We start from the raw sequence: 72,089 nt of genomic DNA on the forward strand, positions 1-72,089 counted from the left end.
TTAATCAATGAAACGCAAAAAGGTTTTAGAAAAGGTTATTGTTCAACTAATAATATATTTCTTCTTAATTTTCTTTGTAAATATGCACTGAAAAATAAGAGGAAATTATTTTGTGCTTTCGTTGATTTTAAGCAAGATTTTGATACAGTTTGGCGAGATGGGCCATGGACAAAAGTTCTTTAAAGCAGGATATATGGAAAATATTATTATTAATATGTACAAAGGTATTAAATCAAAGGTTCAAATTGGTCAACATTTATCAGATTTTTTTTATGTGTAACATTGGTGAAAGACAAGAACACATTTTTTTAACGATCTGGAAGAAGTTTTATTTTATTAAGAAACCAGATAGAAGTTTTCACTTGTCGTCATCTTTAGATCCACAAAGCTTTGATATTTGAATCTGCGTCTGATTTACAAAACTCTTAAGACGTGTTTGCAAATTACTGTGACTTATCGAAACTCAATGTCAATATAGCAAAAAAAGGTCCTGATTTTTTCTAAAGGTCCAATCTCCAAAAGTAAATATTTGTATAAAGGAAAACTATTGAAAACGTCAAATCATTTTGCTATTTAGGTATTGTTTTATCAAGAAGTGGAACATTTAATAATGCTAAAAAGCATTTAGTAGAACAAGCGTCAAAGGTATTACATGGTGTTTAACGAAAAATACATTATTTAATTTACCAATTAATTATCAATTAGACCTTTTGACCAAACAACTATCCCAATTCTACTTAACTCATGTGAAGTGTGGGGTGATGAAAACTTACATATTATCGAAAAAGTATCAATAACTGATATTGAGAAAAACCTTCCCATTACCAGAAATACTGAAGGAATTGTTATGAGCTGTATTTTTTCTGATGTTGAAAAAGTGATTTAGAAAGAGTTATCTCGCTTTGCTCAATGAACGTAGTGTATTAATACTCTAGGCATACCACGTTTTCTATTTCAGAGAGGAATACTTACTTTTTATGATTTTTTAGAAAATATACATTTGAATATTGTTCATATTTGATCTCTACAATCTATTTGTTCACTCACGTGTCTCAAAAGAGCTGGAGTGAGCCTTTAAATAACCTTAATATAGAATTTCAATATTTTCTTGCTTACAAATTAATTTTAGTAAAAGTTACAATACTCTACTTAAGGGTAAACATTATATCGAATGCGATTGCAGCATCACTGATGCGTTTTACCCGAATTCACGCGCGATTGGACGTGACTTAAACAACTGGGTGCAAAGGGTAACTGGTGCAAAGATGGCGTAACAGTACACCACACACGTTATCGAGTATCTTTCCGTTATATAAGTGATGGAGAAGACCGACAGATTTACGCGTGAATGGTTCCTACACCAAATGGGTGATTGGGTGCGTAATTAGTCTAATATACCCGAGTTTGATATCGGGAAATTAAAATATTATTTGACAGAAAACAGAAACAAGACGTTTGACAAAGAGGGCATTAAAGCGTACAAATTTTTTGAGGAGGGGTATGTGCAGAAGATTTCGTCACTACAGATTGACAACTCTTTCCTCGGTCGAGCTGAAGTGATGGCTTCGATGGCGCAGAGAGTCTACAAACCCTACGTTTGCCTTAGTCTTAAAGGCGATGTCCGAGGTGGCTCATGTGATTGCGTCGCGGGGTAAGGATAATTTAATTATGAGTTTTGAACATAAACATACGATATGAACGGTTTTAAAAACCGTTTTATAAGATTGAAATTGACATTTATACTAGAATAGGCAGGGACGTATATACTAGTATATACGTCCCTGGTATAGGTAATAAATATATTAAATATACACAATGCATGCATATATGATACATAAATCCAGGATTTGATGAACATCGTGTGTATGACCAAAGCAAATACATTGACAATAGTCATTATATACATATGCCATATTCTATATAGAGAATAATACATACCCTTTTCCATATTACAGCTTGTATCAGCCCGAGACTCCAATATCAGCCCGAGGGCTGATACAAGCTGTGATATGGAAAAGGGTATCTATTATTATATTTAATACATAGTTACTTAGTAATAAATTAAAAAAAAAATCAACTTGAAAAAATTGATTATTCATATTATTTGAAAAAAGTCTGCACATGTACATGTATTTAATAAAAATATGAGTTCTTCTTGTTTTAACAAACATGAAGCTACAGAACGGAATTTCATCAGGTTTTAAAAGTTGACTGCTTTAAACATTAGCTAGCATTTGACGTTTTCAACTGCACTTAAAAATGTCGACTGTAACTGAAAATATTTTATTTTTCGTCTGTAAACATGCAAAAATGCCGAAGTGAAAAAAGGCAGAGGAGTTCCGAAAGGGGTGTGATACGGATCCGTATCAGCCCTGGAGGGCTGATTAACAAACATGAAGCTACAGAACGGAATTTCATCAGGTTTTAAAAGTTGACTGCTTTAAACATTAGCTAGCATTTGACGTTTTCAACTGCACTTAAAAATGTCGACTGTAACTGAAAATATTTTATTTTTCGTCTGTAAACATGCAAAACTGCCGAAGTGAAAAAAGGCAGAGGAGTTCCGAAAGGGGTGTGATACGGATCCGTATCAGCCCTGGAGGGCTGATAACCTGTATCAGCCCCGGAGGCCGATACGGATTTTGTGATGTCATCTGTATCACATATGCCAAAAACCTGTATTTATAACTAAGTATGTAATAAAATTCAATATTGAAACCTGAACCCACTTTGACATACAGACTGAGAGACAAATATCATATAACTATTCCAAGGAAACATGCAATCCGAATGCTATAAGATGGTGTATGTGTTATGTGTATATAAGAAAATAAAATGGTGCTTATGAGATAGACCCCTCTAGTCAGTCCTGGCTCCATGCACCCATCATAGGAGCAAGAATCTATAGGGAGTGATGTCGCCTATGTTCAGACCAAGAACATTTTTTATATGGGTCTTACGATTATTTGAGTTAGCCAGAGGGTGGGGGTGGGGGGTCTGAGGCATATTTTTGGTAATTTTATAATGTAAATATTCAAAGACTTTTGCAGGGAGGTCTGGCCTCTGACCCCCCCCCCCCCCCCCCCCCCCCCTCTGGGTCGCCTATGGTCTCTTAATATCTTAATGTCAGTACAATCCTTCTTCAAATATAAAAATTGCTCTAAAAAAAGTTCACCAATATTTGAAATATTTTAAAATATATTTTGTAGAAAGGGCGAGGCATGCAGTCACATAGCAGCATTACTGTTTGCAATGGACGACTTTATTGCTAAGGGACTGAAAGACCTACCAGAAGACAGGGCTTCTACCGATAAATTGTGCCAGTGAAACAAACCAGCAAAAAGAAAGACAGACCTAAAACCATTCACAGTATCAGGATAGTCAAGTATGTATATTAGTCACTGTGTGTAATTCTATTGAATAGTGTAGACTTTAATGTGAAAGTAATGTAGTAGAATACTACTTTCAAACATATAGTAAAAAAAACAGCCATAGCAAACACACTTAATTAAAATGAATTAATTTTTTTTAGTAACAAAATGATTTTTTGTCTTGATAATAACTTATTATTGCTAGAGCATAATCCTAGTGGTGAATCATGCTTATAACAAAGCACATTTGAAAGTCCCTTGAACTGCACTGAAAGCAAGCTTTGATGTTTACAATACTTAATTTGAAACAAAATGTTAATTAATGTTTAAATTTACAAAGCCTGCATTATTCACATTTCATTATTAAAATGTTTGGACTGCGGTTGTGCACTTGTGTAGATATAAAGGTAAAGAATTTATTTCATTGTGATCATGGTGATATTATTTATAATTTAGGTTTTTTATATTATAGACAGGAGCCAGGGAAAGTGGTAAAGGGGAGGGAGACTTTGGCTCCATTGAAATATGATCCTCGACAACAACAGGTACATCAAGTCAAGGATGAGGAATCTGCACGGCAGTTGATAGAAGTTCTTGGTGGTGCAAATCCAACATGTGGATTCATGAAATATAACAAACCAGTTCCCAACATTCCCATTGATACAGGATCTTCTTTACATATACAAGAAATTGTGTATACTGTGAAACATTTATTAGATTTTGATTTACCTGCTAGTATTTTAGACATCAAAAGTTCATGCATGTTCTTTAAGGACTCTTTAAATTTGGATCCAAATGGAATAGCTGAACTTGAAATGAGAACAAGGGGTCAGTCAAGCTCGCAAGAATGGCACAATGCTAGAAACTACAGACTTACTGCATCTGACTTTCACAAAGTGTTCGTGCGCAGAAGTACAACTCAACCATCAAAACTTTTGAAATATTTTTTGTACAATAAAATAAAACCAACAAATGCAATGCTGTTAGGACTTGGGCAGGAAAAACATGCGATTGAGAAATTTAAATCAAAGTTGGAGGCAGAGGGTGAATGTGAAGTGATCGGGAACAGAAAGGCCTGACTGTTGATTCGCACTATACATTTCTAGGAGCTTCAGTTGATGGTATAGCATTAATAAATGGTGAAAAATTTGTTCTGGAGCTAAAAAATCCTGCTTCAACATGGGACATGGACATTTCATCTGCGGCAACGAAGTTGACATGCTTAAAATTTATGAAAATAATGAACTCAGCTTAAATATAAAGCATTCTTATTATACCCAGATTCAGGGACAAATGGGAATCTTGAATATTTCAAAATGCTGCTTTTTTATGCACTAAAAATGACATTTACATTGCAATAGTTACATTTGATAAGCATTTCTGGGGAAAAGTTTTGTAAACTTACTCAGTTTTATGATAATTTAATGTTGCCAGAAATTGTTTACCCTTCAGTAAAGTTGGGTTTGCCGGCCATTGACATATCTAAATTTTAATGGATATGAAATGATACATCTTTATTTAAAGTTGATTACATGTACATTAAAAAGTGGCATCGTTTCATTTTTGGTGTCTTTCTTTCCTAGTATTGTTTACATGCAAGTATTGCTACTAAATTAAACCAAATTCTTTTTGTTTATTCTTTGTCCATCATTACCTAATTTTTCACAGAAAATATTTTGTAGCCACAACTGAAGTATTTTAAGAAAATGGACAATTTAATCATGTTCAGTTAAATTATGAAATTGTTCATGCATCTTTAAAAACAATTCTTTCTGCAGACTTGGAAAAAACATATAAAATGTCTATATTGGCATTTTAAATATGGATGATGTTCAAAGGAAAGCAATGTCCTAATTTTAGCACGTGCACTCATATGTACATGTACCAATACATGTACATGTACCACAAATAGGTTATAAATTATCACAATCGCAAATGGGCACCTGCATTTCAGTGGTTTAAACTTGAGTTTTACTTATTAATAATATACAAGTGGCCATTTTTAACCGTTGATACTATGAACTGAGGTCAAGTATGAATAGAGTCCAATGGTTGTCTCGTCTTTAAAATAAATTTGCTTGATGTACTCCAGCTAAGCCCGAAAATTTTAAGATGGATATAAGCATCCCCAACCCCCCAAATAATCTTTCATTCTCATTCAAGGTAAAGTTAAAAATCCCCCAAAATTGATTTCATGTGATGATTTTGATGACATTGATTGGGTACATCAAACAAATTTATGTGTAGTACTTGTATATTGTAGTTCTTCATTCCAAATATGCATCATCAAAATGGAATTCCAGATAAAATTTTTTATTGTATGGCCACACAAAATTACATGTTTCTTGTATCATGCCATGCCAAATAGTATAGCCATTTTTTTTTAAATTTTAAATTAGCTTTTTTAAAACAGATTACCATGATAAATTACTTTTTATAACCTAAATTTTGTAGTTCTATGAAAGTTGTTTTCTTTTAGGTCAAGCAACTCCAAAAATGTATTGTTCTGCATTTCAACAACTTTAATATTGGTAAACAACAAACCTAAAAGTTTCATTTGCAATATTAATTAATCAGAAAAAAAGAAGAAAAAAAAGAAGAGTCAGTCAGGATACCCGGTACTGGAAACACATAATTTTGTTCTGCCTTTAGAGAAAGCACACTCTTAATAAAGTAGATACATGTACATGGACTAAATTTAGACTCTCTCCAAACTGCAGTTAAGGATGTACAGTACAGCTCACGAGTATCCCGACACCCACCGTGTAAAAAACACGGTGGAAAACGGTCTGTGTCGCACCGTGCACACGGTGTGACACCGTGTATGTGTATTGGAAAATTCAAGAAAAAGCACCGTGTCGCACCGTGGCCGCCTGTGTAACTCCGTGGCCACTGTGTTACTCCGTGGATATCGTTACCTGAGACGTTGATAGAAATAGCGTATGTTTAGAAATAAATAAATTATTGCTAAACAAGGTTTGAAACATACAGATCCTTTTCATATTTAATAAAAAATATCGACTTACGTTGCATGGACCTAGAAAATTGTCGGGGCTGTCAACGTGAAGTTAAGTTTTTGTGATCTGAAAACTCGACGTAAATGGGTGCCTTTTAATTCATTTGTTCTTAAATAAATTGAAATAAATTCACCAAATATATTTAATAATCAGTTGATATATAATCAAAATTCAAATCAATTTAATCTTGTTTTTTTTCTAAACACACGTGATGTTGTAACTGACGATCCGATTAAAATGTCGGGAGATTAAACGTCTTATTTTCTGTTATCTGAAAACTTTCTCATTTATTAATTAATTTACAGTCTTAATATAAACCAATTAAAAATGAAAAATGAAAACATTTCAGATCATGTTTTTTTAAAAACACGTTGATGTGCTGTAGTAAATAACAACCCCATATTACTGGTGACTCGAATAATTTGGACTTCAGCTATTTATGTAGCAATAAATAATCAAAAAATCACTTTTATATTATAGTTTATAGTTAAATACCTGTACAAACTCTTGTTAAATTATATTCAAGCATTGTACAGGTACTAAAAATATACCCGCATTTCATAAAATAACTTTCAACTTTATTTCCGTATAGCGGGTAATGGCCTCGTGATTTCACATGAAAAATCACTCGTGCGATACACCTGTACGGAAGCTGATCAGGTACACAACATTGTCTTTCATCTTGGGTTCTATACACAACAGGTGTTATTGTCTGTCTTGTTAGGTGTCATTGTAATTTACAACTAACTGTTTGTATATTTGGACGTCTGAACAGGTGTACTCGAGATGCCGTTATTCACACCTTTCCACGGACACCTGTTTGGTAACTCATCACAACCCGTCGTGTGTATGGTCTGAATATATCTTACTTCTACTTTGTTAGTTCCATGATTTTTTCTAATCTCTAACAAACAAAAAAATTGTCTGTAGATATGTACACAAACAACTACACGTAAGACTATCGGCGCGTGGATCCGGAGAACAATTCAGCAACTCTATAAATGCGGGAATTTCACAAAGTATTAACTTGCGATAAGAAATTATTTACCGGGTACACATACATGTATGTACGAAAAAACTTGATTGATTAAAAAGATGAATGAGATAACACGGTAACTTTTTGCAAGCATTTTAAACAGTTAACACAACTTTATTTACTTTATAACCAATCTAATATGTGTGATGTGAAATAGCGTCGAAATTTTAACGAAAAATCTTATTACATCATGAACTTTACAAACTTTTAGTCATTGTGTTAAAATCGTTATTAAAATTATGGATCTAAAATAAATGAATTAAATTTATACAAATAGAACTCTTATAATTCAAAAATGATTGCACAAAAGTACAGAGAGAGAGAGAGAGAGAGAGAGAGAGAGAGAGAGAGAGATTCTACAACGCTATATTCCAACTCCATACATGCAATATAAGAAGGAAGAAACTAAACATTGCTAAACATTTTTCTATTTTGCGGACTTAAAAAAAAACCAATAGAACGACATTTTTTCCTTATCATGGAAGGAGCACGTGGTCTATCTCGCGGGCTGATTTGATTGACAGGGATAGCACGTGGACTCTGCCTGCATAGATTTTATAGCAATTTTAGGGAAAAGGGTTCAATATAATGGAAACTATAAATCTAACTTATTAAACTGAATTACAAGTAAAATGTACTTAAAATTAAACTCATACCGGTATTCCCCCCCCCCCTCTCTCTCTCTCGCTCTCTCATATGACGATCAGTAATCAAACAGTAATTATTGCAATACTAAGTAGTTTCTTGGAACACAAATAATTTTTAAACCCAAGTTGCTTATAAAGATGAAATAAAATTTTTTATCAAGTACCGATCCACGGACTCTAAGCGCTATGAATATGTACTCTGCGGTACTACATGAACAAGTACATCACACATGTCTAAAAGAAAGAAAATTTGAAAATATATGAAATATAACGCCGTATAATTATATACTTAGAGAAAGTACAGTTGTTTTCAACAACACGTTATATTTGTTATCGTTGAATAGAGTATAAGTGAGAGAAGATCACAGTTATGATTCTATGCACTATTGAAACTGCCAAACTACAGTAACTACGATTACTACTACGTTTAAAAACGGACTGAAACAAAAACTTATGGAACCGTGTATTTGAATTTTAAAAAGGAAAAGAAAGTGTTAGTGTTTTAATTGATGAAACCTTTTTGTGGGCGATAACAATTTTTTTGGTTCTAAATATCAACAAAAATCAACCGTAACAATTGCATACGTCTGAAAACTGCGTGCCTAAAAATTTTATTTGTTTATTTCTATTTTTTTTTTTGTCTTTTTCTTTTATTCTCTTTCGTGCATCAATAAATATTTTATTCTTTATAAGTTTTATTCCTAAATCCTCCTTTTTTCACAGGTAAATACCGCGTGTTACACCGTGTAACTGTCCGTGTTGCATCGCGTTGCACCGTGTCGCACCGTGTTTTTTCTCGTTCTGTGGCCGTAACAGAGAACAATAGATCAAAGGTACCGACACTTCCACGCTCAGCGTGGACTTTCAAACACAGTGGTCGGTGTTTTTGTCGGGATACTCGTGAGCTGTACTGTACTACTGAGAATCTTAACTTACTGGTAACATCACCTCAAGAACTACATATTTCATTGAATCATTTTTATTATAGGTGTTTGAAAGGTTGTTAATAGTGCACAAGTTTTGAAAATATCATCTGCAACAATATGCAAACTGAGTGGCATAGTTTTGTCCAAAATATGAAAAGTTTTATTCTTTGAATTGCACGCTCGACGTGGATTCTGACTTCAGCAATACGGCGGGTAGTTTCAACCTGTTCGCTTGACAACTGAAAATTTTGGTTGCGAAAAGGTGGAATGTTCAATCTGGCACCCCTTTTGTTTAATTCTACTTCAATGTCAAAGCCCCTGTCAGCCATGAAATCGTCACCAGCTTCAATAAGGTTAAGAACACCTGAGTTTTGAACAATGAATTTATCTGATGCAGCTCCTCCATTCAAAGATGATACGTAGGACACAGTGCCATCAGGAGTAATTCCAACCAGTGCGTTGTAAGTGTTCCGATGTTTATAAGAACTCCATGTTTCTCGTTGAGCTTTTAGAGCTGAAGGTTTCTGGATAGGAATTTCAGTACAGTCCAATATTATTCGAGTGTTTGGAAACTTGCTAAAAGAATCTGACATTAAACTTTGCACTTTGTCTCTACAAGGAAATGGAAAAAGCAACTCTAACTCAAAACACAAAAAAACGAATCCATGTGTTAAATATTTTAGAAAATAGTGATACAGAGATGTCAAAGCGGTTGGCAATGTCTTCAACCAAAAGCCCCTGTTTTAAGCGAACTAACACTGCAAAGAATTCATTTTCAAGACTCAGTTTCCTAGAAGGGCCTTTGTTTTTGTGAGTTTTAACAGTAGTTTCATTTCCCTGCCAATATGCCATTTCTGATGCTTTTGGTTCAAACTAGGAAAATAGGGCTTTAAAAGTTGCTATATTTGGAAAATCTGTGTAAAACTGAGCATTTTCGTCACAAGTCATAAGGTTTTCAACACAAAACAGTCTTCGATTCAAACATGCAATTTCCTTAGCAAGTACTTTGAGTTTAGTTCACTAATAAGGTTTTGATGCTGTATAAGCTGAATATTGGTAAGATTTGTGGTATGTCCCTCAAAAGTGTCCACTTGAACATCAGTAGAAATTGAACAAGATATCTGTGAGCCAATGCTCACTAGTGATACCCCCGCTCTGATGTGAATATGCAAAATAAGCAAAGTCGACATTTAACAGAAAGCTGGCATCCGATTGGTACAGAAATATATCCCACAATATGGCATGCCTAAACAAATAGTGTGTTAAAATTTCTAGCATCTGCGATAAATAGCTGCTGAGAAATCTTTGAGGAATATTGGTTTGAAAATTTTGGCTAAAATAAACAAAGTACTCATTTAACAGGAAGTTGACGTCCGATTGATACAAATATATATCCCACAATATGGCAAGCCAAAACAAATAGTGTGTTAAAATTTCAAGCATCTGCGATAAATAGTTGCTGAGAAATCTTTGACAGATATTTGTTTGAAAATTTTGGCTAAAAATAAACAAAGTACTCATTACACAGGAAGTTGACGTCCAATTGGTACAAAAATACATCCCACGATATAGCATGCTTATACAAATACTGTGTAAAAATTTCAAGCATCTGCGATAAACAGTTGCTGAGAATTCTTTGACAAAAATTTCTTTGAAAATTTTTGCTAAAAATAAACAGTCGTCATTTAACAGGAAGTTGACGTCTGATTGGTACAAAAATATATCCCACGATATGGCATGCCTATACAAATATTGTGTAAAAATTTCAAGCATCTGCGATAGATAGTTGCTGAGAAATCTTTGACGAAACTTTGTTTGAAAATTTTAGTTAAAAAATAAGCAAAGTCGTCCTTCAACAGGAAGTTGACGTCCGATTGGTACAAAAATACATCCCACGATATGGCATGCCTTAACAAACACTGTGTAAAAATTTCAAGCATCTGCGATAAATAGTTGCTGAGATAAATGCGACAGAAATTTTTGTTACGGACGGACAGACAGAAGGACGGACAGACAGACAGACGGACAGACAGACAGACACACAAGGGTAAAACAGTATACCCCCTCTCCTTCGGAGCGGGAGTATAACTATACACACTTGTAGTATCTGTTTGTACTGAGGTGTTTTTGGTATCACACACTGTTTGCGATGAATTATCGGTACAAGAGCTTGCGTTGTGTACAATGAGATTGGTTGGTGTCACCCAGAATTTATGGTAGGTACATGTATGATCAGGTGTAGAACCAGAATACAGAGGCATGACTGAATTACCTGTACTTTTACTTTCACTATCATCAGATACTACAATTTCATGTTGGATATCATTAAGTCGAGTGGAAATAGAAGGTTTCCTGATCTTTGTATTGTTTTTCTTTTGCTTTCGATAGTGCCATGGAGTAATTTTCAGCACGTTCACTATTTAGTGTTCGCCGTTTTAAAGTAGGTGTGCTATGTTGAAGAGGTAAGTGATGAGTGGGAATATAATCAACATTAGTGGGATCGTTGCTTTTTCTTCCCGACACGATATGTAAACCACACACCTTCGTATTCTGTGTAATCGTCAATTCTCCTCGTTTCTTCCCAAGCTTCCTGCCTGCCGCTCTGATCCACGCATTGCGACAGGAAATCGGTGCTGCCGGTATCTGATGAAAAGCGTACCCTTTTGGCAAAGTCGATCTCCTGTTACTGCAGTGAGCCACACAACAATGGTCATTTGCACCCATAATGATAATGACCTTATAGGTTGCCGGATATCTTGCACCCAGTAAACAAATATCGTAATCTCTCACGACATCTCTAAGAAAGCCGCGCACGCGCCGCTGTACTATAAAATAGAGTATTCCGGACATAAATCATGAGTACATACTGTTTAAAACAATGCCTGCTACCCTTTGAAAATTTAATTCGCCATTAAACATCTCATTTTTGGGAGTTGATTTTAATCAGCTCTCCTATGCACTTACTCAGGCAAAACGAAAGTGAAACAGTGTTTGGACCTAAGCACAAATCAATACCGCTGACAACACTAAGTTCTTGAAAATAATCGATAAATTCGATGCTATGTATTCTGAAAAATTCTGAAGAGTATTTATTAATACCATACAAATTATAAGATTTTAAATTGTACAAACAGTTTAGATATTATTTTAAGTCGTATGTATTCCTACGCTAGAGTTCAACCAGACGCTTGGCTGTCTCCGTTAATATCCGACAAAACATGGTCTCTCTTGCTTGTCGGAGATAAACGGAGAAAGCCGAGCGTTTGGTTGAACAAGACAAAAGTTCAATCTTGCCTGGATCCATACAATTTCTCAGAAACATTTCGATTACTGATACTACTTGCCATGCAAAATCACATATCGTTGATTTTGTATAAATGATAATCGATTAAATCAACTCCCGACAGTACAGTGCTGCTATCGTGAAAGTTGACAAAACTATCCTATCCTATCCTATATCCTGCATCCTATCCTGCAAATAAGCTCTATCCTATCCTATCCTATCCTATCCCATACCTTCAAAATATAGGAATGCAAGTTAAATGAAACGAAATTTAAGAATTAAATGATTCTATCAATTGATATACTACTCAAAATGAATAATTAAATCTTAAAACCGAATATTCTTAGAGCAGGATAACTTACTTACCTGTGCTACGGTAAAATTAAATCGTACGCGGGATGGACACAATAACGTAAACAAACAGGTAAGCGATTCGATTTTTGATTTTATTATATTTATGCTTCAAAAACAGACAAATAACTTCAATGCACTTATTGAGGAATTGTTTAGTCACATATTTTTATCAATTATTTTCTTATCACATATAACTGAGCGTAATTATCATTATTCGAGCGATTCGTTCGGCGATAAATGTAAACACGATCTGGAAATAAATAATTCCTTTTTGAAGTTTATATCGTTTATAGTTAAACCACTCGGAGTTATTTTTTAAGTATAAATTCTTTAGCATTTATAGCTAGCTAACATTTATTTATTCGATATGTTCAGGTTGATATCGGACAGAAATATGCGTCCCTGTTATTGGGCATCGAAGAAATATGAAACGTGAAGCAATGTATTCATGTTAATCTTTTAAAATGCCAAATTGGTCGTTTATTACTTTGAAGACTATTTCTATTTCTGACGTTATCAAATGTTGCATCGAATTCTCGCAGTAACTCCGTACTTGCGTACGAATTGAAAACGATGTAGCGCCGACATTTTAGCGCGCATCAATGTCATGCACCGCGTTCTTGTAAAATAATAATTCTTAAATGGTTTAACTTGTAAAACGTATTAAATTGACTTTGAACATACATTGTTAAGCCAATTTTCGTTTTGCAAAATAGCTCTGAAATTTATACTCGAATCTGATTGGCTACAGGATGCAGGATAGGATAGGATAGGATAGGATAGAACTTAACTTTTATATTTCTATCATGTATCGTGCATCCTGCATCCTATCCTATCCTATCCTTGTCAACTTTCAGGATAGCAGCACTGTACTTCAGTACTTCGATTTAAAAAAAGTTCGAAACAATTTCATTTACTGTGTTCGACAAATAGTTTTTCCTACGACATTTTCTTCCTTTCTTTTTCAAAACGCGTTTTATATACAGGCTGTCAATCACAACACGCTATATAACAAAAAGCAGAACTGAAAGTTTAGTCATTATAATCGGTTGACACCATATTATATATATATTCAACTCGCAGCAACAACGGAAGACCTACTCGTGGTTTTGCCACGAGCCCTGTTCTAGTTATTGTTATTATTAGGATAGGAAAAAAGACATAACACATCTGTGATTTAGATCTTATGAAGTAATGCTGTTTTATTAATAATCGAAATCGTACTGAGATGTTTACACATTCAATCAATTTTGTTTAATATATTTTTTAAGCATACAACCCCTGCTGTAACATTTCAGAATTGCACCCTGGAAGCAAACTACTTTTTTATTTTTGGATCTACATCATTTGAATATAAGATTACGGATGGGTTTGATAAGGGATAAGCTGTCTTGTGTAAATATCGGTGCATGGAAAAAGTAAGTCATGCTTTCAGTCATTGATGTATATATGTATATACCGGTAATGTAAATACGTGTTATTAGTGTAAGAAAAACATTTTGAGGATTGATAAAAGAATCCAAGTTTATTTCTTTTTATACACATTTTATGTACATGTTTTACATTTTACTGGAAATACATATACATTTGCTTAAACATGCTTCATTTGTAGGGTCTTGAAAGTTGTGGTAGGGTCGGAAGAGGTTTTTTTAGTACATTTTGCATTGGCCCTCCTTAATGTGAAATCCGTCAACAATGGTGAATAATATTTGTAAAGGGTTTTTATTGAATAAGAATACTAATGCAAGACATGTCTTTAAACTTTACAATAACAACTCTGCGATATGAAAAAAAATGTAAATGCTTTTATTCAAAATGATTTTTTTTGGTATCAAAATAACAGTCAAACTTATTTTGAGTATAAAAATGATTCCTCATTACTTATATTTCAGCAGTTGATAGATTAAAATTAGAATATTTAGAATGCAAACACCTCCTGCGCCCAAACAGGACGTCATTTGAACTTATTGGACTGTATAATACACAAATGATTTGTAGTGTTATTAGAGAAAGACACTGGATTACTTTATTATGTAAACATTTATATATATATTGCTTCTTTATTATGGCTTTCTTTTAAAAGAATTCTTATGATTTCTTCAACTTCTTTTACCATGACCATTTGAAGACCACTGAAACTAAGTTTCATGGTTTATATTTAAAAGTTATAATGAAAATGCACTGACTGAATTTTTTATCAGACAAACGAAAAAGGGGGGGGGGGGTCAAAGAGAAGGAACTTCTTAGAACTTATGCACAGCATTTCTAGAAACTTCGTAGGTATTTAGGAAACAACGTGTAAATAAGTATATTTATTATAACCATGAGGTGTTGATTCATATGGCCGATTACTTTACGTATAATTTAATTGTGCGAGATACAAGTAGATTTGTTACCGTGTTTCAAAGAGTTTTGGTTTTACACATTCACTTCTTCAATAATATACAGAACCAGTTGATTGAATTTTAATTATTTCAAATTTTAAAGCGTCTAAAAATCTTCATTCCAGTGGAAGGTTATACAATATAACAAAATGGAATGGGAATTGTATTTTTATTTGAAAGACAATTTAGGAATAATTGTTTAGTTTTAAACGGGGAATGGATAAGCTTGACCGCTTTTATTCAACGTGACTCTATTGCTTAAAGCTAATATGATTAAAAGTATGCGCAAAATACGATGGATGCTTGATAAAGACTGATTACAAAGTCATACAAACTGAACAAGAAGATAAGCGCTGACATGATGCTACGGTACAATATACACGAACTATTAAACAAAATTAACTTGTCAACAATAACGTGGTTACCACTGTATTATACACATACATTGGCGTGGGAAAAGAAAGGATACAACACAAGTGTACATAGACAAACACACACAAACACTTCAGACGTTAACATAAATATTTCATTTTAATTATAAAATACTAGTAAATTTGTATTAGAAATACTTTTCAGTACAACAATGTCCAATTTTCATATCGGGACACTTATGTTGTTTTTTCTTGTTCTTTGGACATCAAATGTATAGGTATTAAATTTTGGCTATAAGACCCACTACCATTGATGTAACTACTCAATAAACGATTTAAAAGGAAGGTTTCTATGCATGTTTATCAAGAATGAATATTAATACATGTATCCGTGTGATTTTTTTCCATTTATCCATAAAAATCGGCAAGATCTTTTCCTGGGGATTTTAGCTTTAAATACTCTTCTGCAGGCTTACAAACCTGCCATAGAGCTAAGAGCGACATTGCGTTTTTCGCTTCGCATGCAAAAGTCTCAACAAAATAGTTCGACACCGGAATAACCTGACTTGGCAAAATCTTCAGGGCGTCCACCACTTTGTCCCTGATATTTTGAACGCAATGATATTGGTAAGCATATGCCATTTCTTCATTTGGTACACCAATTTCATCAATAGCTGTGATAATAACAAATTGCTGAACTTCATCTACAAGAAAACAATAATTTCAGCTTTAATAATTAATGCTCGACAACGATATAAACAGACAGTGACCTTCTCTAACACCTGTACAAGAACCCCAGATGCTGGTGCAAGAAGTTCTACACTTTTGTTCGAGGTTTTAAACAAAACCATGTATCTTACTTGTCTGCTAGAAGTCCTTAATAAGAGAATAATATTTGTGTCTCCCTTTTCAATGGGAGACATTGTTTCTGCACATTTTCTTATTTCTCATTAGGGTCTTCTGTTTCAACGAAAGAACGCTTTCTTTTTTCTATTATCGGAAGTCCTTGTTTTTATAGTTCCCCCTTCAAACTCTTTTTTTTTGCTCACCTTAGTTGAAAGCATCTTCTCAAGAATCATTTAATCAGGAAAGCTAAAACTTGTGTGTAAGCAATCTGAGATAGTGTAGATTTAACGAGGCCGGGTCTAATTTGACAAAATTGTTCTGCCCTAGATTTTTGGATAAATTTTTTACATGAATTTCTAGTGATATAAGTATTATTTTAAGATAAAAAAAAGACATTTACCACACCGATTGTTTAAGGGGTCATATCAAAGTTTGTAAGCTTTTAACACAGGACACTATTGGATTTTGCTTGAAATATATAAATTTTGCACATTTTTTACATTTTTAAAAAACTTCTGCCCTAGGGATTTCTTTTTCTGTTCTACATAATAAAGGTATTGCTAAAAAGCATCAAATGGTCAAATAAAAAACCCTTTTACCTCCTGGTTTGTTGTAGGGGCCTTATCAAAGTTGTTTTGTGTATGCTCAATTTCCCAGATTTGTCGAAAAATGCCTATTTTTTATTTGACAAAGGCGGAAATGGTGATTTTTATCGTATTATTAAAACATTCAGACATTTTGTAAGTAATAAAAAAATATATATAACATCACATATTTATGGTCATTAATAAAAAAAAAATGTCCAATACATGGTTACTGTCTTGAAATATATGAATTAAGCTATATTTAGGCGGGTTAAGAAAAAGTGACAGAGAGCCAGGCTTGCGGATGAACCCTATCCATGTTTTCGACCCGAGCCCAGATATAGCTTTTACTTCCAGTTATTTATGTTTTTTCCACAATAAAATATGAATTTTACGCATCAAACGAGCTATTTTCAACAAATTTCGCTGAATATCTGCAGTTGAAACTATCATGCCATGGCGTCAACAAAGCAAAAAAATGACGTCACAATACAAAGGCAACGCTGCGCGAAAGCGTGCTTACTCGTTCCGACTCGCTCTCGTTTAAGTTATGAAAATCATGACTCCGGGGATAGAGTGGGACCGCAATGGGGGTCGAAATTTTACAAAGGAATAGATAGAATGAAAGCTTTAAAATCTTTTCAGAATCAGAATCTAATTAGCCTGGAAAGTTGAAACTTGTGTGGAAGCATCCTCAGGTGGTGTAGATTCAAAGTTTGTTAAAACCATGAACCCCAAGGCTAGGGTGGGCCACGATGAGGGTCAACTTTTAATTTAGGAATATATAGAGTAAATCTTTAAAATTCTTTTTCTCATACGCAGCAATGTCAAGGCGTCCCGGAGTAAAAAAAAAATGACTAGAAAACAATATTATTTGAATCATCGCAAAAATACTTTGACCGGGAGGAAGTCTTAAACTATCTATTACATTTATTGACAACCATGTTACACATTATATTTGAGGCAATATTGTGACGCCATATGTACCTCGTCATCACGTGACGGGCGAATCCTAAAATTGCAAATTATTTAATTGAATTGCATCGGCGCAGGTGATTAATGACATTTTTCATAAATATTTTAAGACAAACCCTTTGTTATGTCATATACTTTGAAGTTCTTGTTTGAACTTGAAATAATTATTGTTGAAACATTCAACAAATTAACCAAAAGAAGGCACATTTTTACTAATCAAAAGCCATTTACAAACAATTGGAGTAAATGCGTAGGTTTCCGAAGCACGATTCACATTGTTACTTATATTCTCCACCAACTGTAAGTAGAATATTTTATTGTGTTGATCTTTAACCTGCGCCAAGCTAGTTTTTACATGCATTAAAATTTCCTCTTTCAGTTGTTTACACGTATCAGGGAAGATCTCCAAACAACTAGTTTATAAATAGTCTTTTACTTAAAACAAAGCTTTAAAACTGCCAATTATTTGATACTGGTTTTAAAGATGGATTAATTCTGTACGTCTAGCATTTACGACAGCATCTATGTAAAAGAACGATGCAGTTTTATTACTGGTTTGATAATATGTTTTACGGTGCGACCGTTGGGGCGAGCACAGCATGTGATCAAACAATGAATTATAATAAATTAATAAAATAAAATTAACAACGTGAAATTTGAATGCCAAAAAATAAAACATACCTATTTTTCAGTAAATTTTCATTATTCATAGTTTATAAGATTTGTTTTAATTTATTTATTTATATGTAGAACAATAGTTTAATCTCAGATACAATGTTGTTGAATAATAAAGATTTTAATATATAAATATTCATTGCACTGCATCTCCTCTTTTAAAGTGATTGTGATTATGATTGATTGATTGATTTCTCCCTTGTTTTTTGCAGTAGACATTTCTTCGCTTAAAAATATTTGCTTATCATGTTAAAAGAACATGGTGTGTTGTCCCCCCCCCCCCCCCCCCCCCCCGCATGTATTAAATGGAAGTGAAAATAAAGAAACCATTGAACTGCTAAAGAGCTGAAGGATTAGAATTTTCATGATTTATATTTCTTTTTGTTTGCAAAGATTTTTTGGATGAGGCTGCCATCCACCCACCCACCCCCTTTAAAAAAAGGCGCTGCTACGTATAACGTTACGTTTCAGGAAATTACCGTAATTATAGTGAATACAATATTTGTGAGCATTCATCCAAATTAGTGCAATTTACAACTGTTTCCTGTATCTGAAGAAATGTCCTTATTCGTCAGCTGTTCTTTATCTTGGCCTTTGCAAGATTTTGGTCATTTCAGCAGATTTACAATAACTTCAATTAGAGTAATTTCCCCTTATCAGTGCTTATTGTGACGTCAAAGCTGACGTTGGTTAAGTGTCGTCTTACTCTTTAAAACTCCCCTGAGAAATAAAAGTATGCGAAGTATACTGTTTTATTTACTGAAAAAGCATGATTTTCTTAAAATTACACATCTTATAAGCTTTTCAAAGGTTTTACTTTGATTCTCGGGAGAACGTGATGTTGGAACGTGAGGTTGGAAACCATTGGTACTATGAATTGTGGATCAAAATTTACTGACTCCGAAAAGATATATCGGATCACTGTGTAAACGTTTGTGACGTCACACGATTATTTTTGATTGAAAGTGTACTGAGGTGAACTTTAGAGGTAACTTTGGGTGCTTTCCATTTAACCGGCATCGCCGGATTTGCCGGTGTTGCATTCGTCGCCGATTGCTGGAACGCGCGTCGCCGGCGAGCGATTGTGGCAACGCAATATACCGTTGCTGATTAGGAAACAATATGGCGTCGATGTTATCATATTCTACAAAACCAGTATTTCTAAAACTACAATTTGTCGTACTACATTGAAATACATAGAACTGCAAATAGCCAACATTTTTGGATCAAATTTTAAGATAGGTATCAGTTTTAAGCTGCAATCGTCATCGTTGGATCATTGTGACGTTGCCAACCGTTCCATTAACGTCGCCGTTTCCCGATAACGTCGCCGGCGAGGCAACGTAAATGGAAAGCGCCCTTTGACTGTATGTCGCTTACATCGTTATTGTTTTTACTGTCTAAATTTGTCTTGCTGATTCTCGTGAGAGTGTGAAGTGATAAAAATTGCCATGATTACAGGGAACTACTGGGACGATTAAAACGATGCATTACTGGTCCGATTTACTGACGCCAAAAAAATCCGTTGAATGAATGTGCAACTAGTCCGAATTTTCTATTCACACACGCCTTGCCGGTAGAGCTCGCTTCGCGCCGGCGCTGCGCGCCGGCGAGCTGCGCTCGCTATAATTCACATGTAACGTTAAGATAATGCCCTGAGAACTATCGACAGGAATACAGATCGTGACGTCAAAGCTAATTAATACGTCATATCGTATGAAGTACCGACAAGTGACTTTCTACACATCGCAACAAAGTCAATCGGGGAGCCTTAACATACTCCCGTAAACCAGATAGCAAGGAAAACTGAAACATGTGTGGAAGCATTCTCAGGTAGGGTAGATTCAAGTTTGTTCATCCATGATCCCCGGGGCTAGGTTGGAGTCACAATGAGGGGTCGGGGGGGGGGGGGGGGTCAAACTTTTGCATAGAAATATGTAGAGAATAATCTTTAAAAATGTTTTTCTAAAAACAGCTCGCTGCTGTGAAAGCATTTACAGATAATGTGCATTACAATATGGTTTTACTTATATACAAGCATTAAGTCACATTGCCGATTTTTAAAACTTTTCTTGATTTTGGACCCTGCACGATACTTGGGCCTCACAAGGGGTACAGAGTTTGAGCTAAGTTTATATCACTTATATAATCAATTGTTTAGGATTTTTTCAGAACTGCAATGCTCACCATCTGAAATAACTCTTAAATCAAAAGGGACTTGATTATAAACATAGGAATATTGATTTTTTTATACAGTATCTATGTGTATTATACTACATCGTACAGATATTTAGTATGATAATTTCATTAAGCTAATTAAGGTTTTCCCTGGGAGCGGAAAACCTTACTATTATTCTGAATTTTTTTTAAACTTCTTATTTTTTTTTCTTCTAAACGCCAACTTTGATCCTTAATATCTCGCTCGTTTGTGCACCGATTGTTTTGACAGTTACAGGACTGAAAACATGCCGCGTGAGGTTGTCGTTGCATATTTTAGGTGAGGATAATCCCTATCCGGTTTTGAGTTATTCCCCTTTTAGTAAAATTTAACGACTTCTTTTGTCCAGGGGGTTTAAGCTTTAACGATGACTGTCAGAGTCTCAAAGATGGGCTGGTTTGAAAGCTAATACATTGAATTTGTGCGAGATATATTTCATTTATTATTTAAATGCAAATAAAAGGGATGGTATAGATGTTGAAACAAAGGTAAGAAAAAATATTTGCGTATTTTCCTTGTTAGTTTTCTACCTGATAAAAATTTGTTATAACATGTATTTTAAAAGATCTTGGTCTTACCAAGACCTTTCATTTGGTATACCGAAAAAGGGGCTGGCCCCTATAATTAGGGAGTTAGAGGCGTCCAAAGTTTCTTGTCAATAACTTAAAAAGGAATAACAATTTCTAATGCATTATTGAAGCAAAGTTGTAAAAAAATTAATTTTGAATCCTTCCATGGTATTCCATTTAATGTTTTCGTAATTTATAGTCAGTATTTGCAGAAACAATTGTTGTCAGTTCGGTCCATTTTTGTGGGGTGCACTAACTGATACATGTAGCGCGCAAAAAAATTTCCACATAAAATTCCCAAATGTTTTTATTCATATGTACATTTTCATTTCATAAAGATGAACCCCTTTGACCTTATTTTTGCTGTTTGTTTCATAACTGTGCCCCTGTCTATATTTTTATGCATTACGAGACTCAGGTAACCGATCGATAGGAGAGTCGCTAGCTGTATTCAGTCCGTCGCTTAGACGACAGTGCATGTGCTTGTAGAGCTGGACGTTCACGTTTAACGCCCCACTGTGTTACTGTAACAGAGACATTTTGAATTGTTTCAGTACTGGGAGATGTGTTAATAAAATGGTTCCAATGCATGGCAATTAAACTCAACTTTTCTACAATACGTATACACGGCCGTCTTATAAGGCACAATGTGTATAATGTACGGGAACGCGGGATTGCTCCATTTAAAGCAAAAAAAAAATACTGATTTGCGATGGATATGATATAATTATCATCGTGGAGATGATTTTAAAAAGTAAACGTAATATTCATATACGATAATATATTATTTGAATCCAAAGCCGCTAGTTTTAAGTTACGGTTATTAGGGATATTAATTATGACTTGCCCCGCGTTTCACGTTTTTTACTTGCAAAACATCTACAAACGAAAATTCCAAACAACCTTCAGCAGCAACTTATAAATTATTTATTTCATACACAATTCTAAAGAGGTAATTAAACAAATTTTATAAATGCTTTATACTTGTACTCGCTATCTTCCATGGAAAAAAGTGCCATGGAAAAAATGTTGTTCAATGTCTATCAAATACGCTGTAGCCTTGGCAAACGAAAATAATTAACAAACTGTATATTGATAGATTGACATATCAACAAACATTCAGACCCGCAATGTGTTTTTTACAAGTTCGATAAAATGTAGACTTAATGACTGAATTCTTTACCGTTTTCCGTCTGGGTTATTTTGAATCACGTGTGTACGTTATGTGTAGCCATATAGATGAACACTTTAGGTGTTTAATTTTTAAAAGAAATTGTGTACATGCAGAGCAATGCAATGCAAGGACAACTAGAGCAGAGCTCGTGGCAAATCCACGAGTAGGTCTTCCGTTGTTGCTGCGGGTTGAAAATATATGTGATATGGTGTCAAACGATTATAATGACTAAACTTTCAGTTCTGCTTTCGTTATAAAAACGTGTTGTGATTGAAAGCCTCTATATAAAACATGTTTTGAAAAAGAAAGGAAGAAAATGTTTAAGAAAAACTATTTGTCGAACACAGTTTGTGTAATCGTTTCAAAAATTCTTCAAAAAATGAGATGTCTAATGGCGAGTTAAATTTTTAAAGGGTAGCAAGCATTGTTATAAACAGTATGTACTCATGATTTATTTCAGGAATTGTATTTTTTTTTTAAACCGAACCCGCCTACAAAACACGTAACCTTTTCTATGGGATAACTTCTTTATTTAAATCTTTCTAAATTTCTGAAGACTATGTGCAAGTTTAGAATTATTACGTGCTGACAAAATTTAGTATTAAGTCAAAATTGATGGCTTTTCTGAACTTTTCTACAGGGAAATGTGTGTCGTCTGATATTATTTAATGATACGAGTAGACTTGGACATTCAAAATAATATATAATCAGCTAAAAAAAAAAGATAAGCGGGAGAATTTATGCAAAAGCGAGCATCTAAATTTTACACCAGATGGTGCTGTTTCATAGAGACACCGCTATGTAACGTGAATTAAATAACCTTATTTACAGAAATGAATATTACTTTTCTCGACAATGTAATCATATGAAAAATCCTTATTTTTATGTCAGTGGGTTGACTAATTAGATTGAAAAAAAACTTCAATTGCGCTTGCGTAAATTGGAATTCTGGGAAGGAATTAGACAGTCCGTGTTAGAGAAATTCGAAAAGTTATGAAACTGGTTAGTTTTTAGATCAAACTACGCATTGATGTATTAAAGGACTTTCAAGCATGCCAGCAGGCATTTGAACTAATCAAAGCCATTCTTATGGTCTCTCCGGTTCTTTCATCACCAAATTTTGAAAAAGAGTTTGTGTTACAAATTGATGCAAGTGATGTGGGATTTGGTGCTGTTTTGTTACAAGAGGATGAAGATGATGTTTGTCATCCTGTAGCATATTTTTCTAAAAAGTTTTCTGAATGTCAGCGTAACTATTCAACTGTTGAAAAAGAATGCCTTTCTCTGTTATTAGCATTACAACACTTTGATGTATATTTATATTCGTCTGCTCATCCAGTAGTTGTTTTAACTGATCACAATCCTCTCACCTTTGTGAAAAAAATGAGAAATAAGAATCAGAGATTGATGAGATGGAGTTTAGAACTGCAAGATCATAACATTGTGATTAAACATATTAAAGGGAAAGAAAACATTATTGTTGATGCTTTGTCAAGAATTGTTGTAGATTGAAATTTTATTGTGTAACATTTTCTTTGTGTGTACTTTGTAATGTGTAAACGTTTTCGTTTACTCAAACTGTTCTTTAAGGGGGGAGATGTTATGATGATCAGCTGTTTTGTGTTTATGTCTATGTGTGACGAAATAGCGCGCGACAGGATATGTAGTGTCGTCTGCGAAGTTAGAGAGACGCCAGGGATTAGAGAGAAAAGACATTGAGGAATCCTCGGTAATTCGGCCATGCCGTGCGGGATCTACATATAACTGTGACTGTTGGACCGTCTTTTACTTTCTGTGAACTGTGATCCGCCTGTTAACTGTGATCTTCCTGTGAACTGTATTTCGTCCGTGTGCGCGTACCGACCTGTAAAACTGCACCGTTCTGTCGCCATTCAATCAGCTGAGTATCTGTGAAACTTTGTTTAGATTAATTGATTCTGTATTTGTTTATCGTTTGTGTGTATTGATATATATGTAATCTATGAAATGTGTAAACGTTAATCGTTTTGACTGGTGTTTTTTGTAAGTGTCGCTATATTTAGAATTGGGGAAAGTTTTTGGGCTAATTTTAGATTTCTAGTTCGGCGCACGTTACACACTGGGGTATCGAGTGGAGTCGGGAAAAGAGGGGATAATTAACTATGCTACATGTGTTAAATGTATGTTATTTTATTTTCCGACTTAAAGGGGCATGGTCACGATTTTCGTCAAATTTTATTTTTTTGTTTTTATTATTTGCAATGCTTTAGGAATGCATTTCTAATGATCAAATGAAATTTAGGTGCCAGTCGTTGAGTTTTAAGAAAGACAAAGGGCTTACAATTCTTCGTCATGTAAACAAGGCTCGTGCCCTGTTTTTGTTTACATAGGTTCAATATACCAGTAAAAATCTTTTGAAAGATGGTTTGTCTATCTTATTATTAATTCTAAGCATGAATAAACAGTTTCTAACGATTAACACATTCATTTTAGGTCTAAAACTGGAATGTTCACTTCAACATTCAAAATGTAAACAAACGCGTTGTTTACATAGCGAAAAATTGTAAGCTCTGTAACTCGCTTAGAACTCATCAAATTACACTCAAATTATGGGTGCCTATTAAAAATGCCTTACTGAAGCATTGTAAACATTTGAATTGAAAAAATAATTTTTGACCAAAATCGTGACCATGTCCCTTTAACAAAATTTTTTTATCACACAGTGTTAGTCGGCAAAGGTAAACTTGAGACAAAAAGAAAAACAATCGATGTATCAAAGAAGCAGATAAAATATTATCAATTTCTTTACCGAATCGGTTTTTGATTAACTCATCTCTCTCTCTCTCTCTCTCTCTCTCTCTCTCTCTCTCTCTCTCTCTCTCATGAACTCTCATGAACTCTCTAGTGCTAAAATTTGAGGCCCCGAGTCTAGTGTATACAGTTGTAGCTAGATAAACAATGAGTGTACATATCCGTATACATCAGCCGAGCGAAATTTTTTATCTGGGTATAATATATGTATTAATTTATTAAATCGGAATTTGATTTAATTATTTTCCCCTGGGAATAAACCCCGTTTCAAAATGTTTTCAGACTTATGAAGAGTCATCGGACAATATGCTTTGCCCTGTGTATAATCTCTCTCGGATTGCGATCCGTTTATTGTTGATGAAATAAAATGACTATTATTGATGAAATAAAATGTTTTTCTATTAACTTATATAGCAAGTTTCAAATACTGAGGTGGATTGAAAATACGCTTCTTATAACAACAGTTTCAATCCAGTGTTTTCGTCAATTTGTTCCCGCCCATTTCAAATGTTTTGACTGTAACAGGTGACGTTAGCTGTGTATTTCCAGTCTTGTCAGTTAATGTTCTGCGGTCTTTTTTATGTATCCTTGCTGGTAAGGGGGATGTATTTTTATATGTTTATGACCGCTTGTTTACAAAATTAACATATTAATTATATAAAATTCATGCACTTTTTTAAAAATCAGGCTCAGCATGTATAATTTAGATTTTTCATCTTCTAGATAGAGAAAATGTCTTTGTGATCCTAACAGTAAAAAAACGATGAAAATTAGTAAATAATAAAACATTAAATAAATTTAACGACCTGATGCATTCTTCTCCATGTACCTAATGTTAATGCTATACATATATTAGAAAAGTGCATATCAAAGAAAAAATCCTACTGAAGATTTTGAGAAAAAAAGAAACAGTGAGGGTACAGTGTTTCAGTAGGACTGTATAGTGGGTTACAGTGGAAGTCAGTGAAAGGTACAGTGAGGTACAGTTAATGTACAGTAAATGTAAGTCAATATTTGGGAATATTATTGTATTTTAAATTTTAGATTCAGTAACCTTACTGCCTAGCTTCTCACTCTCTCTCTCTCTCTCTCTCTCTCTCTCTCTCTCTCTCTCTCTCTCTCTCTCTCAAAATTTCAGTGATAATTGTTATTCTTCAGCTGCAGTGTACTTCGCAAATCCGAACGTCCGCCGTCACTTCCAGTCGGCGCCGTAAGAAAGCAGAAACAATTATTTTTTATTTTTTTTTTTTAAACATTTTTTCTGCCATATTACAATGCAGACGCTTTAATAAATGCAGAATATGTATTTTTGCTAATAAATCGATCAACATTAGAGTAGTAGACTTTCATCTAAGCGGCATGGGTTCAATCCCCGAGTGCCGACTCTTTCCTTAATTGTGCTTCGACTCAAAATGTGTCTCTTAAATAATGGACTTTAATAATTTTTGTTTAAATTTTATCAAAAATCAAAGTAACATCGCCTTTTCCTAATATGAAGATATGTCTGTTGAAATCCTTAGAAAGGCTTACTGGAATTTGGGAAAGTGTTGAGAAATGAAAAAAAAACCTGTTCCGATAGCCCTTTTAAGGTGTTTTCAAACGGAAGACCTCTTGTTGCTCGCAACGAGCGTCTAGTAATTATTTATTTTTCTCCCACGTTTTTTCAAAAATGCTTCAGCCGATTTTCATGAAATTTTCAGATCTGATTTATGAAAATATTTGTAAGAAAATTGCACGAGCTTTTTTTGATCGTCACTTCCAGTACCGAGATATCAAAGATTTTATGTTTTTGCTTGTTCACAATTTTTCCCCAAAAGTCTTTAAGATAGAACATTTAAATTTTCAGAGATGGTAGAGAGTGAACGGCTGCAGTGCCCTTCGCATATGCGAACGTCCGCCGTCACTTCCGGTCGTCACCGGAAGGATATGAAAAATCCTTAATTTTCAATTTTTTGGACTTGAATTTTTTTAATTATTCGATAGAGATGCTCTCAAAACTTCTGAATATGAAATATGTTTAAAAATCGATCCATGCATTTCTAAGATGTTGGGCTCCAAAGTTCTGAAGCGAGAGTCTGCGTAGCTCAGTCGTTAGAGTGATTGACTTGTGCCCAGGCGACCCGGGTTCAGTCCCCGAGTGCCGATTATTTGAATGTTTTCCGTTTTCTAGTTGTCATATATAAAAATAATAACGGCTTTCAGTACAGATAAAGAGCTCTTTTCTGTCAGTAGTTCGCTAAATTCGGACGCTTGTCGCATTGCCGGCATCAAAGACATGCCGCCGAAGCACCCCCGCAGTTAGAGTTTACTGGTTAACTTTGTCGGTGTAATGAAGAATAATGACCCCCGTAGAATAATGACCGGGGGTCATTTTTCTACGTAGAATAATGACCCCCCCCCCCCCCCGGTCATTATTCTACGCAGAAAAATGACCTCCCGGTAATTATTCTACGTAGAAAAATGACCGCTTTGCCTGAAGAATAAGTGTCATTTTCATAAAAATGAGCACACTCCACATGAAGAAAAGTGACCCCTGTAGAATAATGACCCCCTTGTAGATTAAAGTTTTTCAGTATATTTTTTTTATTAATTGTGAATTAGTCTTTACACTATTGTAATTTTTACTGCTGCAGTTTACAGAAAGTAACAGAAATTATAATTCGTATTCAAACAAACATAAGGATTACATTTACCCAGGGGCGAAAAAAAAATCCACTGAAAGGAACGAAAAACTACTTATTGTACATTGTAGCCCCGCTATCGTGGTGCTATTTTTCACTTTCAAAAAACTAGTTCAATGACCTACTTTTTCTGCTAGTGATCTCTAAATGTTTTTTGAAAAAAATGTCAAAAAAGTTTTCTTTTTTTTCTAATTATTAAAAATTATAAAACAATTTGTAGATTGGGAAATGATAAAATACGAATAGCTTTACTAATTTTATATTTGAATAAATCGTTTTAAGCTCATTTTGTAAGTTTAATTTAGTCCGAATTTTCTCTATCAATTTACAAAATTGTACATATTTTTGATCGAGTTTTACAAAACACTGACTAATAGGAGCTCCAAACCATCGATTACCTAAAACTGTTTTTATTGTCTGTATTATGTTGACATAAACATTTTATAAGGTCAATGATCAAAATTTCGAAATATTTTATCTTGAATCAATTTTATGTATTTTAAGCATTTTTCCAATCGAGTGTCAGCCAGTGATATTAATTTATAGACGAGTAAATACATGTACAACCATAAAATATGTAAAATGATATGAAAAAACTTTACTTTTGCAATTTTAATGCAACAGAAAGTTTTTAAGAGAAAATAAGAAAAAAAAAATTAAAAATTTGTCCGAGTTTCCTCTGTTTCAATTTTAATCTACCTTTGTCGGATCATATCTTCCTCAAAATAAAAAAAATCATGGATATCAATATCGATATTTGTTTATAACGTTGTTATTTTGTGTTTTTAAAACAACTTTGGACTTCAGATATTGAACTCAGTTCCTGTTCTTCGAAAAATACTGAAGGATTACTAAATGTATTCATATGCACCAGATTTGGTAATTGGGTCTTCTGTGATGTGCGTAAATATCACTCAAATCAACCAATGCAATTTAATAGAGGGAAAGAAAGTGAATTTAAATACTATAGTATGATATTGTATTGTATGATACTGTATCATATTTGATACATAATATGACATTTTGTTTTCCCTCGGACTGAAATGTCACACTTTCATTGGATTAACATGGCACGTGATTGCCTAATATATCTCTATGTAGGTTCTTTGGGGATTTATATTAGGCAATATGGCCGTCATTGGCCGCCGCCTCACCAACTCATCTCGATATACATGGTTCATATCATTGAACACAGAAATCGTGTTCAGTACGTCCTTAAAATATTTAGAGTAGTTGCCCTTTGGAATTATTTTTAAATTAGAGTAGTTGGCCTTTGAATATTGACGTCACATTGTTATGTCTGGAGCAGAGCAAAATGGCAGCGTCGAAATTTGCTCAAATCTCTGCAGAGGTTTAAAATTGAATATAGCAACAAAACATTGTAAGTAATAGCGGAAAAAGAACGAGCTAAACCTACAGTTCATCAAACACATTTTTTTGTCTACGTCCCATAATGCTCTCTAATGTTTTCACCCGTGGTGCTATGCCAAAAATGGCCGATTTTTAACTCGTAATTTACGGTGCTTTAAAGTTTGAAGACACGTTTTGAGTACCGCATATGCTTTGGCGAGACTCAAAAGATTTGTTATATGCTTCCATACCTTCGTATTGAGTCGAGAAACGTAAACAAAGACGAACAAAGTCATGGATGACGTCACAGTGCTCTCGCGCTATATTTCCCGCGATAAATTTAGAGGTGGATCAAACATCTGTAATGAGTGTACCAGCTATTTCAGTATAGACCGCAATACCTGCCTCATTGACATATGATTTGTTTTTGTTTTTTTATATAGAGATTATATTAATATATACTAGCAAGAGCCATACTTTACTGCCATATCAATTTTTAAGCTAATTGTGCATGCATGTAGAGTAGGCAGATAAGTATATGAGTAGGAAGGAAATAAACAATAGGGCATTTTTAACTAAATTAAAAGGAATAACATGAAAAAATAAACAGTTTAAAAAATTATGTAGATATTGCTTATACTCAAACCATTAAATTTGAAAGTGGGAAATGACACAACCTACAGACAGGGACAGGGCACTCTCACTCTCTCTCTCTCTCTCTCTCTCTCTCTCTCTCTCTCTCTCTCTCTCTCTCTCTCTCTGGGTAGGGGGTTGCGCTGTATGTATCATAACCATTAAAGTTAGTACCTTTGGCATACTTATTGTACAGCAATACTCTCTCAGACATTCTTTGACATTCGTTGATACCTAAATAACACTAGGTTGACAATGATGCAAGGTATGCGTAATTCTTGCTGCGCCCGTCAGAACGGTAGCACGGTAAAACATATTATGAGTAAAGCGAAGATTTTATAAGTGTATTTGAAAGGTGGTATTGATATTTTTTAAGAGTTTAAATGAGTTTAACTGGACGAGATGTAAGGCATCTTGTACATGGCTTTGCGTAGATCACCGCTATTTGTGAATGAATATGTCGCTTGATAGTCCTCGGGAAAACAAGACACTTATTAGGGTAAGTTACTGACTGTCGCCTCGCCATCTATGAGATTGATCAACCCAATATATTTCCGTAGTGAGTCAGTAACTAACCTAATAAGTAATAGTATTATATAATACAATATAATTTGATACAACATTGTATCATATCAAATGATACAATATCATGGGATAAAGTAAAATATTATATAATACAATGATATTATACACACTGTATCATATGATACAATAATATATATTAAAATATCATAAAATACAATTTCATGTGATATGATAATATATCATATAAACCAATATCCTATTATACAATATCGTATGATACGATATTTTAAAATATTGTATCATAACAATCAATACTATACATAACAATATCACAATACAATATCATATCATAAAAAAAAATTGATACAATATTTTATCGTATCATATAACGTTTTACAATATAACATATGGTATTATATTGCATCCTATTAAACAACTGTGTTTCAAATCATACAATACTATATCATAGGAATCATGTTACATCATTTAACAACAACCACATCTATCTATCAAGCAGGTTTGAGTGAGGTAGAAGATTTCTCTAGCATCCTTGATATTGGAGATCAGGCTCTGCATCTAAAGCAACCTCTACATTTCATTTATAATAATTATAGTTAAATCAACTATGCAAGCTATATCTATAAAACATGTGACCTGTTTCAAAAAACTAAACCTCATCAAGAATCATAAAAACTATGGCTCTGATTCAGCATTCAAGCCTGTCAGGTGCATCAGTATCATAAGACCAATACAAGTTTAATAAAGTTAAGACCAGTAGTAACTAAGATATAATCATTAGAGGGCACCTACAACAAAACCTTTAACCAGCTTCAAAAACCGTAACCTCCTCCATGATCCGAAACCTATCGCTCAGATTCAGCAGTCAAGCCTGTCTGGTGCATCAGTATTATAAGACACACCATCCATGCAAGTTTGGTGAAGTACGGACCAGCAGTAACTTAGATATTGCTATTAAAGGGCACCTGCAACAAAAAACGTTAACCTGCTCCAAAAACCTAAACCTCCTCCAGCATCTGAAAGTTAGGAACCAGATTCAGTAGGTCCAGATGCATAATTCATGTAATTTTGGTGAAGAGAGGACAAGTAATAGCTTGGATACGGGAGCTGCAACTAAAACTTTAACCAGCTCCGGACGCCGACGCCGGGGGTATAGCATATGCTCCCATTGACTTGTCTCGGTGAGCTAAAAAGGCGAAAGCGCAAAGTTTCGAAGGCGAGAGTGCGAAGTTGCAAAGGCGAAGAAGCAATAGTAGTATCACTTCTTCGCCTTCGCAACTTAGCACATTCGTCTTTGCATCTTCGCGCTTCGCCGTCGCATCTTTTATATTTTTCATATTGTTCTTGAATTATACTTGCATTGAGGATTTCCACAATACAAACTGCTGGGTAAACAAGTTCATCACCCAGAATTAATGATGAAACCAAAATTATGAAAAGTTTACTCCACTGTTAGGCATTATAACCAAGCTGAAGTTAGTATGCACTGACAGCCGCCATTACGCCAGTAGAGGTTAACGGCCAATAAGGAAAATCGTCAAAGTACTGAGAGTACTCGTACAGAAAATATATTTAACTTTAACCTCGGCATGATTTAGTTTAGTTAATATCAAGATGATTAATGCTTCAATAATTTGTATGAGCATCGGTAACTTTGGATACAATAAAGATCATGTGATCAAAATCAAGCGGGATATAAACCCCTAACATGGGCCCTAACCTGTTATCAACGCTTTTAGAAACAATCTTTTTTTTATTATAATCGATCAGTGTTTATTATCTATTTAGATTTACTATAGTCAGGTACTCTTCACAAATTTGCTCCAAAATAATAATGGATATTCATAATCACAAAACAACATTACAACAAATGTTTAGAATATTGATGTTCATGTATTACAATGTACGTAGAAGAAAACAAATCTAACGCAGAATGATTTTTTTTAAAAATCACTCTCCCCAGGAAATGTAAATAATAAGTATTCATATTCCTACGTTACCTGCCTCTTAGTCTTTTTCCATAAAGATATATACATGTATATCATTCTTCGATTGACAATTCATTCACCAATGAATATTGCTTATATCATTACAACAATTATTTTTTCATGATTATTGTTCGTTAATTATCACACAATATCCTCATTGTGTATGAATTGTTCTTTTTTTGCGTCATTTCCCGCCGTATGTCCACGAGAGAAGTGACGTAACTGTTAACAATCAATTTGTGGCAATGTCAGAGTGTTTTGCGTGTGCTTGCTACGGATATCATAAACTATATAAAGCGATTTATTTAAGTTCGATGTTTATAACTTCAAAATCAGTTGAACAGAGTGAAGAATTAAATAATTCAAAGTCATTTTTTGGATACGGGGTATCCAATTTCTATTCATGTTTACGGGAGGGGTCATTTTTTATGGGGTCATTTTTCTTCATGTTTAACATAAATTGGATACGAATTTTAAATCAAAATATTAGAAAAGTTTTGGTTTGTCTCTTCTTATTAGTTGATATGTTGACAATAATAAAACAAAAGTGACAAAGTATTATATGAATTTTCCAACGAAATCGAGAAAAAGGGGCTTCCTCCTTTGAATTTGAGGCCAAGAGACTTGTAAAGTCTATTACAAATAACTTTCAAAAGATAAAGATTTTGTAATGCATTATAGAAGCAAAGTTATTGATTGTAACAATATCTGTTTGAAAAAAAAATATATTGCCACGGCCATTTATAATAATTAAGGATTTTTAGGGGTCAAAGTCCTAATTATCTAAAAAAGAAGATGCATTTTGTTAAGCTTTGTTGAAGAGAAGTTATCTGCACTGATGATTCCATTATTCAAAACACCAATGTATATCCCAAATAAGGATATACAGGACCGGCTCCTAAAATATTCAATCATTAGTATTTCAAAAATGAACAAGAATTTTAGATGGGTGTACGAGTAAAAATGTTAGCATTCTTGACACCTTTCAAACGAAAAAGTGACTGGTCCTTTTAATTAGGGACCAAGAGAATCGTAGAGTCTAATACAAATGACTTAAAAAGAATGACAATTTTGGAAAGCATTATAGAAGCAAACTTGCTGATCGTTTAAAAATATTATTTTGTGCCAATTTATTGTGTAATTATGCCGTTTAGGAGCCAAAGGCATCAAATGCAATATATCTAGAGAAGGAGATGCATTGTGTTAAAGATTGTTGAAGGAAAAATGTCTGCGGTTCTGAAATTTTATCCATATTTTACCGTATCGTTTTAAAAAATTCGAAATAAGACCTACTGATTACTCGGAACGAAATCGTATTCAGCTAAAATAGATCTAATTGGGTTTTACTATTGATATGTTTTCTCTGGGAATATGTTTTTGTTTGTTAGGAAAACTATATTTGTTTTATTCATTAATTGAATTGAAAGTTTTCATAATATGATAATCTGATTTGATTTGTTAACATGTATATTTCTTTTTTTTTAAAAATTGTAATCTATTTTGATAATTGTTAAAAGGGGGAAATACATTGATCTTTAAAGAATCGTCATTTCTAAGACATCAAACGAAACACCTTAAAAACTATATTTACATTTATTTGATTTTTTTTTCATTCATTGTTTGATTTTTGAATAAAATCTTATCTTATTTCAGCAGAGATTATTTTGATTTTTAAAAAAAATTAATCAACCTTTTATATTTTATTAACTTTCATAACAACTTCGTATTTATGATTATTGCCATGACGCCAGAACAAACAGTTCAATGCTATATTTAAAAGCTTGTATTTACAGAACGAATAAAGAGAAAGACAAAAAGTATGTCATTTATATATATATATATATATATATATATATATATATATATATATATAACATTCAAGAAGGTTACTATCTTTGTCTCCCAGGTGAGAGGCACTGGCGATGAATATTTGCTGAAATGTACTATCAAACTAAAACTACCAGTAAAAACGGTGACCTCATGTCGTAGCCCGATCATTCCCTTAACTGAATATTTGCATGCAATGCTCGTGTAAACACATTTATTGGGTAAATTTGGACAATTTTCACCGACAAGTTGCACGTTTTGTACCGATCCATCTAGAATCAACGGAAGTTAGGATTTATCGCATGGATTATAACTCATAAATAGAGAAGTTCCGAGTGTACACGAGAACAATGAACAGGTAAAAGATTTACGTGGGTATGATAAGGCAACTTTTAGCGATCGATTGATCGAGCGATTGAGTAAACATTTTATGATCTGATTTAAAAAAAATGTTTGTTTTAGGTGATTTAATCGAGTGATTGTATAAAATAGATTACAAACATGTCATAAAAGGATAATTTGATAAAAGAAATAAAGTTCATGGGGTCTATATACTTTGGGGTAGGGTTGGAAGGGGGTCGGTCCTGACCTCAAACACCTGTGGCTTTTTTTAACTTAAGATAATACAGATTAATCCAATGTTTTCAGAAATAACACAGCGCCGTCTAGCGAGTTAGTTAAATTAGAGCAGCTAAAATTGGTATTTTTTATCTGATAGGTATTAGAAGAACTTTTCGTGAGAAAATTTTTAAAAGAATAGGAATAACTGAATAAAAACATATATTTGTAAGCAAAACTTGTATGCTAGTCATTAATAAATTAGAAATTGTAATGATTGTATTTAAATTTAGTATTTAAACACAACGAACTACACTGGATCGTAAACCCTTGGCTAGCGAAAATGCATTCAACTGCGTATGTCAGAAATGGCACTTGATGTTAAAATATTTGAAACCTCTAATGATCCCAGTGAAACGGTGCTAATTGTGAACGGTATGGAGAATATCTCAATTGATAGGTTCTCTCGTATATTATATTTTAAACTTTAAGCTTTTATACATTTGGTTTCCATGAGGAAATGAACGGATTTGAAAAAAATATATATATTACTTTTAATGTAATCATTTAATAATTAATAAGTAATGAGACATCAAAAATGTACAAAAAATGTAAGAAAATAATAATGTTTCTTAGAACTGTATGTGGTATTAAGGTAATGGTACAAACCCCACTAGAAAAGTAAAACGCGTACATATTTTTTTTATATTTTTCAAACATGTAAATGAGGATATGTTGTTATCAAGTTTTACTCAGTTGGCTGGTCCATCGGTATTATTAAAGCTGGGACCGTTGCTAAAAATAGAACCGACTGCGGAAAACGGCGCTTTTTTCATACATAAAGAATATATAAATTTGACTTTCAGAAAATAACTTTTTGACTTACATCCTATTTAAAAGGAAGAATTTATTATTTAAAAACAAAATATTTTATGTAACGCTTATTTATTAAAAAATAGAGAAATATGCTTACAAATGAGATAAAATGAAATAAAATTTTAAAGCGAATTTAAGCTCTTGTAATGTTATTTACGTACATAATTCTCTGACATATTGATATCATTTACCCCGTAACGTCCTTAATCAATTGGAAATAAAACTTTCCAAAGGACCGACCTTATCAAGATCACAATGGGCGTATTTTTGGTAAAAATCATCAAAATATGTATTTTGAAAAAAGATCCGTAAAAAAAAATTGTGCATAGGTTTATTATTTCATCACTCTAAAAAATATTTTTAGATTATTGTTATATATAAAAGATGATTTAAACAAACTGTTGATTAATCTGTATTATTTAAATTGCAAAAGTTGGTGGTAAGTATTATAAATCGAGATCGGTATTTAGAAATTGCAGTCACACGCGTGGATAATGCTAACTACCTGATATGCTTTCAAGACAAAACCTCTATTCAGCCTTTTTTCATACTGGTTTAAAGACTGATTTTAAAATGAAATAACTTTTCTTCAGCGTATGATTTTAATTCTAAAAACATTATTTTGTGGAAAATATATCTATGCTTGTAGCTAAGCGAACATGATAAAAATGATATATGTCAAATTATTTTCCCTTGTGTATTTATCTGCCTTATGCACTGGAATAGATCTTGGTCAGGATTTCATTTTGGATGTTAATTGACAAATTCAGGGATTAATGTTCAAAGATTTGGATTTAATTCAACCTTAAAATCCATTGATGTTTATGCATGACAAAAGTAAGCGGTTTATATTACAAAACGAGTACGAAATCGACACAACCCAGTCACGTTTTCATTTTGCTGATTAATAGGCTTAATTAATTGCAGATGTCAGGATTTTTAATAGATTTGTTTTTATCATTTTCTAGGTCATCTTGATTTATTTTGAAATATACACGTTTTGATGTTAGCACTAAATTAGATCGGACACAGATAAGACGTAATAACGCGCGACTTACGTCAGACATTACATACCTCACAGAAGTTTTCTTTTTTTTACAAAAACATTCATTTATAATGTTTTTGTATTCTAATTTTCATATTTTATGCATAGACCTATTTCTTTTTTAAAAACATTAGTTTCCCTGTAATTGATCAAAAATTCCGTATTTTAAAGTAAAATATTAATTTATTAATCAAATGTGTTTGCTGCAATTCATTATTATCAAGCAATGAGAGAACCAACCCTTGTATATGCGACTTTTTTTTTCAACCCACCATACACTGTAAAACACATACCGTCATTTTTTCTACTGTCTTGAATTTTCTTCATTTCGTTGAAACTTGTTGAAAGTTTCGTAGAAAAATTTGATGTGGCCCGCATGACATACAGGATACAGTGAATTTTATCGGCAGGAGTTGGATTAGGTCTTATAAATGTTGTCATCTTTCTCATTTCAGAAGCTCTGGCTACCTACCAGTTGATCAAAGAAATAGAAAAAATCATGTTGTGGATCCTAACCTGCAAAATCACTTCGGTTATATATAGAACATGCACATGTTTAACATTTATTAAATCGTACATTGTAATAGGTTTCGTTAGCGGTTTGCTTTAATGGGCATACATGCATACGTGAAAACAGTGTTAAAGCAAAAAAACCTAAAATTAAAATACATATTGATCTGTATTTTCAATCTTTCATATTTTATTTTTTGACAAGCAACCTTGTTTAAAAATTAAGGATCTCGTACATTAGTGGATTGAGTTGGAAACATTATTCTTTTATATATATATATATATAAAACCTAGGTATAGCAAACAATACTGAAATAAATAAAACAGAATGCGACAGTCCAAATTAAATAAATTGTTTACTGTTAGCGCTTTCAGCCATTTTGGCTCTTCAGAGAGTTATACAAAATTAAAAACGTTGTTTGTAACGTTATCAATGACGTCGTGTTTTTAAATTCATTATGACGTCACAATGTACATCAAGGTAGCGATGGGATGACTTTATGCAAGCTATGAACAGTATTATATTTCGCTGATATTAATTCAACGCGTTAAATAAAGAATTTACTGCATATATAAAAAAACGCAGATAAAAAATGGTCAGAATCGCTGTAGAGCTAACAAATAGCAGGACGAAAATGTACCTTATACAACAAGTCCGAATTAAATATATTTTAATATATACCTCTAATCCCTGTTTAAGTTCCCCGTTCAGAATCATCTCCAGTTCGTTTTGTCTAACACAATTTTCTTCACAAATTCCTGGCATATCATAAAATCGAATAGGTAACATTCTGCCTCGAAAATACAGGGGTGCCAAATTTATCTGTCAAAAAATATCCTCCATAAGCTAGATTATTGCACAAAGAACTAGAAACAAAATTAAGATGCTTACCAGATATGAGTAAATCTGACTTAAAATTTATGAAATATCTGTATCCACAATCTATCGTAATATAAAATACGTTTACAGATATATATCTAAAATGTAAGTAGGATGCAGATTTTATTATTGATATTTTAAAAGTCTATTGCCACAAGAACATGTTTACGAGAAAAAGCATGCAAATATGGAAAGAAAAATGTGGTAGCAAGTCTCAAGAATGCATAGACGGGTGTCTTAGCTTAAATTGATACTTATTTAGAGCCTGATATGTGATGTTTGATTATGAACTGGTTGTGTCTATTTTTAGTATGCCCCAACAGAAAAAAATTAAGGATAAAATTGTTAAAGACAGTTATTTATAAAATAAATGCAAACATTATTTGCAGAAAGCAATATTCTTAAAAGGAGAGTTTCAGTTAAACAAATCGTAAGCGTAATCATGATTTTATATTTGTCCAATTTAATGATATAAGGCAAAACAATTGAGAAAAATGGAGATGAATAAAATATTTAACTAAAAAACCTTAGGATTTTTTATTATGCAAAGACTTTATTTAGATAAAATTAATAACATATCTTCCAAGTTTCATTGAAAAATAGCGAGTAGTTCCGGTTTTATGAGCTGATGAAAATCGTCTAATGAGATTCTATGTTAAAAGGAATCCAGCGCGTGTAACGTTTTCTCAAACAGTTTTCAGGCAAATATTTAATTATTTTACTTTAATGATAAAGGACCTCATGTGCATATAGCGAAACAAGGTTCTAAAAAATCCGAAAAATAGGGGATCTGAAAAGGCCAAAACAGGCTTAAGCTGTAACTTTTTTATTTTCATCCGATTTCCAACCTCTTTTAGTTGACAGTTCTAAATAAAGAGTACAATTTAAAAAGTATGGTCAGACGGGCCACTTTTTGACTCCTAATACAATTAAGGTATTCGATGTATAACGACCACATTTTGTACATTATAAATGAATGGTCCGATATTCTTAATCATGATATCATTTTAAAGGTGTTATAAAACAAAAATACTTCGCCAAAGGAATTTTCAAAATTTTGATTATGGTCCAACTAATTACACCTTGAATTTTGCATTGAAGTCTATAGGCAATGTGTGTTTTATTAAGATATTGTAAACATTGTAAAAAGTAACTTAAAATTCATAAAACTCTTTTGGTTAATACATGCATAAACTTTCTCTATATTTAAATATAAAACAAAATGGATCATTTACTGCAGATATTTTGACGAAATTAACATTTTTTTTTTTTCATCAAGGGAAGATAACTCTTTAAAAAAAATTTAAAGTGCGAAATGACCGGCTTCTTATATGTTGTCTGTCATGTGAATTTGGTTCATTTCACTTTCATAGTTACAATGTATCTAGCAATACATATTTATCTAGTTTAAAATGATTCAAAATTGTTCAATATCCCTTCATTATACACTGAATACCTTAAGGGGTTTTAATGGCCTAAAAATGATAACTTGATCACAGTTAAAAATTAGATTGGAAGAGTTTTCTTTCACAATTAAAGATATTGATTAAACTCTAGGAATACCTATTTTTTTCTGCTTACAGGGATAATTACTACATCTGCAAATTAAACAGTACATTGAGGCATAAAGCTCTAAAGTTGTCTTTCTTTAGTCTTGAATAGTTCTTTTGCAAGTTTAAACATGGAAATATCTTTATGTCAAGGCGATCAAATTTCAATACAAAATGTTGGATTTGTTTTAGCAATTTAAGAAAAGGTTTAAATTCCTGACGAAAGGCTTATTTGTTAGAGACAAAACATGTCAGGTTATTACTTTTTTTTCTCAACAGATTTTCGTCTGTTGTTTTAAAAAACGTAAAGAAAAATTGAAACAACTATGTCATTGTTTAATTGCAATTCTTAATGATACGCCTATGCAGGGTAATGACTTCCGGTTCCGGTACTTCCACTTTTTACAAGGAAAATACTTAAATTGTATGAAATGCATTTTTTCTGAATTTTAGTTACTGCATACTAAATTTATGAAAAACAACAAATCCAAAAACCATAGGATATTTATAAGACCCCTAAACATTGATGAAAAAGAAGACATGACAATACATATTTATGCTTTAATCAAAATTATTGAGTACTTCCGGTTTTGTAAATCGATATTTAATGTGGGTGTCAATGTTATATTAAAATCACGCGTGTAATGTTTTCTTCGGGAGTTTTTGATGTAAGGTTACAATATGTCAAATAAGAATTACAATTTATAAATTGTTGTCCCATGGGCTAGTTTTGAACTTCTTGGTATTTAAGGGCAAAAAGAAAGACAATTCATTTTCAGAAAACCAAAACTACCTCTTCATAGTTATATAAAACGACATTGACCTTTGATCTTACCTCTTTGACCTGTGACCTATAAGAACTGATGTGCTTTTACAATCTGCAACCTATCGGTATATCGTTTGCATTTATATGTACAATTAAGACGACCTTTCTTTCAATTTTTTCTACAATAATTAACAGTTATATATATTCAAAGTAAATAGAACTAATTCCTTATTGGGCATACAAGAAAATAAAAACAAAAATGCATTACGGGAACGTTTAGAAAAAGGAACCGTCTAATTTCGTCCCCAGAATGTTTGTGTTAATTAAACCAGGATGTTATGCATCGATTGTAAAGAAAGCAGTCTTCAGAAACAGAACAAGCTTTAGAAATAATAATTTACAACATGTACACAGGTTTTTTGTGATTTTCCAGAATATTGCCTATATTTAGATTCAATTAATAGTGACGTTAAAGTTCGCCGCGACATGTGGGGTTTAATATAAGGCAAAATAAGACAATACCCTTTTTATGTCGTTTGTTTTGTTAAAAAATAAAATTGTTCATCATTTTTTTTATTGAAATATGGCTTGATTGACCGGAAAAACTACTGCAATATCTGTTATCATACACATACTTCGCTGAACCATCACTTAAAAGCGAAACAACATTTTACATAAAATCGCATCAAGCAGCTTTAAATCCCTATATAATCTTGACCTATGATTTTAAAATTCATCATTCTTAAAAAAAAACATCCAGCAAAGTGATACAACAGATAGTCATACTCTTACAAAGTCTGGATGCTCTGTCGCTCTAGACCGCATTTTAGACTTTGAATAAAACTTCTAACTTCAGTAAAATTCTATAAAAGTTGGCAAAACTCAGGGGCTGTTCCTTTTACCCAAATTTAAATGCCTGTCAAATGCGAAACGAAGTGATTAATATTGAAGAAAATGATCAACTCAGCTAGCATCACACCACTATCCCGGGAAACGAAATTTCAACGCCTCGATATTTGTTTCTTATAGACTAATGCTTAAGATTGAAATAAATGTTTGTATGTCTATTAGCAGCCGATGGCGGTACTTTGTGATATTCTTCGAAGAATAACTCTTCCTTCCTAAACCCCTATTTTATTTTTATTAACATTTTCTCTCAGTTCGTTTTTGTTTTTTTTGACTTGGCTGAAAAGCATGACTGACCTTAATTCATTACAAATTTCCCGTTCTTGTAATCTATATATGGACGGTAATAAATCGTTTTTGACCACATACAATTCAAAACAGCTGGAGTATGTCAGTAAATCGAACGAGGCCTTCCAAAATCTTACATTACCCGCTCCCAACAAATATTTGACCTGGCGTGTTTTTTAGTCAAATCAGACCAAATTGCTTTCTCTATACTATTATTTTTAAGGCTTTTCATCTTAAACAGAAGTCCTTACTGTTTTTCTACTGCTTATCTTTATTCCATATTCTTATAAGGGTTATCCGTATTCTACCTTATTGTTTTCGTTCGGTTTTTCCAAATTATTAATGTGTTTCGTTTCGGAAGTTATCGTCGTTTTACGATTTTTAAAAGTTAATTTTGTCAGCAACGTTTCTCAAAAACGAGTAAAGATAGAGGACAAAAATTTTCAGAGATGATAGATCTCTCGTTTTTCTGGTGTACCTTGGTACCTGGTACACTTGTCCGCTGTTACTTCTGGTTGTCACCGGAAGGGAAATAAAATGAGATTTTTAAACTTTTTTTTCTTTCATATTTAGAGTTCATAGTCACCCTTTCACTGATTGAGAATATGTAATTTGTTTTAAAATCGATTAACGCGTTCTCGAAATATTAAGCATCAAAGTCCTGAAGCGAGAGTCCGAGTAGCTCAGTCGTTAGAGTCGTGGACATATGCCCAGGCTACCAATGTTCAAGCCCCGAGTGCCGTATGTTCTTTCTTACTTTATAGTGCTGAGATTCATTCACATATTTATCCTTGAAGTGACAGATTATACAAATTTCCGTATTAGTTTTTATACCCGCACTTTCTAAAGAAAGTTCGGGTATATTGTTGTTACTCTGTTCCGTCCGTCCGTCCGTCTGTCACGTTTTACTTTCTCAAACTGCTCTTACATCTTATAAACCAGCAATCTGAACTCTTAGAGATTGATTTGGGGTGTCATGTTGTTTTGTAAAAAGGTTTCAAAAATTCTCTGGTAGTCCTGGGGGTCAAATAATTGGTAAAAAATGACGTTTTATCACAAAAAACCTTCTTCCTCGAACTCCTCCTACATTTTCAACAGTAGACAAATCATCTCTTGGAATATGTTTAAGGGTATCCTATAGATGCGCAAGAAGGTTTCGGAATTTTCAATTTTGTCCTGGGGGTCAATTAATTGCTAAAAATGACGTTTTTTTTACCAAAAAAACTGGTTTCAAAAACGTCATTATCTTTTTGCAGTAGCCAAATGATCTTCTAGAATATGATTGGGGGTGTCATATTGAAGTGTGATCAGGTCCCAGAATTTTTTTTTTTATTAAGGGGATCAGTGGGCAACAAAAAATGACTTTTTTGGCAAAATAGTATGGTTCCCAGAACTCCTCTTACAACTTTTGGGGTAGCTACGTCATCTCTTGGGATATAATTGGGGCTGTCCTATATATGTGTCATAAGATTTTAAAAATCTAAATTTCATCAAGGGAGTCAAATAGTAGCAGAAAAATGACGTTTATCACTCAAAAAAACCCCATAGATCCCAGAACTTCTCTTATGATTTAATGGATAGACACATCATATCTTGGTATATGATAAGGACTGTTCTACAGATGTGCAGTAAGGTTTTAAAAATTTAAATTTCATCCAGGGAGTCAAAAAGTAGCAGAAAATTGACGTTTATCACTTAAAAAAACCATAGATCCTAGAACTCCTTTTATGATTTAAAGGATAGACACATCATATCTTGGGATATGATAGGAACTGTTCCATAGATCAATGTAGATGTGTATTACAGTTTTGAAAAATTAAATTTAACCCTGAGGCCCATTACCTACAGATCTTTTGATGCCCTTTAAGGATCAAGAATATATATGGTTAAGGGGTGGGGATCTCAAACGTTTTCGAGATATTCGTGTACTTCCTGTTCCAGGGGGGTCATGACCACCCCCGGGGCCCATGACCTACATACCGTTTGATGCCCCTTGACACAAGGAACAAGAATATATATGGTTTAAGGGTGGGGATCTCAACTGTTTTGAAGATATTAAGGGACTTGCTGTTTGAGGGGGTCAAGACCACCCACAAGGCCCATGACCTACATACCATTTGATGCCCCTTGACATCAGAAACATGAATATATATGGTTTAGGGGTCATGATTATAACAGTTTCTGAGATATATGGTAATTTCAAATTCCTGGGGGGTGGGGATGACCCCAGGGGTCAGATCTAATAAACCCTATATATTGCCAGTAACAGTCAATATATGATTATGAAAACCCTATCTTATTATCTTTGTCCGTTTTCAAGTTACCATTTAAAATAGAGTCTACGATACTTCCTACAAGGTTCAATGTTAGACCCCACACCCATTTGACACCCGTTAGGGTCATGACTTACATGCCATAATGATCTGATGCGCCTGGCATGATGACCTAAGGAGGAATAATATCTTTGGATTAAGGTGGGGATCTCAATGGTTTTTATGATATTTGATAATTTCAGGAAGAGCACTTGGGATCATGACCTACATACCATCTGAAATGTCTTGAACAAAGAAACAATAATGTAATATGTACATGATATATGATTCAATTTAAGAACCCAGATATAGATCAATCATCTATGTTTTGTAATACTTCCTATGTATATATACATGTATTAGTTTGTGTTTTGTTCTATACTATTCATGTTCATGCCAGTAGTATGGCTTAGTCGTATTTTAAATTACATTAAAAAATTGTCAAATATATGACTTTGAACCCCCACCCCAAAACAAGCTCAAATATAAACCGCCCCCCCCCCCTTTAATTGTCGAATTATCTATTAAATCAAAATATAATTTGGGTGTCTAAAAACTTTTATAAACTGGTAAATAATGTTATTCTTAAAAAAAATTACATTACACCTTGCATAATTGACAAATGATCTATTGAGATATGATCAGAGGTCATATTTCTATCTTGGGATCAATAACTAGTATTCATTGACAAGCTAAAATTAATAACAATTAATGATTCAAATTATAAATGTTTATACTCCACATTCAACCCCCCCCCCCCCCCCCCCCAATCTAACCTGGTTCTTAAGATTCAGTCTTCTTAATACATTCTTACATGTTTGCAGTAGCAAATTTTAAATCATTTCTTGATTGCTTTTCATCTCCTGATGCACATTAACAGTTTGAAATTGCTTAATTCAATTTTTAAGATTTATAAACAAAATGTTATATGCATGTGTATTCGCCTATTTGGGGCAATTGTAAAGTCTCCTAAACAAAGCAGTGACATTATTAGGCTAGGAATTACACACATGGATCAAACACTACTGTATTTCATGCATTATAATACATTAAGAAAGAAATACTCCTTCCTTCCTATTATTACTCATATAAAAATGATAATTAAGTGTCTAGTACACTTACATGTAATACCCAAATATAATAAGAAATTGTATATACATGGTCAATATGGGGTCAACTCAATAGTGCAAGTCTGACGAATGAAAAAAATAACTTTTGCAACTAAAATGACAGAAACTTTACAAATGCAATAGGATAGGTAACGATGATAAGCTTATTTAAATATTAAAAGATGATGATACAGTATGCTGTCAAAGGGAGATCACATTTAGAAAGTGAAAGTAGAACTTTTGTGTGCTGGCATCTCATTATATTGTGCTACTGCTACTACATGTATTATGCTTACCTATATTGGTCAGCATCATAATGATTATCCAATTAAAACCCAATAATGAATTCCTTTAGCTGATCTTAACTAATCTTTTTCTGCATATGGAAAACACAGACATGTATGTATACGCGCGAACCCATCTAATCGAAGAGCTGGGTAAAACTAGTACCCGCTAATGAGACCTGCAGACCAGTGATGTGTACGTAAGTTCAGACAAAGATCAGTTATTTGTAACATGCATGTATTTTTATGACCTATTCTTCAAATCCACTTGCACCATTTTATTAGGAAAATAACAGCTTTAAGCTGGTGCAGGACACCTGCATATTGTGATGTATACTTCCTATTGAGATAAACAATAAAGTATATTAAATATTAATTAAATATTTACCCCCCAAATAATGTTTCCTAACATTGAAGCGCGGTGGGTTAGAGCGTTTACATGTCTGTATGAGCATTGGGGTCCAAGGTGTATTTTTGGTAATTTTACAATTCATAGAAGTGAATTTTCATGGGGGGGGGGGGGGGGGTCTGGACCCCTCACTCCCACCCCTTCTCTAAATCTGTGCACACGATGATGTACATATGTATGCACACAGAAGCAAATCTAAAACAGGCAACCGCCACGGTTTGGGGGCATAATTTAATTTTTAATTTTGTTTGTAATAATTATATAGACCGTTATACTTTCTATGATATGAAATGTTAAGATTATTAATTAACTGAAAATTCACTGCAAACAGTTCAACCCCAAATTACACATAAAGTGCTGCTCATGTGTATTATCATATGGGAAGGGATCTCATCCTTCAGTTATGAAAATTATAATTTTTAAATGTATTACCGGAGTTTGCATGTGACCTTCATTTATAATTAAACTGGTACAAAACAGTGTTATTCAGGGGCAAACACTTGGTGCGGGTATTACTGTCTTATGAGAGCATCTAGTTTATTCTTTTAAATGATATAATTTATGGGAGTCAAACTAAATGTTTTTATTTTATTTTAAGAATTTAACAAGATTTTAATTGAATTAAAAATATCTGAAACTGACTTTTAAAAAGAACCTAATCTAACCTGCTCTTGCGATTCTGCGTCTGGTGGCATCTTTCTTGAATGTTTTTTTAATGTAATTTAAATCGTGTTAAAATGACTTCAGACTTAGTTAAAACATGATTGATAAGTTGCACGTGTAATTCTGCGTTTGATGATTCTTTCTCGAATTGATAAGATGAAATTAAAAAATTTTTCAACAATATTTAAATCGTATAAAAATAAACTCCGCATAATTGTAAAACATGATATTTATGTTGTGCTTTTCATTTTGCGTTTGAAGACATATTTTTCGAATTGATAGGATGAAAGTTGATTTTGTCTAAAATTACAAACTCATTTAAATTGTGTTAAAATGACCTCAGACTAATTCTAAAGCATGATATTTACAAGTTGTGCTTTTAATTCTGCGTTTGATGACATCCTTCTCAATTTGATTGGATGAAATTTAAATTTTCCAAAAATTTTAAACTCATCAAAATCATGTTAAAATGACCTCAGACTAATTTTAAAACATGATATCCAAGTTGCGCTTGCATTTTTCTGTCTAGTGACATGTTTTTAAAATCAGTTGGATGAAATTCAAATTTCTAAAAAAAAAAAAATGACCTCATTTAAATCGTGTTTAAATGACCTAAGACGAATGAATTTGAAAACATGATATCTATGTTGGGCTTGCAATTTTGCATTTGATGACATCTTTCTCAAATTGATTTAATGAATTTGAATTATTCAATCGTGTTAAAATGAGCTCAAAATATCTTTGAAACATGATTTCGTTGTTGCGCTTGCAATTCTGCGTCTGATGACATCTTTGTCGGATTGACAAGATAAAATCTATTTTTTTTCAGAAAATTTAAACTCATTTAAATCGTGTTTAAATGACCTCAGACTTCTTTAAAACATGATAGTTATGTTGTGCTTTCAACTCTGCGTTTGATGACACCTTTTTCGAATTCATTGGATGAAATTTAAATTTTCAAAAAATGTTAAGCTAACTTAAATTGTTTTAAAATGACCATATACTATTTTAAAACATTATATTTAAGCTGCGCTTACAATTTTGCGTCTGGTGATATTTTTTTCGAGTTGAATGGATGTAGTTATCTTTTTAAATTCAAATTTATCTAAATCGTGTTAAAATGTCCTTAGACGGATTTTGAAATATGTTTTTGAAATGCTATTGTATTTTCTTGTCATGTGACATTTTGTTTAAAATCATTGGATGCATTATGGGGTTTTCAAAATGTCAAAGTAATTTAAATCGAGTTATCATGACATCAGATAGGTTTTAATCTCAGTTAATTATCGTATCTCATTGCATCTGATAAAAAAATGGACGGAAGACACACTCGTTGCTCGCAACAAGATCGCATCTAGTTAAGGTGTTCCGTTTTCAACGGAAGACCCTTCTGTTATTCTACTGTTTCTCTTCCGTTGGGAACGGAAGACCCTATTATTATTCTATAGTTTCTTTGTATAAGGGTCTTCCGTTTTCAACGGAAGACCCTCTTGTTATTCTACGGTTTCTTTTTCTTTATTATTCGTTTTTTTTTTCTTTTCCCGTTTTTTTAGTGTTATTTCTCAAAAACTACCCAACGGATTTGCACGAAATTTTCAGCAGTGATAGAACATTATCGTTGCTACATATTATTAAATTTTCAAATGATGACGTCTCTTTCGGTTTCAGATATAGACGATTTTGTAAACTTTTAAGTCTCATGCTTCCAATGATGAAAATTGCTGAAGGCCTCGAAACTCGCCTAAATCTGAAAATTAGCACCCAAATTTTCCACGAAAATTTTGCACATTTTCTGTAATACCTTCCGATGTGTACACATTCTGTTAAAACATGTAAGGTAAATGTTGTTTCAATTCGGATGGGCTTTCATTTTATATCAAGAAAAAGGGGCTGCCCCCTCAAATTAGGGGCCAAGAAGACTCAAAAGTCTTCTTACAATAACTATTTACTGAACAATAATTTGTTATTAATTATAGAAGCAAAAATGTTCATTGTGCAGCTGTTTATCTATACAGTACCATACGTAAGTCATATGTTACGTAATTAGAGGTTTCAAGGGACCAGAAGTTCAAAACTTTGATCATAAATATCTGTAAAAGGAGAAATATTCTGAAAAGCAATGTAGAACAAACGTTTCCGAAAATAATGTTGTGTACAATATGCTACCTTAAATGTTTTTGTTGATGATCTCATTTAGGAGTTAAAGGGTCAGCTCCTAAAAACGGTTAACATTTTGTGAATGCTTGTTGAACAAAATACGTAATGCAGGACCTTTCATTTGAAATCAAGAAAAAGGGGCTGACCTCTCAAATAGGGACCAAGAGGGCTCTAATGTCTTCTTACAATAACTCTTTACCGAACAATATTTTGTTATCAATTATAGAGCAAAAATGTTTAATTTACAGCTGTTTATCTATACAAAACCATACGTAAGTCATATGTCACCTAATTAGGGGTTTCAAGAGACCAGAAGTTCAAAACTTTGATCATTAATATCTGAAAAAGGACAAATATTTTGAAAAGTAATGTTGAACAAAAGTTGCTCAGAATGATTTTCCTAACAATATCATACCTAAAATTTTGTTGTTAGTTACCCCTCGTAAGGATTCAAAGGGTAGGCCCCTAAAACATAGTTGTTTCGACATCTCGAGAATGGTTTACAATTCGTGAACATTTGTAGAACAAATATGTTTATTTAGCAAGACTTTTTTTGGATATCCAGAAAAAGGGGCTACTAAGTATTTTTATCATAACTCTTGTCTGACCATAATTTGATATAAATCATAAAGAAATTAAAGAGCTTTTATTAAGCTTAATTTAAAACTGAAATCCGTTTTAAAATTAGACGATGCATTGCAGAGATACTGGGATTTAAAAAACGAGCTTTTCCGGAAATTTTGATTCCACGTTCATGGTTAAGGAAATTGTGTTATGTTAAAAGTTAAATTAACTCGTACCTAAAATAATTCGGAAATTGTTGAATCGTACTTGAACACATTCGGAATTTTTTATTCAGTCGTTATAGAAATTGTAAAGATTTTTTTCAATTCATTCAGATATTGTCAAGTCGTACTAAGTATTATTAGATTTTATATATATTGAGCGCTACTTCTCAAAAACTATTCAACCGATTTGCACAACATGTTCAGGACTGATAGAGCATGATCGGTGCTATATTTTATAAATTTTCAAAAGATGACGTCACTTCCGGTTTCAGATATTGACGATTTTGCAAATTGTTTATGGTCATTTTGTCCACGCATCTCCTCCAAAATTAATCGAGATTGAAGCTTGAAATTTTCAGGGTTTGTAGATGAATGTCTGTAGATGAACCCACATGTTTTCAATTTTTCAATTTTTTCTGTAATATCTTTTAACGTATAAATATTTTGTCAAGACATGTAACGCAAAAGTTGTTTCAAATTTTATGGGCTTTCATTTGATATTAGAGAAAGAGCATGACCCCTAAAATTAGGGGCCAAGAGGGCTCTAAAGTCTTATTACAATAAATTCTAACTGAAAAAAAATTTGTTATTAATTATAGAAGCAAAAATGTACGGCTGTTTACCAATACATACCATATTTAAGTCTTTAATTACGAAATTAGGGGTTTTAAGGGGCCATAAATTCAAAATTTTAATATTTAATATCTGAAAAAGGAGAAATATTTTAAAAAGCAATGTAGAACAAAAGTTGCTCAAAATAATGTTTTATACAATATGCTTTCTTAAATATTTTTGTAAATGGCCCCATTAAGGAGTTTAAGTGTCATCCTCAAAAACACATTTGTTCAGATATCTCGAAAACAGTTCACAACTCGTGAACACCTGTTGAACAAAATATGTTTATTTTTTCAAGACCTTGCATTTGATATCAGGAAAAGGGGATTGACCCCTCAAATAAGGGGCCAAGAGGGCTTTAAAGTCTTTCTATAAAAACTCTTTGCTTAAAAATAACTTGTTATCAATTATAGAAGCAAAAGTGTTCATTGTACATCTGTTTATCTATACGGTACCATACCTAAGTCATATGTGACGTAATTAGGGGTTTCAGGGGGCCAGATGTACAAAACTCTGATCATTAATATCTAGAAAAGGAGATATATTTTGAAAAGCATTACAGATTAAAAGTTGCTCAAAATAATGTTCTTAACAATATGTAATCTAAAATATTTTATTGGTAGCCCATATAAGAAGTTTAAGGGTCGGCCCCTAAAACACAGTTGTACAGATATATCTAGAACGGTTAACAATTTGTGAATACTTGTTGAACAAAATATGTTTATATTTTCAAAACTTTTCATTTGATATCACGAAAAAGTGTAAAATAGATGATAGACCTATGTATATACGTGTGTTTTCACTTTTTTGCTTCACCCGGCGTAATTTCTGGTCGTGACAGGAAGTACACCCAATTTTGATTTTTAAAAAATATTTTTGTTATTTAGCATTAAAGTAACATTTTAGCTATAAAATACTAAAGGTTATCTACACATGGTAAAAAAAGTTTTACTTCCGGTGGTACATTTCAAATATCTCAGGTAGCCTTCTTTTACCCACAAGATATCAGACACTATGAGAGATCAAGACACAAAACTTATATGGATAATTTGATTGAACATGTGCACAATGGGTTTTATTTGGCCGTAAGTCACTTCCGGTTCAAACTCGAAGCGTTCGAGCAATAGAAGTTTTGTTTTCCAATTTTAGGGTTTTTTTTAGACATTTTACTTTAGGTTGATGAACAGTAACGTTCTGTAGTTAAATGTATTAAAAATGTATACTTTTACGATCCATAATTACTTCCGTTTGTCCGTTTTCGTTTCCGAAAATTTTTTGTTTGTCTTACAAATTTGGTGCAGGCAATTTCTCAGGGATGGCTCGTTTGATTCCCTTTAAATTTTTAGAGCTGATGCCTAGTCATCTACATTTTATACGAAATTTTAAAAAATTCTCAAAGCCTTGAAGGAAGTTTAAAGAAATCAAATCAAATTGAAATCGAAGTTCCGTGTTACAATGTTACATGTTACATTAAAATACTTTCATGTTAAATACTGAAATCTAATTGGTTTAGACGCAGTTGGTAATCCGTTCTATTACCCTCAGCGTTAGCAACAGGTAACACTACGAATTGTTACATGCGCGTAAATTATGCGCGTACGGTCGCCGTTGAATACACTTCATTTCTATATAAAAGCAGTAAAATTTTCTTTGAAATTAAGACAGTCAGTATAATAAGATAAAGAGTGCCTGTTTGTGCAAGCACGCCAAAATGAATGTGCAGAATTGAGAAAATTAGTGATTATTTTCAAGAGGAATATATTTACATGGGTTTTAAACAAGTTTTGTTACAAGCGGCCCCTTGATCACTTTTGTACTTCTTCTACATGATTGTTTGTTTCATTGTGAAAACAATCTCATTGTTCCTTCTTCCATTCAATGCCCGCCTAGTGCTCGGTCTGAATTATTTTGTTTTTCAAAATTCAAATATGGCAATTTTCGTGACTTCATATGTGTCAAGTTTAAATGTGTTTTACTCTCCTGCCCGTTTGTTACATCATGTGCAACCGAAAATCTCACGTCGCTTCACCGCACACAGCTCAGAAGATATATAGCCCAGGTAATTTATACCTGAAGATCATCAGTTGTGATGACATTGAGTAACACTTGAAAGGGTGCTTTTACTGCAGTGGACAATTGTTAAACAGAAAGTGTCTAAAAATTTCGAAGTCAAATATCTTTACATTTAATGTGCTAGATCTAATCAGAGAATGGGACCAATAAATTAGACTCTTGAACAGGCTAAACTGCTATAGTTATGAGCAGAATAAAATATATATAATAAACTCTTTAAAGTTGTCCTAACATGATATAAACGTGACGTAAGTTAAACGGGGAACTTGCCTGGTATAAAAAAAATACTTTGAAAATGAGCCTCGCTTTCAACTTTATGAGCTTACTATTGTCATGTTGACAATCCAGTCTGATTAAAACACTCGTCATTGTCTGACATGTATCGATAACAAGTCATCTTCACATGACCTCCACTATTGCATACAATTTAAATGTACTCCTACTTACCAAAGACATGTCTTTATCTGGTTATCTAGAGGCCAAAATCATAAATACTGTTTCACAAAAACAAGCATTAACCAATTAGTTTTTCTTTTTTCAAAAGTTCCAGTTGATCTTTTAAAGCTCTGATTGGTCAGAAATAATAGTCGTGTGAAGCTGACATCCCAGTATATGTAAGGCCCAGTCAAGTGGAAGAAGAAGGGGATGGTTTAAATCAGACAGATATTAAATTCTATCTCGACACGAAACTGCAACGGAAGACCTTCTCGTTGTTTGCATCGAGCTTGGCTCTAGTTATCTTTTTGTTTTGTATCAACGGCTTTGATACAGTTTTCCAGTAACGTTTCGGTTACTGATGCAAAATGCATCATGCAGTTTGATTCCATTCATTCTATGTATCTTTAAATATTACACATGGGGTCTTCCGTCAAGAACTCGAAATTCTCGTCGAAAAAGACCAAAAATTCATGTATGACAAATGTGCTAAATCAATCAAATAAAGCTAAAAACTATTTACGATGCGAAATTACATATTTTTTATTCTTAGATAAATAAAAACCAATAAAATTAACTCTCGTTGTTGTTTTAGTACTTTGATTACTTACACAATTAAAAAGAAATTACCTTTCGTGTCACACTTTCACCATTTCTGATTGGAGCTGTTTTGTATGTTTTTTTAATAAGTGTACTGTCTTCCAAAGCTGTTGCAAACGCATTATAAATGGAAGATTTTCCTGAACCAGTTTCACCAATCATTAAAATGTTAATGTATGGAATTTCATCGGTTATTGGAATCTTCAAATTTTCGAAAAACTGTATACTTTCGGCAACAGCCTACAGTAATAAAGAGGCATGTATCAGAATAAATGCAACAGCCTTGAACGGTTTCCTGAGTACCATAGCTCATATACAGGTATATAAGTGAATAGCATATATGGTATGACATTTGGGCTTGATTACTATGAATATAACATTGCTTTCAGATACGCAAAGGAAGAATTTTTTTTTAAAGTTCCAAAGATCTTATGCGAATATCAAAAGAAATGAGCTATAGGGCCGGTATTGCTTTCTGTCTTAACACAAGTATTTCAATTTCCGTTCAACCTCTTGATTTAAGGCTATACACAGTAAACTCTTAGGTTCTAGTTCTGATAATATATAGTGATTGGGAAAAAATGGCAGTCACAAATGTTAATTTTCTTTCAAAAATCAAGTTTCATATAGAAACATAACACTAATCTTTCCTTTAAATCGCAGAGTAAATCTGTGATTTCACTTTTGTCGAGTTCTGCGGAAACTTTTCGGAGTTTAGACGTGTCAACTTCATGCCCTGCTAGCAAGTGGTTGTCTTTCATATGAGAAATATAACACTTGACCCCATCTGAAACAAGCACACACCCTGCTGTATGAAAATGTCTGCACGTGCTGTACGTGGATTAATATGGAAACCTTTGGACTGTTTGCGGCAAATGATGCACGTCACTTTAGTTTTCCAACAGACCCAACGGGAAGAGCTATAGTTGCAGATGTAGAAGGATTTTTACGTAACGTTTGAACACTATCGTCATTCATTGTAAGTTCAACTTAACTTCCTTCAGTATTTCCAGCTACATCCGTTGTATGACGGTACGTACTTGATACTGGAATGGAAAGGGAATGGAAAAATCTAAATAACCCTTTTCCATATATTTCTATTCTGTAAACCTATCTTCTGCATTTTTGACATATTATGTCGCCAATGCACATGTTCTTTCCGAAAAATGTCCTACATCTATATTGCAATACTTCTCCGACAATTGTGCTATTTCGCAGAGTGTTTTAATAAGCAAACGTAGCAGTTTCTAGTAGCACAGAGTAAATGATTCTTGTAATTTACTTTAATTTTAACATATTTGATTGAATTAAATAAGAAAGATTCTTTTTCTTAATCAAAGCGTGCTTACACTAAGGTATAGTTCCGGTTGATTGCTTTTACATGTAGTTAATTATATACTTTTTCACTGATATTTTTGATTCTACGAGCAAATGTGCACTTCAAAGAAAGAAGATCAAAGTTAAATTGACAAAATACATAAAAAAGAGGTGTCAATAAATGCCGTTTATTATAAAAAGCAACACTATGCCCACGGATGAAATCGATCCACTCCACAAAAGCACCACATGTGAGATACTCAGCGGCTTAACTTACTGAGCTATTCAGAATTTACTCATTCGATGTAAATATACACCACTATGATAGAAATCAGTCTCAGAAATTTGGTGTGTTTCTTGCTAAATTCGACCCAAGGGGCTGCAGTGCCCCTGGAAAAATCTTAATTTATTCTTATTATATGAAATCGGATTATATAATATATTTTTAGAGACATGCCGGTCACGCTTATTAAGACCAAAAGCCGTGCAATAATACACAATTTTACTGAGAAAATGCTGCTTTAGCCAACATTGAAGATTAAAAATAAAATTGCAAGAGCAATAGGATTGGTCCCAAATGCAAATTCGAAAAATGTATAAATATGTACCATAGAAAATAACAAACAAATTGATGTTCGAAAGGGAAACTCCCTTATAGGTATTTTTTTTTTATTCACAATAGATCGTTTACTATTTTTGGGCTTGTCTCTACGGCCCCTGAACACATCATCTTATATCTTATAAAAAAGTTTATTTCTTTATTGTTGTTGAACAACACAAATAGGACGACGACGACGACGAACGAATACCAATTACAATAGGTCCAATAGGTGCCTAACGAACAGCAATACTTTATTAGAACACAGAAAAAGAGTTTTTATAAAAAAGTACCTCGTAACTTAAGATCCGAGGAAGGTCTTGCAAAACCTGGGAATACCCTAAAAAAGTCGAGATATATACACATATTTCATATTATATTTAAAAATCACATACGAGAATAGAGTGATTTTTCATCCCGGCTGAATTTGATCCATGTGACCAAAGAATTATTGAAATCATTGTTTAAAGATATTTTTCCCCATATAGGACATGCTTTTCATTTTGAAGCGAAGATGGAATATATCCCGTAATTTTTGAAGCCACTTTCACAATTGGTGCACGCGCAGAAGCGATTGAATATTCATGCGACCGATAAAATTAGATTTGAATCGTAAACTGATGCCAAAATAATCGCATTTGAAAAAAAGTATTCGTACGGAAATCGAACGATCTAAACGAGCGTTGTGGGATGTAAAGCCCCTTTCACAATTGGCGCACGACCACTTTACACCACTTTGCGATCGAAATTTTTTAGCTTCGCGCGAGCTTTCGCACACGTTGCACGAGCCCTCGCTTACGTTGAACGAGCTCTTGCATTCGTTGCATACGTTTTACTGGTCGCATCAAGTCTCCTCTGCATAGTGGACATGCACACTATTCAGAGGCGACCTAACGCAGTCCAAACCATTGCAGTGCAATGCACGAACATTAGTACGAACGTTTTACAACGTTTTGTGTACTCGCAAGAGTGATACACGATTTATAAAGATCGTAAAATAAATCGCTGGTGTTTATGCGTCTGTTTTGCGACCGTGAGACTGTTGCTCAACGTGTCTCATGTAATCTTGCAACGTTTTACTATAATTACACGACTTATCAGCCTCAATATGCCATGCTTTGCTACTAGTATATATAACCTGTATAAGTATCTCTGTTTCAGAACAAAATTTACAATATACATTTATTGCATGCTGGTTAGAGAAATACAGGTATGAAGAGTTATTCCCTCAAGAAAAATCGTATTTCCCGAGGGCTTCGCCCGAGACAAATTTGTTTTTTCTGGGAAATAATTCATCATATTCCTTGAACACTAATGCAATAAACGTTTTATTATATCAAGCAACATATTATTACACAAAAATACGTTGATTTCTGATGATCGCAACATTAACGTCGTGATTGTTTGATTTCCAATGTAACTGTCTCACTTTTCTTTCATAAATCATATATAGTTAAGTTGGTTCCGAGATATAAGGAGAATTACAGTGATTTAATATTTCTTGATTTAATCATATTTGTCTACATCGTATGCTCATATAGGCTTTTTTATTTATATGACATCGCCCTGTCACGTGACTTTTTAGACTAATCGGATATAATAGAATAATCATTTTGAGGTATAATGTTAAAATAAATGCTGCTGCGTATCTGTATCTTCTTGGGCGGCATCTTTTCTCGCTTTCAACTATGTCTACTGAATATGGACGGTGTATATACGCACTCTGAATCGCGCGTCCAATCACATTGGCGCATAATCAATCGTCCGATCACCTAGTTTCTCGCGCGTTCGTATCGTAATATCTTTCAACAGTTGCTTTCATTGTACATCAGTCGCATACAGACGCAAGATATATCGCAAGATATATCGCAAGATTCAATGCGTTTACATCGCACAACGCTTGCTTAGATCGTACGAAATCCTTTTTTCATATGCGATTTTTTCGGCAACAATTAGCGATTCATATATAATTATTTCGGTCGCACAATTATTTGGTCGCTTCTGCCCGTGTGCCAATTGTGAAAGGGGCCTAAACGCATTAAATCTTGCGATATATTTTGCGTCTATATGCGACTGTTGCACAATGAAAGCGACTGTAAACATGTGAGATATATATATATATATATATATATATATATATATATATATATATATATATATATATATATATATATATATATATATATATATATATATTTTCAATAAACCCTTTTTCTTTGTACCGGGGATGAAAAAAACACAAAAAATAAGTCCAATGCTCAAACAACTTTTATCTATAGCGCTTTCGCCCTACCGGGCTCTTCAGAAGATTTGATAGAAATCTACCGAAGAGCCCGTTAGGGCGAAAGCGCTATAGATAAAAGTTGTTTGATCATTGGACTTATTTTTTGTGTTTATATATATATATATATATATATATATATATATATATATATATATATATATATATATATATATATATATATATATATATGAACAATTGCGTAAAGCTAAAAAAATCATTTTGTTAAACTGTTTAAACCTAAGTTAAATTCTTAATTTTTTGTATTTTTAACATCTGCATATATATATAGGATCTCTCATGATTTGCGATGGTATATGATTTTTTCCAACGAGTTGTGTGTTTTCTATCCCCGAGCCTTGACGAGGGGATAGAAAACACACAACTCGTTGGATAAAAATCATATACCATCGCAAATCATGAGAGATTCTTTTTATCACATGTTTTAGCAAGTGTTTTGTTAATCCCAACTTTTTCTGTAAAACTTGTGATTGTGAGCCGCACAACAAATTATTTACAACACGTCAACAACGTTACGCATGGAAAAAAAGTTCATTGAAGTTTAACAAACAGACATTCATTTTCTAACATTTTTTTATGAATTCATGACAAATAACTGAAACAACATTAAATGTTTCAAATTTATATCTCAACACCCCTCAACTGAATTAATTATTTACTTTTTCATTCTACGTCAATCAACCATTTAAACCTACGTAATGATTAACTATGACGTCACGTGGCGTAAGAACACACAGTGGAATATCAAAAATGTATCCAATGAGTGATATCCACCGTATATTGGGATAAACATGTGATAAATACATGTATATAATTATGTACAAGAGACACTGGACTTTTATCAGTATATTTGTGTTGACTCTTTTTATGCATTGTATAATGTTTTGACGTCACAATGTTTTGACGTCATAATCACGTCTTCAACAGTTTGTTTGTATAACGTTGCCTACCTAACGTCACTAGATTGACGTCATAATGTTCTTGTTTACTTTGTTTTTTTTAAATCTACTGAAGAGCCCGGTAGGGCGAAAGCGCTATAGATAAAGGTTGTTTGAGCATTGGACTTATTTTTGTGTTTATTCATCCCCGGTACCAAGAAAAAAGGATTTATTGAATATATATATATATATATATATATATATATATATATATATATATATATATATATATATATATATATATATGTATATATATATATATTTGTAAGCCCAGCACCTCACTAATAAAAAAGCAGCTGTTTATGTACTTTTTTTTTCTGATGAAACAAAATAAAAAAGTAAATTTCCCAATCTCAATAGTTGTCATTTTTTTTCTTTTGTTACCAGCAAGTTCTTCTTTATCTTTTTTTATCTTTTTTTTGAGGACCTCGATATCTTTTTGGTTCTTGTATCGTTCCGCAATCTCGTACTGCAGTATCTCAATATTACGTTCTGCAGCACGTTCTTCACTGAAAGTAAAATAGTATCTCAACATTAAAGGAAAATGGTGGCATTTCTTTGCATTAATACTTAAATCATTTGATTATGATTTAGATACATTTGTTTATGCAAGTTTTCGTACTGACGTCGCTTGACATTATATATGAAGAAAGTAATAATGTTGTTAGTGAGTTTGAACCGACCTTTCGTTACTTTTTGTTATTTATTGCTCGGGTATTTTTACATATCATATATACACAATCTACAAAGTTCTGAACGTGCATTTTTTACTGATAATTCAGATATTTACTGATATTGTACTGTTATTGCTGAGAATTGCTGATATTAACTGATTTTTAAATGTCGGTACGGATAATTGCGGTTAGTTCTGATATTCAATATAAACTGAAGTTTTGTTGTGAGTTCTAATTAACTGATAACTAGAGCCTAGCTCGTTGCAAAGCAACGAGTAGGTCTTCCGTCGCAACTTCGTGTCGCGAAAGGATTGTCCATCAGTCTGATTAAAACCACCTCCTTCTCACACTTCTCAGAGCCTGACAGACCCTGTATTGATAAAAGGTCATCTTTACACGACCACTTTTTCTACTCTTCAAAAGGAGACAAACATTAATTCATGCCTGTTCCCTATGTAACCTCTAGACTGAGTATTTAAAAGTTGCACCACTCATAAAACAGATAAAGGCATATCTTCGGTAATTAAAAGTATATTTAGATTGTATGCAAATGTGAAGGTCAAGTGGAAACGATCTGTTATTGATACAGGTCTATCAGACCCTGACGAGTGTAAGGAGATAGGAAATGGTTTTAATGAGACTTGATTATCAATTTGATAATAATAAGTTCAAAAAAAATCCAAAACGAGACTCAATTTCAAAGTATTATTTTTATTCCAGGCAAGTTCTTCGTTTAATTTACTTCACGTTTAGGATAACTTTTAAAAAAAAACATATATGTACATGTAAGTAATTAATTTAATTATAATAAAAGTGTGTGTGTGGCGGGGGGGGGGTGCCCCAAAAATCAATTTTCTAAACATTTACTTAAGGGAAATTTTAGTTGCGAGAAAGGGGGCGGGGCAGTGCTCCCACTGAACTATCTAAAAGGCACTGTTAGCAAGCTCACAAACGATACCCCCGCTAAGAACAAAATCATAACTCACGTTTTTCTCTATTAGAGAATAATGGATGCTTCTTTTTTTATAGTGAGTCAGACAAAACAGGGTATATTTACAGGTCACAAGCAATTTTATGTCAAACTTTAGCTTTTACTCATTTCCATTAATACAAGATATGACACAGACAGGAATTAAGCATTTTTTAATATGACTTTGAACTTGCGCAACTGACCCTGGATCAAGTTCATGACACATCATCGGTAATAAGGAATCTTCTATTTATATGAAATAAAAACTCCCAATGTTTCTCCTTAAATGACTTTCGGACAAATCATTATACACTCTCAGGTCATAAGCAATCTTTGTGTGAAGTAAGAAATTCAAAAGTGACCTGGAAATTTTTTTTGCTCTTTTCCTGCCAGTGACCTTGTCCTTTGTCCTAATGACCTTGGGTTAAGGTCGTGACGCTTCGTCAGGTAATAAGTAATATTTTTATGAAGTAAGAACTGCCAATGTTTCTCCATCAGAAAGATATAGACCAGAACGAATTTTCCACAGACAGACGGACAAGGTAATTTTTACTTCCCCCCTCCCTTCCCAATTAATTTTCGTGGGGTATACAAATCCTTTTCGTCCGTTTTGTGCGGCACAAAAACGACCTATATTTTTCAATTATTTCTATCATATCACATATAAATATTCATCTAAATGTATGATTTGTATGCACATTTGAGTTCTTCTCATCATCGTCGGAAAGGATAGGAAACCCTTGGGTTCCAATTATGTCTTTTCATTGGCATTTGTCAATTTGCATCACTAAATGATTTCCAAGTGGTAAGGTATCAAAGCTTTTGAGAAGTACGATACTGAATTTCTATAGATCTAAATTTTAGGTTAAGAAAAACAACAGTTTTTATACAATGAATCAAAATCTAAAATAGCTTTATGTACTCGTACACATAAATAAAAAGATGTAGCGAAAGCCATAAAGACACTATTTCTTCTGTTCTAGACTTTTTCAGAGTTAACAAACTACAAGTTAACAATCTCCCTTTTTGACAAGCGATATTTAAAATAAAATATTCAGCTGAGTTTTAAATCAATTAATTTGCATTACAACCTAATACTACACAACTTTAATGATTTTTTTTATCAATGTGCATAAAACAATAAGTATAATCCCCAAGAACACATATCTATCGCAAGTAAGTGCATACATTTTTGGGAGGCAAAAAAGTCGCTATGTTGTAGTCTGCAAGTCAATTGAACTAGGGCCTTTAAAGAAATAACAAACTGTCGACACTTGCAGTACTCTGATGATTTCTATGACGACCGACTTCATTGCATAATGTAATCGTATATCATTACTTCTAATCCTGAGAACAAATTTTATTTCAAACTTTTAACTTATAATATCAGAGACATATAAATAACTTATTATATGTTATTTATGTCTCTGATAATAATATTGAAATATTTTTTTCTGTTCATAACTATAGACTTTAGCGTGTTCAACAGGCTAATTTTTTAGCCACATTATCAGATTACGATATCACACCTTTAATGTGACGATGATTGACATCTAATATTTAGATACTTATTGTTTAACAATTGATCACAGTAGTGAAAGCACCTTTCCATATGTTCCTCAATTATATAACAATTGCTGATCTGCAGCCCAGGGGCAATATTCTGAGCTCATGTGCGCTGAAGCGACACGAGATTTTCGGTCGCACGTGGAGCGGATTGAATTAGCGTAGGCTAGGTGTCCGAATAAACACACGGGTGGGAAAGTGACAAACATTGAGGAGTACACTTGTTAAGTAGTCGCCAACAATTGATTTTCGCCACATTTTGAAAAAAAAAACAAATTCCTTGCACTGTGATCTTGTAACCGATAAAATCTAAACAAAACTTGTTTAAAAACTCATGTGAACATTCTTACGGCCGACATATGAGGCATCCGGTGTAATGAAGAATAATGACCCCCGTAGAATAATGACCGGGGGTCATTTTTCTACGTAGAATAATGACCCCCCTAGCTGAAGAATAATTGGATTTTTCTGAAGAAAAAAGACCCAGGGGTTATTTTTCTTCATGTAAAACATGAAGAAAAATGACCCCCATTAAAAAATGACCCCCTCCCCGTAAACATGAATAGAAATTGGTTACCCCGTATCCAAGATATGACTTTGAAATTACTTAATTTTTCCCTCTGTTTAACTGATTTTGAAGTTATAAATACCGAACTTGTAAATAAATCGCTGTATATAGTTTTTCATATCCGTAGCAAGTACGCGCAAAACACTCTGACATTGCCACAAATTGACTGTTAACAGTTACGTTACTTCTCTTGTCGACATACGGCGGGAAATGACGCAAATAAAGAAAAATTCATACACAATGAGGATATTGTGTGATAATTAACAATAATCATGAAAGAATAATTGTTGTAATGATATAAGCAATATTCATTGGTGAATGAATTGTCAATCGAAGAATGATACATGTATATATCTTTATCGAAAAAGACTAAGGGGGCAGGTAACGTAGGAATATGAATATATACTTCTTATTTACATTTCTTGGGGAAAGTGATTTTTAAAAACAAATCATTCTGCGTTAGTTTTGTTTTCTTCTACGTAATACATGAACATCAATATTCTAAACATTTGTTGTAATGTTGTTTTGTGATCACGAATAGACTTTATTCTTTTAGAGCAAATTTGTGAAGAGTACCTGACCATAGTAAATCTTAATAGATAATAAACACTGATCGATTATAATAAGAAAAGATTGTTTTTAAAAGCGGTTAGGGCCCATGTTAGGGGTTTATATCCCGCTTGATTTTGATCACACGATCTTTATTGTATCCAAAGTTACCAATGCTCATACAAACTATTGAAGCATTAATCATCTTGATATTAACTAAACTTACTTAAGTATGCCGAGGATAAAGTAAAATATATTTTCTGTACGAGTACTCTCAGTACTTTGACGATTTTCCTTATTGACCATTTACCTCTACTGGCGTAATGGCTGCTGTCAGTGCCTACTAACTTCAGCTTGGTTATAATGCCTAATAGTGGAGTAAACTTTTCATAATTTTGGTTTCATCATTAATTCTGGGTGATGAACTAGTATACCCAGCAGTTTGTATTATGGAAATCCTCAATGCAAGTATAATTCATGAACAATATGAAGAATATAGAAGATGCGACGGCGAAGCGCGAAGATGCGAAGACGAAAGTGCTAAGTTGCTATCGCTTCTTCGCCTTTGCAACTTCGCACTCTCGCCGTCGAATCTTCACGCTTTCGCCTTTTTAGCTCACCGAGACGAAGTCAATGGGAGCATATGCTATACCCCCGGTGTCGGCGTCCGGAGCTGGTTAAAGTTTTAGTTGCAGCTCCTGTATCTTAGCTATTACTTGTCCTCTCTTCACCAAAATTACATGGATGATGCATCTGGACCTACTGAATCTGGTTCCTAACTTTCAGATGCTGGAGGAGGTTAAGGTTTTTGGAGCAGGTTAAAGTTTTTGTTGCAGGTGCCCTTTAATAGCAATATCTAAGTCACTGCTGGTCCGTAGTTCACCAAACTTGCATGGTTGGTGTGTCTTATGATACTGATGCATCAGACAGGCTTGGGTGCTGAATCTGAGCAATAGATTTCGGATCCTGGAGGAGGTTAAGGTTTTTGGAGCTGGTTAAAGTTTTTGTTGCAGGTGCCCTCTAATGATTATATCTTAGTTACTACTGGTCCTAAATTCATTAAACTTGTATGGATGGTGCGTCTTATGATACTGATGCACCTGACAGGCTTGAATGCTGAATCAGAGCCATAGGTTTATGGTTCTTGATGAGGTTTAGTTTTTTGGAACAGGTCACATGTTTTATAGATGATAGCTTGCATAGTTGATTCAACTATATTATAAATGAAACGCAGAGGTTGCTTTAGATGCAGAGCCTGATCTCCATTATCAAGGATGCTAGAGAAATCACCTACCTCACTCAAACCTGCTTGATAGATAGATGTGGTTGTTGTTAGATGACGTAACATGATTACTATGATATAGTATTGTAAGATTTGAAACACTATTGTTTAATAAGATACAATATAATACCATATGTTATATTGTAAAACGTAATATGATACGATATTTTATGATATGATGTTGTATCATGATATTGTTATGTATAGTATTGATTATTATGATACAATATTGTATAATATTATATATATTGTATTATTTATTAATTATTTAATCACATGATACTATTACATATGATATTGCAATATATTATTGCATCCTATGATATTATATTGTATATTCTATGATATTGTATCACACAGTATTGTATAATATGATATTGGTTTCTGTAATATAGAATTATATAACATGAAATTGTATATATGATATTGAAATATTATAAAATATCGTATCATACGATATTGTATAATATGATCTTGGTTTATATAATATATTATCATATTACATGAAATTGTATTTTATGATATTCAAATATATATTATTGTATCATATGATACAATATGTATAATATGATTGTATCATATAATATTTTACTTTATCCCATGATATTGTATCATTTATATGACACAATGTTGTATCAAATTATATTGTATTATATAATACAATTTCATATAATTTATTACATATTTAGTAATAAATACAGGTTTTTGGCATATGCGATACAGATGACATCACAAAATCCGTATCGGCCTCCGGGGCTGATACAGGTTATCAGCCCTCTAGGGCTGAAACGGATCCGTATCACACCCCTTTCGGAACTCCTCTGCCTTTTTTCGCTTCGGCATTTTTGCATGTTTACAGACGAAAAATAAAATATTTTCAGTTACAGTCGACATTTTTAAGTGCAGTTGAAAACTTCAAATGCTAGCTAATGTTTAAAGCAGTCAACTTTGAAAACCTGATGAAATTCTGTTCTGTAGCTTCATGTTTGTTAAAACAAGAAAAGAAGTCATATTTTTATTAAATACATGTACATGTGCAGACTTTTTTTCAAGTAATATGAATAATCAATTTGTTCAAGTTGATGTTTTTTTCAAATTTATTACTAAATATGTAATAAATATAATAATAGATACCCTTTTCCATATCACAGCTTGTATCAGCCCTCGACCAATATCATCCCTCGGGCTGATATTGGAGTCTCGGGCTGATACAAGTTGTGATATGGAAAAGGGTATGTATTATTCTCTATGTATCAAATATGAAACAGTATCATACAATACTATATCATACTATATTATACAATATAATATCATATGTTTCAATGTTATGATGTATTATTGCAGTATGATATAGTTTCATATAATACTATATTGTATTATGTTTTATGTTATTCTATTATTTGATCAAATACAATTATAATGTATAACACATTACAATGCCATATCATACGTTACAATATCATATCACAATTTTTTTACGGTATTCTATGGTAATATATGATATATATTGTAAGTTTGATAGGATGCAATTTTAATTTTATATTATTGTATTGATTAACATATGAACATATGATATACGATATTGTTTCAAAACAGAATCCATGAATATCCAAGATCATAAAGGATGGTTTTCATATAATATGATAAAGGTGGTCTCATAAAGGTGATGCCTCATAAAGGTGATGCCTCGTCTCGATGAGCTTTGTAATCTGTGATTACCTATGTTTTATAATTGCGAAGCTCTCCATCGTTTAAAGGGTTCCGAGGCATAATTTGGATTTTTTTTATAGAATTAATAAAAATAAATTATCCAGGGGGGATAGGGTCCGGACTCCCTCTCCCGTTTTACTGCGTAAAATTAATAATATTGAATTTTCCGGGGGCGGACCCCCTCTCCCCCCTCTAGATCCATGCATGAGCAAGGGGTGTCGCATAATGAAATTAGAATGTTACTGTGTCGGTCCACGGTAAACAGACGGCTGGTAAATGACAGGAGTCTAGAAGTGCATATGTACACATTGTGGCGGACATTAAATTTTGTGTGGAGTAGATAATGATAAGGCATAGCCAGCGCTGGTAAACATATATGGTACATGTACACATTAAAATATTTATAAACATTCATAGTAAGCGCGATGGCCTAGCGCATGCATACCAATAATAGCATGGATTAATCGGAAAACCTTGGCGAGTACGGTGCCTGTATTAAAATCTATGTAATCGACCGAGACTTGCTGAATGCAATCAAAAAAGGTGAAGGCGAAAGTGCGAAGATGCAAGGCCAGAGTGCAAGTTGGGAAGGAGCGATAGTAGTATCGCTCCTACGCCTTCGCACATTCGCACTTTAGGCATCACATCTTCGCGCTTCATCGTCGCATCTTCGCACTTTTGCTCCTTCGCCTTCGCACTATCGCCTTTGCAACTTAGGTCGAAGTGGCCCTATCGGAACACCAAAGATATATGTAAATGTAATTGTTAAGATAACAACCATACCCCGATGCAATACGTCAATATCTTGTTATAACGGAAGGATTTTTATTTTCTAAGATATACCCCTTCTTTCACTTTAAGTTGATTTGAAAATGATTTATAATTTCTGTTACTTTCTGTAAACTGCAGCAGTAAAAATTACAATAGTGTAAAGACTATTTCACAAATAATAATAAAAATATACTGAAAAACTTTAATCTACAAGGGGGTCATTATTCTACAGGGGTCACTTTTCTTCATGTGGAGTGTGCTCATTTTTATGAAAATGACACTTATTCTTCAGGCAAAGGGGTCATTTTTCTACGTAGAATAATGACCGGGGGGTCATTTTTCGGCGTAGAATAATGACCGGGGGGTCAGTTACGTAATGACGCACACAACTAAGAACTGAGGTCGATTTGAAATGCTTGCAGCAAAATGACCCAAATTTATTTCATTGAAATTATTTTTTTTAAAAATCCATTTTATGTATCTCACTAGATAAGACAAGGAACGTTTATATTTACTCGTTTTTGTTTTTCTTAACGGTTGTCGACTAGAAGAACTAAACAGAGGTGACTCCAAAAAAAAAGGCTGTAAGACAAACATGTACACGTATACTTTTAAGACACTTTTTCTAATGAATTGAAGTATCCCGTATATGCTGGTACACTTCCAACTGTTAATTTATGTCCGTTATACGCACGAAGACTATTCACTTACTTGCCAAATGAAAATAGGTACATGTTAATAAGACAAGCTATTTACACTCATATTATGCATTACCGGTACAAACTAATTTTGTAACGACATTGATAACACCATAATAAACAACTTTTCTATCGACAGCTATAACGAAATATTTACCATTTGTGAATTATTAAGCGAAGACTTTTAAGTGCTCTAGACCCCTAATTTAAAGGGCCAGTCCTTTATCAATGGTCTCATGTGAAAGCCCCCGATATTTTCCACATATTTTGTTCTGTATGTGTTCAGAGAAAATTTTTAACTAAAGAGCTACGAGACAAAAACACAACCAAAAATCAGCATTTTTGAAGCACAAAATTCAAATTAATTTTTTGAAACTTTAAAGGGTGGAAATTGTAAAAATAAAACTCGGAGGACAACGTATAAAGTATCTATCTTCAATTTTTGTGACTTTGTAACACATGCTATGGGCGGTTTCATAGCCTTTGCGTGCACAGGAATGCCTATATTTTCTTGAAATATGGGAATAACTCGATACCGGAAGTGTTGATTTCAACAATTTTCCTAGATATTGAGAAATAGTAACTACCAATAAGCCCTGAAAATTTGAACTTTATAGGACAACAAACAAGCAAGATATTCGAGTTTTAAAAAACTTCTAGAAGAAAAAAAGAATAACTAGATTCGATTTCGTTGCGAGCAACGAGTGGGTCTTCCGTTCGATTTTTGAATCGATTAGATCAAACTTATCAATTCAAAGATAAAAACGTAGATCTAAGTGAACAATCTTTTCTCGTTTTTGAGAAACGTCGCAGACAAAATTGACTTTTTAAAATCGTAAACGGACGATAACTTCTGACCGGAAGTGTATTTTCAGAAATGGATAAAAAACAATAAACTTCAGATAAAAACACGCTAATCTTGAAAATTTGAATGAAATCAATCGAGCTATCTCTGAGAAATCGTCTGCACAAAATCGGTAAGAAAAAAAAAAGAATAATAATAAGAACTAGATTGCGAGCAACGAGTGGGTCTTCCGTTCAATAATCTATTTTCACATGATTTAAATTTTTTTTTAAATTTTCAAAAAATTTAAAATTCATCCAATCATTTCGAGAAAGATGTCGTTACACGCTGAATTCTAAGCGCAACTTAGATATCATGTTTAAAAATTATTCTGATGTCATTTAAACACGATTTAATTAAATTTAAAATTTTCATAACATTAAAAATCATCCAATCAATTTGACAAATATGTCATTAGACGCAGAATTGGAAGCACAACTTAGATATCATGTTTAAAAATTATTTTGATGTCATTTAAACACGATTTTATTAATTTCATTTTTTTTAAATTTAAAATTCATCCAATCATTTCGAGAAAGATGTTATAAGACGCAGAATTTAAAGCGCAACTTAGATATTATGTTTTAAAATTAGTGTGAGGTCATTTTAACGCGATTTAAATGAGTTTAAAATTTTTAAAAAATTAAAAAATTCACCCAATCAATTCGAGAAAGATGTCATTAGACGCAGAATTGTAAGCGTAACCTGAATATTATATTTTGAAATCAGTCTAAGGTCATTTTAACGCGAATTACTTAAATTTAAAATTTAAAAAAAAAATTTAAAATCATCCAATCAATTCAACAAAGATGTCACCAGAGGCAGAATTGTAAGCACAACTTAGATATCATGTTTTGAAATAAGTCTGAGGTCATTTTAACGCGATTTAAATGAGTTTAAATTTTTTGAAAAATTTTAAATTCATTCGATCAATTCGAAAAGATGTCATCAGACGCAGAATTGTCAGCGTAACTTAAATATTATGTTTTTAAATTAGTCTCAGCTCATTTTAACGTGATTTAATTAAATTTAAAATTTTCAAAAAATTAAAAATTCATTCAATTAATTCGAAAAAGATGTCATTAGACGCAAAATTCTAAGCGCAACTTAGATATGATGTTTAAAAATTAACCTGAGGTAATTTAAACACGATTTAATTAAATTTAAAATTTTCAAAAAATTTAAAAACCATCCAATCAATTCAACAAAGATGTCATTAGACGCAGAATTGTAAGCGCAACTTAGTAATCATGTTTCAAAACTAGTCTGAGGTCATTTTAACGCGATTTAAATAAAATTAAAATTTTTGAAAATTTTTAAATTCATCCACTCAATTCGAGAAGGATGTCAATGGACGCAGAATTCTAAGCACAACTTAGATATCATGTTTTAAAATTAGTCTGAGGTCATTTTAACGCGATTTAAATGAGTTTAAATTTTTAAAAAAATTTAGAATTCATTCGATCAATTAAAAAAAGATGTCATGAGACGCAAAATTGTAAGCGTAACTTAAATATTATGTTTTTAAAATAGTCTCAGCTCATTTTAACATGATTTAATTAAATTTAAAATTTCAAAAAATTGAAAATTCATTCAATTAATTAGAGAAAGATGTCATTAGACGCAAAATTCTAAGTGCAACTTAGATATTATGTTTAAAAATTAATCTTAGGTAATTTTAACACGATTTAATTAAATTTAAAATTTTCTAAAAATTTAAAAACCATCCAATCAATTCAACGAAGATGTCATTAGACGCAGAATTGTAAGCGCAATTTAGTAATCATGTTTTAAAACTAGTCTGAGGTCATTTTAACGCGATTTAAATAAAATTAAAATTTTTGAAAATATTTAAATTCATCCAATCAATTCGAGAAGGATGTCAATGGACGCAGAATTTTAAGCACAACTTAGATATCATGTTTCAAAATTAGTCTGAGGTCATATTAACGCGATTTAAATGAGTTTAATTTTTTTTTTAAATTTAGAATTTATTCGATCAATTAATAAAAGATGTCATCAGACGCAGAATTGTAAGCGCAACCTGGATATCATGTTTTGAAATTAGTCTGAGATCATTTTAACACGATTTAAATAAATTTTAAATTTTAAAAAAATTAAATTTCATCTTAATTATTCGAGAAAGATTTCATTGGACACAAAATTGTAAGCGCAACTTAGATATTATGTTTTAAAATTAGTCTGAGGTCATTTTATTACGATTTAATTAAATTTGAAAACGATTCTATTAGACGCAGAATTTAAGTGCAACTTAGATAATTTGTTTTAAAATTAGTCTGAGGTTATTATTACACATCCATTGAGTTTTAAAATCTAGCTTCCCTACTCGGAATTTCCGGACAATGATTTTCCTCGTAAGGCTAGATGTTCATGTCATCTATCATTTATGAAAATATCAGCTACTTCTCTTTGCTTGTTTTTGAGGAAATGTGTGGACAAGGAGAATTCGTAAAAAAGTGTCCTATATTTTGACCCCAGCTAGCTTCCGTACTCGGAGTTTCCGGACAATGATTTTCCTCGTGAGGCTAGATGTTCATGTCATCTATCATTTCTGAAAATGTCAGCTTCCTTTCTTTGTTCGTTTTTGAGGAAATGTGTGGACAAGGAGTATTCGTCAAAAATGTGTCCTATATTTTGACCCCAGCTAGCTTCCGTACTCGGAGTTTCCGGACAATGATTTTCCTCGTGAGGCTAGACGTTCATGTTCTCTATCATTCCTGAAAATTTCAGCTTTCTATCTTTGGACGTTTTTGAGGAGATGCGTGGACAAGCTGTTTTCGTCAAAAACGTGTCCTATATTTTGACCCCAGCTAGCTTCTGTACTCGGAATTTCCGGACAATGATTTTCCTCGTGAGGCTAGACGTTCATGTCCTCTATCATTCCTGAAAATTTCAGCTTTCTATCTTTGCTCGTTTTTGAGGAGATACGTGGACAAGAACTTTTTAAAAAATGACAAAATGGCGGATAAGTCCGAACCGGAAGTGATTTTTACAAAATAAAAAAAGCGTATCAAGTTTATATAATAATAAATCGATGCTGAAAATTTGACAAAAATCGGACCATCCATCTCCGAGAAATCTTCTGCACAAAAATTGTAAAGAAAAGAAAAAGAAAAAAAATAGAGCAAAGCTCGTTGCAAAGCAACGAGTGGGTCTTCCGTTAATGTCGGAAGTAAAGCTGGAATTTCCTGTAAGAAGCAGAGCTCTGAAACCAATAACAACAGTAACTAAAATAAAAAGATGACAAAAATCGAATTATTCCTGGTACGACTTAACAAAATACGAATGATTTTGAGTACGACTTAACAAAAAAAATCCGAATGTGTTCAAGTACGACTTAACAATTATTTTTGGTACGAGTTAATTTTACTTTAAACATTACGCTATTTTTTAAACCAAGGACGCGGAAACAAAATTTCCGGAAAAATCATTTTTTAAACCCCAACATCTTCGAATGCATCGTCCGATTTTTAAACGGTTTTCAGAGTTAGATTCAGCTTAATAAGCTCTACAAAATATGTATATTTTTTTTGTTTGATCAAAAAATGTAATTTTTCGAAAATTTTTAATCACTTCCGGTTTCGACCGGAAGTGACAAAATAATTTTTCTTGTCAAAATGCCATAAGTAAATCCGCTGATTTACAATCGCAGAAAATTTCAAGTCTTTATAAAAAACAGTTTACGAGAAAAGTCCTGGACAAAATCACTTTTTGAATTTTTTTAAAATGACGTAACTAGAAAACGGAAGTGATTTAATAACTGCAACTTTGAGAGCTTCAAGGGACAAGAATTTAACATAATCCCTGAAAATCCCTTGCAAATCAGTTGAATAGTTTTTGAGATATAAAGCAAAAAAGAAGCCAGAAGGAAAAACAAGAAGAATAATAATAATAAACTAGAGCAAAGCTCGTTGCAAAGCAACGAGTGGGTCGTCCGTTAATGTCGGAGGTAAAGCTTGAAGTTCCTGTAAGAAGCAGACCTCTTAAACCAATAACAAGAGAAAATTAAATTAAAAGATGAAAAAAATCGAATTATTCCTGGTACGACTTAACAAAATCCGAATCATTTTAAGTACGACTTAACAACAACCTTCCTGATTTTAAGAACGACTTAACAAAAAAAATCCGAATGTGTTCAAGTACGACTTAACAATTATTTTTGGTACGAGTTAATTTTACTTTGAACATTACGCTATTTTTTAAACCAAGGACGCG

General features: G+C 32.9%; 1 protein-coding gene and 1 pseudogene across 1 annotated transcript; both read right to left on the minus strand.

The window, feature by feature from the left end:
* Window positions 1–9,036: 9,036 nt before the first annotated feature.
* LOC136276100 (uncharacterized) lies at window positions 9,037–9,864 on the minus strand (annotated as a pseudogene).
* Window positions 9,865–15,600: 5,736 nt separating this feature from the next.
* Window positions 15,601–58,723, minus strand: LOC136274006 (interferon-induced protein 44-like). The gene is made up of 6 exons (XM_066079971.1): window positions 58,606–58,723; window positions 55,275–55,321; window positions 53,097–53,306; window positions 37,914–38,054; window positions 37,015–37,189; window positions 15,601–16,093 (listed from the first exon to the last, which is right to left on the minus strand). Exons 3-6 carry the CDS (start codon window positions 53,226–53,228, stop codon window positions 15,798–15,800), a joined length of 744 nt encoding a protein of 247 aa, XP_065936043.1. The 5' UTR covers window positions 53,229–53,306; window positions 55,275–55,321; window positions 58,606–58,723; the 3' UTR covers window positions 15,601–15,797.
* Window positions 58,724–72,089: the final 13,366 nt, after the last annotated feature.

The sequence above is a fragment of the Magallana gigas genome, chromosome 1 (genome assembly GCF_963853765.1).
Source record: "Magallana gigas chromosome 1, xbMagGiga1.1, whole genome shotgun sequence".
In the NCBI taxonomy this organism is placed as follows: domain Eukaryota; kingdom Metazoa; phylum Mollusca; class Bivalvia; order Ostreida; family Ostreidae; genus Magallana; species Magallana gigas.

Excerpts from the sequence above, each read along its gene's own strand:
- LOC136274006 (XM_066079971.1), bottom strand. The coding sequence starts at position 53,228 with ATGATTGGTGAAACTGGTTCAGGAAAATCTTCCATTTATAATGCGTTT. Across the intron at positions 38,055-53,096 it reads GTGAAAGTGTGACACGAAAG|ATAAATTTGGCACCCCTGTA; the intron begins GTAATTTCTTTT and ends ATTTTTTGACAG. Across the intron at positions 16,094-37,014 it reads AGACAGTAGAAAAAATGACG|ATGAAGTTCAGCAATTTGTT; the intron begins GTATGTGTTTTA and ends GTTTTCTTGTAG.